Genomic DNA, 72,089 nt, shown 5'->3' with positions numbered 1-72,089 from the left:
GCCAACCATAGGGCAATTACCCTGCAGTGCGATATTTTTGGCATTTTTGCTGTTTTGTAAAGCTCTAGTTTCGTCAACGAATGTTTTAATAAACCGTGGGGTATTATGCCCTGCGGCGGCATTTTTAATGACCTTAGCAGGAAACCAATGAAACTATAAAGATGTGCCAAATCTGGCAAAATCGTACTCACAGGAACTGAGAATATAACAGTTAACCTCTACATATGTACAGTACAGGTTTTTGTTCGACCTAAACATGAATTTGCAGGATGATAAGGGAAGCTGATCTTTGTGTACAATTCTTTCTAGCTAGACAAACATGGTGCTATAGACGACCAAGTTTTACGGCTATTGGAAGATGTTTATGCTTGGGCGAGTGCTGCAAATACATGCGTGTTAATCAGAATGTACAAATTTGGGTCAACTCTTATTTATCTATCCGAATACATGTAAAACTGAGAAGTTCTCTCATTACACAACTGCTGGACCACTTCTACTGAACTCTATTGCATTTGAGAAAAGCAATTTCTGCTGAGCGTCGGAAGCAGAATCCTATTGTATGAATGTATCCTAATGTATAAAAGATAATGCACAAAAAAATTGAAAAAATGGTTGCCAACACTTGCGCACAACTTAGTTTCTTGCGGAACACTTGCGCACAACTTCATACTGATACTGCACCTCTTCACTATGCAGGATACGTTGATGACCTCATGCAAGATGTGGTCGAGCGCTGCGAACATTCTTCATATAAGGAGAGCTTTCTGAGCTGTGAAAAGTCTCCACCGTGCTACATGTCACTTGGTTTTGAAAGACCATCAAAGCAGGAGCTCATCGCACAAAGGCGCACTCGCTTCCCAGTGGCATCAACATTAAGCAATAGCAGCTAGACAGCCACCACAGTTTGTGTGAACTGGGCTAATGCACTCAGACAGCCATAAAGAACTTGGCGTGTCAAGAGAGCTTTGGAGACCACATGACAGTACAATTCAAGTGTACACACACATCCGCAATGCAGTCACAATGATTTATTTGAACCACACCAACGCCTCCGTGGTCAAGTATGCGCTGGTCTGTTGAGAGTACACACATGAAGAGAACCACTTGGCTAAACGAAGTCAGGTAGCCACCTTTCCTTGGGACAGCATGAAAGACTTGGCATTTCAAGGGAGCTTTGCAGACCACTGCATTGGCTGTGCGCCATATTTAGGCCAGCAACGCTGCCTGGCGGGCACCACATGGCCTGATGCTATATTGCTGCGACCCCCACTGCATTGAGCCATGATAGTGATGACAAAGACGATCAGATGCCAGCAACGTCGCACATACTTTCCGCAAAGAAATCCTGCAGGCTTGCCCCGACAAAGCCCCCTCACGACACCTCGGCTACACAAGGACATTGGCACGAGTCAAAAACAAATATTACTGGCCAAAGCATGCAGCCGATGTGAAGCATTACATCAGAACTTGCCTTGACTGTCAGTGACGCAAAGTACAACCCACTAAACCCGCTGGGCTCTTACACCACGTTGCAGTGCCGGTGTTGCCGTTTGCGCAAATTGGAATGCACCTTCTAGGCCCATTTCTGACATCTGCCAGCAGAAATAAATGGGTCATAGTTGCGACAGACTACCTCACGAGGTACACAGAAGCCAAGGCACTTCCGAGTGACATGGCAGCTGAAGTGGCATAACGTTTCATTGAGAACATCGTCATAAGACATGGTGCTACAGCTGTCATAACAGACAGAGGAACCGCTTTCACAGCTGAGCTTTTGAGAAGTGTGCTCAGGCTCAGCGGCAAGGCCCATAGGAGGACAACAGCCTACCATCCTCAAACAAATGGGCTTACAGAACGACTCAACAAGACCCTCGCTGACATGCTCTGTATGTACGTCAATGTGGAACACAAGAATTGGGACAATATACTGCCATATGTCACATTTTCGTATGATACGACACGGCAGGAAACAACAAGAACGACGCCATTCGGTCCTCTCCACGGTCGAGAAGTAACGACGATGCTTGATGCCATGCTGCCCCATAATTGTGGCGATACAGAAGATGACGCTACCGATTTTACAGAGCGCGCCGAAGAAGCCATACAGCTCGCACGTGTCTGAATAACCAGCCAGCAAGATTGTCCTTAGAATGGTGTCAGAATTGGGATGCCTGCGGGGTTCCCAGAATATGAGCTAGTATGGACGCATTGCCTCCTTTGGAATGCCTCGTGTTGCCTGAGAACGCAGCAGACAGCTGGAAGAAGTTTCAGCGATTCCTACTTGAAGGAAACTGGGAAGGAGCGAACAATGCAGAGAAAGCTGCCATTATACTTCACTTAGCAGGCCAAGAAGTCATTGATGTCTTCAATACTTTTCAGTTCACACCAGCTGAACAGGATGACTATGATGCACTAGTTCACCGGTTCAATGCATACTGCGAACCGCAACGTAACGAAACATTTGAAAAGCATGCTCTCTGCACGCGGATGCAACATGAGGGTGAACTGTTTGAGCAATCTTCACGCAATGTGCAGCTGGAAGCACAATCATGTAATTTTGGTGAACCGAAGGACTTCATGGTGCGCGACCAGCTTGACTGTGGCACCACAGACAAAAAGCTAAGAGCACGCTTGTTGCACGAAAAGGAGCTGACATCAGACAAGGCCATTGATTTCTGCAAGGCGGCTGAGATGCATTAAGCCAGGCTTGTGTTTAGGACCATGACGATACCTCCACTGCCATTGACGGAATCGCCAAGGGATGAGACATTGTAAAGAAAAGTAGACCTCTGCATTGCTGTTGGTTCTGCGACAGAAGCCACCCACTAAAGTGGTGCCCGGTGTGGGGAAACACTTGTGGAATCTGCCAAAGGCCAAGCCACTTAGCTGCTTGCTGTAGATCGTGCCGAAATGTGCAAGAGGTGGAGCGACCAAACAAGGATACCAAAAAAATGACTTCCTATTCCTGGCAGTTGAAATAGCCGGCATCTACAGCTCAGATGACAGGTTGGTGACTGCAGAGGATGGCAACAAGGGAATCAATGTCAAAGTGGACACAAGAGGTCAGCTGAATCTCTTGCCATTCTCGCTATACCAAAGATTGAAAGCGACCTCTATGTCCGATTAACACTTGCTGATGAGTTTTGGTGTCATACAGCACTTGGGGACAGTTACGTTGACGCTTAAGTGGACTCTTTGTGGAAGCCCACAGTTTACTTATCATGTAGAAAGGGAAACAGGCACTGCTCAGGTTGGCTGCATGCGAAACGTTTTGACTGGTGCAGCGTGTTCACAATGTGTCAGCCTGCAAGAACCCGAAGCAATGGATCAGTGACAAATTCTTGAAGCTGTTCATTGGCACTGGACACTCCAAGTATACGTACTCGATCAATTTGGGAGACGGCGCTGGACCAGTTGCTATGCCCGTGAGGAGAGTGCCTCAACCATTCAAGAAAGCCATGTGTACTGATGGACGAGCTTGGCCTGACTGTACTCGACGAACCGGCTTCATACACCAGGATCGGACAGGGAGTGTGCCGCGACACATCCCCTGACCTCTCTGTCTGGTCGGGCACGGACGTGGTCACTTGGTCGAACTCTTTCGAGGACCTGGGGAGTGAACACAGAATCCTGTGTGCGACCGTGGGAGAGAGTGAAAGCGAGGAGGACATCTGCCGAAAGGCAAGAATCGTGGACTGGGATAGATTCCGGAAAAATAGAGAACGAGACAAGAAGGAGGGCCCGATTGAAGACATCAGCGAATGGTGCAGAGAACTACTTGCGGACGTAGCGAAAGCCACCGATGAGATCGAATGGACGGATTGGCGACAAGAATCCCCCAAAGAAGGAGGAGACAGATCCCGGGGAGCTGGGAACGACGACGCTCCCCAACCGTCCAGAGTGGACAGCCGGCTGGCACATCTCCTTGCGGCCAATAAATCCATGCAACGGAGAGCGAGTAAGCAAAAACTCAAGAGGAAGATACGCAAGATCGCCGAAATCAACCGGGAGATCGAGATGCATTGCGGCCGCCTGTGCGAGCAAGAATGGCAGGAGCTGTGTGACACGATGAACGGGAACATGAGCGCGGGACGCACCTGGAAGGTTCTCGGGCACCTGCTCGACCCGGAAAGCACCAGAACGGCGACCCGTACAGAGGCTGTCGGGCACCAAAATGGGAAGACAAATCCTCGACCTGCTCGGGATTCGATATCATGAGGCGGGGGGACTGAAGGAAACACTGCTACCGGAAGTCAGGGACGCCATACAGATGGAATACATGCCGAAGAACATGCACCCGGCGCATGACGTGGAAAGACGTAAACGAAGGGCGGCAGCTATCCTCGAGGAGCACGAAAGACGAGAAGGCGTCCTCTTCGTCGATGCAGCCAGGTACCCGCGGCCCGCCGGTAACGTTGATGGCGAAGAGGGACGACGACCACCATCGCCACTACAACGAAATGTGCGAGACGAACCGGGGATGCCAACACCACCATCACTACTACTAATACGACAAAAACGGCAGCAGCAACAGCAGCAACATCAACGACACGGCTGGCCGACGGCGGCGGAGCCCGCCTTCTCCATGGCGGTCGTAGATACGAAGGGAAGGATTCGAGTCACGGCATCAGCGAGGCTGCCGTCGGCCGAAGCAGCGGAGGAGATGGCCATAGCCCTCGCGGTACTCCACGGAGGTACGGAGGATAGCTTGATCATAAGCGACTCCAAATCAGCGATCCGGAACTACACCAAAGGTTGGGTGTCCGCGGATGTGGCGCGCATGCTCACCGCCAAAGCCGGGGACTTCATGTCCGGCACGATTACGAACAAGTCCCTCAATGGTTCCCCGCACACGTCGGGGAGCTTGGTACTAAAGAAGACAACAGCCGCGACGACAACAATACTAACGTAAACACACCGGCATCCCGCCCAACCACAACGAGCGTGCCCATCTCGTCGCGAGGCAACTTACCCGCCGCGACGCGATCACCCAGAGGGCAGCCGCCATTGTTGTGCGGAACCCCAGCAGAGGAATTACCAACACAACCCAAATCGCGTCGGACGGAGCTGGGGGCCATGGGGACGCCGACTGCGATATCGAGGAGTTTCTGGCCTCGTACCGAGAGGTTCTTGAACACTACAGGAAAGAACGTATGACATATCCACAACCCCACGGGCAGCTGGACAGGTCCCAGGCAGTCGACCTGAGGCGGTTGCAGACGGGCACTTTCACCAACCCCTACCACCTGCACCGCCTGTGGCCCGGGCTGCACCCGTCGCCCGGCTGCCCGTGGTGCGAGCACGAACGGGCTGGTATGGCCCGTATACTTTGGGAATGTCAACGCCCTGAAGAAGGACCAAGAGGAAGGGGGAAGATAACAGCAGGACCCTCTGAAGCGGGGCGCCTCGATAAGAGATGGCAAGCCGCCCTCCTCAGCGAGGCACCCGAGGACCAGGAGTGGGCCGTCCAGCGGGCCAGGGCCATTGCCGAGGATCTCGAAAGATTTTTCTCCGGCGATGGACCCCTGGTAGCCTAGCCCCGGGCACCAACAGCCATAACCGCTGGACAAATAAAGTTTATTCCTATCCTATCCTACTGAGTTGTAGCGAATGGAGGCGGAAGGCATCATAGCCAAAACCGAAACCCAATTGGACTGAGTGAATGCACTGGTCACAGTAAGGAGAAAAGATGGGAGATTGAGAGTGCGGATGGATCCGCGTCATGTCAATGAGTGCATTAAAAGGGGGCAGTTCTACCGTTCCAAGCAAAGAGGACACTGAAGCAGAATTAGCAGGTGCCAGCTTTTTCACCAAGTTAGACGCCAACCAAGGTTTCTCTCAGATTCCCCTGGACAACTGTGCCTCGAAAGTGGGCACCTTCAGCACACTGTTCGCCAGGTACTGCTTTCTTTGACTTCCATTTGGTATAAGCGCCACCCCAGAACCATTTCACATGACCATAAGCCAAGTGCTAGGTAACCTGCAGGACATCCATGTGTATGTATATATATATATTGACGTCCTAGTGTGTGGCGCAACTAAGCAAGAGTGTGATGCTCGGCTCCGTGCTTGGTGCAATCCAAGATGCAGTCCTCACTTTACACTGAGAAGTGCGTATATATAGTGGGGTTGGTGAAGTTGAATTCCTCGCTGACCCGATTTCCAGGAATGCGAATAGGCCGTACAAGTTTGATTCATTCCGTCTCCAACTTGCCTATGGCCACATGCAAGGAGGATGTTCAGAGGCTCTTGCTATCAGCTAGTTCAGAAAATGTCACCTCAACCTCTCAGACTGCGCTAACTGGTCAAACAAGAAAGGGAGTTAGAATGGAACGAGGCTGGCAAGAAATAGTGGCGGGAATCAGTGTGTAATGCTTAAGTCGTTTTATGCATTGAAGCATAAAAGTAACTGGAATGCCAGTGGATTTCTCCGCAAAGTTCGGGAAATAATATCTCGAAACTGGTGTCATCCTGACAACTTGTTTCAAGTGGATCCGGATTGAGAACTCCATGGCTAGGATTTGTAAATAGCAATATGGGCCATAAGGTAATTAGTTAAAAACTTAATTAGGGAATTTGTTTAGTTAGTGAAATATGCAATTTAATTTTTTTTGTGCAAGTAATGTCCGCCTCTTCGAGTAGACCCGCTCATGAAGTATGATTGTGCTAACTGCCACAGGCGACCTTTAAAAATTTTTGAAAGTGTTCGCTGAACCATCCAGTAAATGAGAAATTTTACCCGGAAGACTGCAACCTGTGGCAAGGTTATCTGAACTCAACCTCTTGCTTTGTGCTTGTTTTGTTCTTTCTTAGAACGGAAGATCCATCAGCTGTGTTCCACATCTAGGCCAGCAGACTGCCCCACGAGCAACACATGACCCAAGACTATATATTGTCCTTGCAAATAAATTGCGCCTTTTTTGGTCCATGCTATGAAGTGTGTCGCGTCAGTCCTTTGCAACCACATGACGGCCTCATGAGGATACGTGTGGGCACCTCATTGACTCTGGCTGCTCGGGCCACGTAGACAGGTGGTGCTCAGGCATCCCCTGCATCCTGCGCTTTCTGTCGCACAGCTGCTACGGAGGGAACACTAGACTGCATCTCTCAGAAGCTGTCCGGGCCTTCAGACAGTCCATGCGTGCCATCTACGTAGCCTGGGCCAACAACTCGGCCGTCCGCCTGACTTTTGCCAATGGACACACGGTCCTTTGTTTATGTTTATGCCACTCCTGCATGTAACCCTGGAAAGAGGCCTTATTATGTTCATGAATTTATGCCGCAGGGCGTACTTGCACAATAAAAAAAGTGTTGAGACACTCCCGCAACACACTAACACCCGTCTGGTGAAATGTGCCCCACTCTGTTCCGAGCAGGCAAGCGAAGAGAACTACTTGGCTAATGCAGTCAGGCAGCCACCTTTCCTTGGGGCAGCATCAAAGACTTGACCAAGCCAAGGGCCAGTATTTGTTGGACCTTCCAGATAACCTGTACGGGCAAATCGAGAAGAAAAATATTAATCATTGAACTAGTTCAGGCCTCGTGACTACAATCAAAGCACTCGCCAACTGTGCACAAACCATATTTGTTGCCAAGCGGCTAGTGGGTGTTTGCATGTGGTGCCAATTTCTGAGTTAGGTTTGAAAGAAAATTGTGTAGCTACATGTAACTATGAGGGAGAGCTTTGGCACATCTACAGAATCCTGTAGCAAAGTGAAGGAAAGGTTTGATGGAAACTCAAGTACTTTAGAACATGATCGTTCATCTAGCTGGTTCTGATGGCAAAGTAGTATATCTCTATGCTGCCAAAAAGGACTCCTTATTCCATAAAGTGATGTGAAAGGAACATCACATTTATGAATGCACCATTGATGGCACAAACAATCTGCTATTAAATTTCTGCCAATTATCTGATAAACTCGGTCATACCTGAACGTGCTTACAGAGGTGGATATCTGAAGCCGACGTATTCGGCCGACGGGAACTGTCTCCTGATGGCGGATACGACGCATGCAGGTAACACGACCCTGTTGCGTCTCCCCAGCCTCTTCCAAATCCACCGTGTAAAGAGGCGGTACGCTAAAAACCGATACTTCCTGGCAAAGAGCATAAAGTGGTGCGGTCAAGGTTGCAATCGGAGTCCGCTAACTGTAGTCCGCAAGTTCCAGATATACTGTAACCCTAACATTACCTGTGAACTTCTCCTTCAACCGCCACACCGTTCTCCTGCAGCTCCCAATACAATGCGCCTAGTACCGCGGGGCTAAGGCAGACGCTCCTGAACTCTTCATGTTGCGTAATGCAACCGTCCGGACTTTCCTCAACCACTTGTGCCACGTCACGGCAACACACTTGCTCAAGGGGCGTTGGCATGCGCTCGCAAAGCCCACAATCGCACCTGCATCATCCAGATTCATCGGAGGCGGTCGTTATCATATATACCACACATTCATCGCGAAATAACCTAGAGAGCATGTCAATCAAATCGGTTAGAACGCGATCGAACGTAAATGCAGAAATAGTAAAGTGCACGCGGTACAACTTGAATTATTTTCCCCGTAACAAGCTGGACAGCTCCAATTTCTGTGTTTACGCTTACCGGTGATCGTTGTTGTCGTCGGGGTCATCAGGAGAATCCGGCGAGTCTGGCGGTGGCGAATCGTTGCTGCCGTCGTCAGCGTGGAGCGGATTGCGAAAAGGTGTGTCGCTATAAGGGTCAAAACCCATCTCTTCGCTCATCCGGCGCAACCGCTCCTCAAGCTCCGGGTCCATGACGCGACTAATCGTCGAACAGAACGCACGCTGCTTGGCTTTCGATGGGGATCGACGGCCGAGAGGTCGGAGTCGGAGAGGCTTCGCGTGTTCTTCTACCGGAAGTGATCGCGCGACGTCACATCGTGACGCATGAGCCAGTGAAGGCGGAGCTTAGCCCCGGTCGAGCCCCGATCGCTCGGCGAACGAGTTGAGGAGGAAAAGCATGATTAGGGAGGAGGGTAACTTGTAATCGCTTGTAGTTCTCTTAATACGTGACGCTTCACTTAAATTGTGGTGTGAATGTTCTACTATAGCTGTACCCTACACGCCTACAAAATTTGTCCGAACCGTTTCAGGGACCCTTTAATACACGATAACCAATTCGGCTTCACGCATGGAAGGAGTGCCGTCATGGCCCTGTACGCATTGCGCAATAGGCTGGCGAAACTCAAGCGATAGAAGACCCCGGCGGTTATGATCGCAATTGACTTCAAAGGAGCCTTCGACTCAGTGTGGCACCTGCTGGTGCTGTCTTTCATGAAGCGACATGCGTGCCCGCGCACCATCTTGGATTTGCTCCGTTCGCTTTTAACTGACCGATCGGTCGTCTATCGCTCACACTCGGGTGAAGTTTCTGCGGAACCCACTTTAGGCAGCCGGCAGGGGTCACCCATCAGTCCACTTCTGTGGAACGTGGTGGTCAGAGGGCTTCTACACTTGTAATTACCGGGGGACGCGTTAATTCAAGCTTACGCGGACGACACGGTGATCGTTGTGCCTGGCGAAAGTCGGACTGTCATAGAAAAAAAAAAGCAGCGACGATTTTAGACCGGGTTCGCGAATGGTCGCAAGAAGCACGTGTCGAAATAAGCATCGCAAAGTCTTTCTTCCTGGCGTTTCCTTATTGCAATGCTGCGGTGAGGGGGCAGGGATTGAAAGTGTGCATGGGTGATGGCAGACTCCCGAAAAAAGGCAGCATGAAAATTTTAGGAGTTTTCTTCGACTCACCGTTAGGATCTTTCAAGACCAAGTGAATTATATTCGGCAAAAAGATGGAACAATTACCTCCCAAAATTTTAGCCTATTTCCGGTTACATTATTCACTCAATCAGCTCACCATTCAAAAGCTCGACCGTCAGGTAATTCTGCCTGTCATCACCTATGCTATACCGGTGTGGTTGTCAGAATGCCCTGACAGCTCAAGGAGAAGGTTGAATCCGTGCACAGAGTGCCGCTTTTAGTGCTAACAGGAGCGTATTGGACTGCAAGAACAGCGGCCCCGCAGATACGCGCCCGGGCCACGCCGCTTTCCCTTGAGCTGGATCGAACCGGGGCCGAATTCCGATTGTTTATTCTACGCCAGGCCACGTGTTTTAGGCCGGAATACTACCGGCGTGATACAGTAGAATACAAGTATGATGTGTGGACTGACCACCCATCGGAGAAGCGCAGATTTCCCTTTCGTCGATTAACTGTCAGCGAGGCGTTCTATAAATCGATGGAGTCGGCCTTGCACCTCTACACTGACAGTTCTTACACCGAGCATTCTGCGAGGGCTGCGTACGTTGTATTGAAAGCCCAAGATCATAATGAAAGTGGGGAAATTTCGTGTACAGGATGCGAGTGGTGCGTATATTGCGGAAGTGGTCGCGCTTACGGAATCGCTTCAATATTTGTCGACTGTACAGGTACCTTTCACCGTCAATGTGCATTCTGATTGCCTGTCGCTTCTGTCGGCGGTTGCGGCTCTGACGTCAACCGACGCGCGCGTGGTGCAGATCAAGAAAGCGCTTCTGCGGATGTCCGTAAACTTCAACATTGACCTGTACCACGTGCGTGGTCATCGCAATGTCTTAGGCAAGAAACTTGCGGATAAGGCGCGGCGCTAGTATGGTCTTCCGAGAGTGGCAAGGGCCTAGGTCAATCAAAGGCAAATTTTACGCGCGAATGGAGAGGGACTGGTGTCGTAAATGGATATCAGAAAATGAAAACACGGAACTGTTCAACTGGGTCCCAAACGTTGCTGACACCCCTCCAGTCTTCCCGCTGTCGAAGCCCCTATTACACGTTATCACGGATCACGGCCGATTCCCCTATTACATAGGTCGATTTGCACTCACGCTCAATGAACTCTGTCCTTGCTGTTTGCGCTGCTCGTCTTTCCTGCATTATCTCACCGAGTGCGCACTGACGGCAGAACTCGCGGGCCGGCTGGTTCGTGTCTCGGGTGGCGTCCTCCGGACAAACGGACACCCGAACCTTTTACGCAACAAAATGAACAGCGCGCTCTTTATCACAATGGAAAGGCTTGTGAGCGAGGTGGTGCCGGACTGCCCACGGGACGTGCATGGCTGCCGAGACTGGGGACTGGTCAGTGGTTAGACCTCTTAACCGAGTTACCCGTGTATGTAGTTTGTTGTTTTTTTTTTCTTTTCATTTTTTTTTCTTCCTGTTGGTTTCTTCCTTAGAGGCACATGTTCCGCGAGGTTCTGCTTCCTAAGCCATGAAGTGGAAACAGCTAGCAAGTGCGTGCTGTTTGTTAATGTGCCGCACCCGTCTACAATGGGCCCCACGCAGTATCCGGTGCTCTGGCTGGTTCTGCGTTCCAGCGTCTAAGACAGTCTAGCGAGAATGAACGACCGGTGTGGGAGCCATGGCTGGTCTCTATAAGGTCCAGCGACTCGGACCCCGGCGCTCACGGTCTGCTTGCTTAGGCTCAGGCAGCAACTACACCGCTTTGGCTGACCCAACGACCCAGCGCTGACTTGTTCGTGGCTGACCCCACGTTCCTGCGGTCGGAGGGAAATGACGCCTGCTGAATCTGTAACAGGGCTTCAAGCGCGGCCACTGCGGGGTGACGAATGCCGCTACTTGAGAGCCGGCACCCTATGCTCCCATCATTAGATCCACGTATACTGATGATGATGCCAGGAGCTATGTTGCTGCATGGCACGCCACTCCCTGCTCCCGGTGCTTTCCGAGACATCGGTTCTGACTTTTTTGTCGTTGCGGACCACTGCATGCACACTAATCCCCGCCTCTGGTGACCGTCAGGAGACGGCTCGCAGGGGTACGCTTGGCAGCAAGGGCTTCGACAGCAGGGTAGACCTGTACACTGGCGCAGACGCATCAGGAGGCGTCAGGAAGCTCCTGCTTGCTTCATGAGCGGCGGGGTTACGTCCGCGGTTGCGTCTCGACGCCGCCGTTGGAACAAGTAGTTGGGGTTAGACTAGCCGTTTGCGCGCCTGCTTGTAGCAGGTGTACTCGGAGCGTGTACCCATTGGGCGGTTGGTTGGAGGCCGACCCGAGGCCTTGGGGGCGGCACCCGGGGTGCGGGAGTCGCTCAGGCGGTCCTGCCAGAAGCTGTCCGTGCCCGGTGAACGCAACCTCGAAGTAATTTATGACGTCACAGCACCGGCATCTAGAGCGCATACAGTGATAGACGCATACCGTGCGCTGTGACCAGTACACACCTCCCCGTCAGAAGTCCCGCCACCAATTATGCTTTTTAAACCTATTTTTAATCTAGTTTTTTTTCTTGGCTCACCCCTATAGGTATCGGCCTGTCTTTTATATTTTCTTGTTTAGCTGATTATTAGCCCATTTCATTTTGAGTTTTTTTCTTATTCCTGATTTCTGGCCGCTCTCTATTTGGTAAAGGTTGATTCAGGTGGGAGATGCAGATATCTTAGTGATAAACTTGTCCCCCTTCATCTGTATATTGTCTCTTGCTTTCTATTTTTATTTTTTCATTTCTTTTCTCGTTCTATTTCGATGCCTTTCGCTTTATGGAGGCATTCATGTCACACATACGAGTACTTGTTGATAATGCCAGCCATTACAGTCATGGACGCCATAGCATCTGCGGACCTGGTGGTCGTCAACGCATTATCTCATACCTTGTCTGAAGTTTCAGCCGAATACCTCCGAAACCACCAACGGACAACGTGCAGTTCTAAAAGATCATGGATGTCTTTCACATCATCATCATCATCATCATCATCATCATCCTAATCTTCGTCTGGGCGCATATGCATTCTGATTTTCATTGTCTACATCCCACTTGTCATTCAACAGAATAACCGCTCTACACGACGACCTTCTGCCCTCGCTGACCGGACCTTAGGAAACTAGGAGTCACCGTGCCCACACTTTCTTTTTCCAATTGGTTGTTTGTATTTGAAAATATGCGCTTTGGGTATTACTTCTCAACCTGTGTTAATTTTCTTTAGATTGGCTTATGCCCGTTATTGCAATCGTAGGAGCGGGCTTTTCCCTCTATTTAATTTATATTTAGATTCACTGAGGGAACCAGAGTTAGAAAAGGGGCGGTCACTCTACCACATGGGCTAACCAGGAGGCTAGCATATTGCAGCGCGTGGGTGCATTGATCGACAACTCTAAGTACAGGAACTCTAAATATGGCAAATCACTTCTGTGAAATCCCGTAAGGTGGAGGAAGTATCCTGAAAGGGAATTAATTATTCCTTCCCTGATTACTTTTCAAGGGAAAACAAAGATTTTTCGCCGGCTGGCCGAGGAGTGCCTACTTAGACGGGAATTGGTTTCCGCGACACGAACTGTAAGTCTTTGAGCACGTGGTACTACTCCCTGTGCACTATTTCACGTCCTCCCATGCTTCACTACGTGTCATTCATTGTAACATGAACATCGCGGCATTCTATCCGTTGTTCGAGGCTTGCTGCAGGCTGCTAAGTGAAGACGACGTTTACGTACTTGACGTGAAATTACCCCACCTTCTCTCCTGGATATGATGGGACCGGCGTTGTCGCAGTATGGCTCGAAGGTACTCACGGCTCTGGGACCGGTTGATTCAGGATTCTTGGGGTCAGCAGCGAAGACGTTGGAGGGACGGGAGCTCCCGCCCGCGTCTCTCGCCTGGACACCTGTCGCATCGTCGTTGTTCGCGCTGCAGGAGGCGACACCGGCAGGGGCTCGGTCGTCGAGGGCGTTGCCCACAGGTGGAGGCTGTGCGTCTGCCTGGGTTGGCGAGCTGGAGCCCTTCGAGCCTTCAGTCGTTTTAATCCGCGTTGCACTGCTTGATAACGCCACGCTGGCAGCGCAGAGGTCAGTGGACGCGCTAGGAACACCCGCACTAGACGCGCAGTCGGCCTGCTCAGCACGTTTCTCGTTCGGCTGCGCCACAGACGCGGTAGGAGTGGTTCCAGCTTCTACCACACGAGGGCGGCGGACTCGCGTGCTCGAGATGTTCGCGGTAGAATGGTCGGCTTTCTTCCGCTTCTTGGATTTCTTGGTTGACCTTCTGGACTTGGTCACGTTGCGTCCGGAAGCAGCGCCAGGGGTCATCGCAGGCCGTGACTCGGGCGGCTTGGGCACATTGCCGAGTGTCTCGGGCTTGTTCTCGAACGGAATCTCGTCGGACGACCTGTCTTTCATGACTGATGTAACCTAAGACGAGGCGTGTGCGCTCTGAACGATTGCCTAGCTTCTTCTTCTTCTTCTTGACCTTTCTAGACGTGGCACGTACTCATATTGTGGGAATGGCCCAGGTAGAAGACTAATAAAATCGGACGTTAATTTAGTTAGAGATCCATTTTTGATCGAGTCCTCACTGCGAAAACGATGCAAAAAAAAACGTTAGTTGAGAAATAGTAAACTGAACAATTTATTGATATCCTTTATTATACACAATGACAGCACTGTGGCCTCAGATTAGGCCAAATAATAAAGTAGATTACAGCCGAATATACGTCTTATAAGGGCTAGCGGGATAATGACGCTCAGAATTAAACTAACGCGTAAACTGCGAAAGACAAGCCATGTTGATGCACCCGCGTTCTCCAGGAAATGACGGTGCACCTCGCGACAGAGCTTACACACAAGACAGGAATGGCAAAATCCAGGGTGTCTCGGCGAACACTTTCAAAACGTTTTTTTTTTCAAATTGTCTGCGACAGATAGCACAATTATAGTCCATGAGCTGGTTTACTCCAAGAGGCGGAGACGCGCAAAAAATTGAAATTCATAATCGACTCATTAACAAAAATTCACTAATTATATTTGGCACTAATTACCTTATGGCACTTATTTCAATTTACAAATTCTAGCGGGTAAGTCTGCAAGGCATATGCACTTGAAGATAATTGTTTGGATGACACCATTTACGACATATGCACCGTCAAACTCACGGTAATATGCACTGTAATTCCACCTAATTTCATACCGCAACGCCGTTTTATGTATTCAAGCGCAAAAGTAACGGAAACGCCAATGCATTTCTGCGCAAAGTTCGGGAATTAATCACTTGAAACTGGCTTTATCCTGAGAATTCGTTCCAAGCGGATCCGCCTTGCAAACTCACCGGCCACGGCCGGACTCTGGACTTGGTGAAGTTTCGCCCGTTTCGCGCTGGCCATCAACAGTGGTGTACGGTTCTCCAACTTTCGCCATACCACTATACCGCTGGCTACTGCTCACCGCCAAGTGCAAGCGTCGTCTTCGTAGGTGCGATTTAAAGGCTCCTAATAAGAAAATTAGACAATTAGCATGCCTTCGACATTGCCAAGATTACTTCGATAGTATATGCTATGCATTTATAGGCAATTTAGCCCAAGTGAAACGTCGTTGCAGTTGCCGTTTAAAATGTGTACGGCCCTCTTCGTGGAGAAACTGCAGAAGGCTCTTGTGAAATATATTACCCACGATTAACCTCCCGACGTTCTGCAGGTTGCAAATTTTTCTAATCAATATATTCGACTTGGCATTTGTGCGATGGACACTGCTACAGCAGATGGCAAGCATCCGCTGAGGACGCGGGGGCAGGCCACTTTTAGCACAGTTATCTTCAGATGCTGGGCTGCAGGCCCAGGTCACGGAAGGTCTAAGCCCCGCCAAAAATCCAAACTATCTAGAGAGAGATCGCTGATAGTAAGGACCAGGTGATTGGTGATGCGTAGGCAAATTGCGAAATGTGCGGGTTAAGCGGGACCTTTGAAATAAATTACGAATGCAATATATCCGGAGCATTATGACTGTCTTTTACGAGCAGCGCAACATTTTGCCCCGTTTCTTGGCAGAACAACAAATGCCAGCGAGGATAAATTGAGCCGATTGCAGACGCCAACAACAATTTAGGGAACTGTAGACGACAACAAAATCACATTTACCTAAAGTGGGAGGACTATGGGGCCAATTATATATCAAAGTAAAATGTGTCTGGATCAATAGCTACATTCGTAAAATTCCTTCATCGGGTGACCGAAGGCGTTACATGCTGGCAAGGTTTCGAACGGACCAGTCAAATAGCGGCAACGTTTTTATTGCAACTGCTCGAAAGAAACTGCTTCTCTGTGAATTCGGTGGTGATTCTCCAATGGTCGCACAAGTCTTCAATGTATTTTTTTTTCTTTTTTTTTTTTTTGTTCTAGGGTTTCCAGATAGCGGGGTCCAATGTAGTGCTCACCAGGAAGAGGCAGCGGTTGACGAAAACAAACACTATTTTATAAAAAAAGAACTTAACCTTCTACAATACACTGCGTGCACAATAAACGAATTCAATACTACAAACAAACTTGTCCTGCCTTCCTGCATTCGACTGCTGGCCGATCAGCCTTGTCGCGGCGGCGCGGACGCCTCACGCACGCGCGCTTGCTGCAATGCCTCGGAACAGTCTCCTCCTGGATCCTTCTTTGCGTTGACTTATAAAGCCGTCGCCCCGCTCGCTCCGAGATGCCCAGAACATCACGTGACGAGTCGGGCACTACCATCCGCGCGACCTCGTCACGGGGAGGCGGCTGCGGCTGACCGGTCAGATATCGATGACACCTCGGCGATTCGCATATGGCCCAGACCATCTCATCAGCAGCAGCAGCCTATTTTTATGTCCACTGCAGGACGAAGGCCTCTCCCTGCGATCTCCAATGACCACCGTGTTGCGCTAGCTAATTCCAATTTCTACCTGCAAATTTCCTAATTTCATCACCCCACCTAGTTTCCTACCGTCCTCGACTGCGCTTCCCTTCTCTTGGTACCCATTCAGTGCGACGTCGCGGACTCTCAGAAAAGCTACTTCGACGGTACTTTAGCCCGTATAAGGTTATCCGCCGACTGAGCGACCTGATTTGCGAATCATTCCTCGTGGAAACGAGCGGGCCAAACGCCCCAACATTGCTGACGTCGTCCACATCGTTCGCATGAAGCCCTATTATGAGAGAGAGAGAGAGAAGTCATAAGGGAAAGGCAGGGAGGTTAACCAGGCTGAGCCCGGTAGGCTACCCTGCACTGGGGAAGGGGGAGAAGGGATTGAAAGAGGAGAAGGAAGAGAGAAGTTCACAGTTCACACCTCACACATTTACAGTCAAGCGTTCATAGATAATGAAATGCCTCCCGGTACTCCCGGTTAACTACCCTACGCATTACATGGCCTACCCAGCTCGATTTCTTCTTAATGTCAACTAGAATATCCGCTTAGCTTGTTTGCTCTCTGATCCACACCGCTCCCTAACATTTTTCGTTCTATCGCTCTTTGTGCCCAGATCACCTCATTTAAACACAAAAATGAAAAGTCGGAAATGTCGTGTGAGTAATCTTTTAGCCTCACTTTAAGTCAATGGAAGTTGGAAAGTACCGCAACCCTTTTCTATTCGCCGCCATGCCACCGAGGGGCAATCGCTGTCACGTTATCAATTCTCACCATACATGGTCCCACCCCCCCCCCCCCCCCCCCCACCCCCACAGAGCAGCGGAGGTGTGGTTGAAGCAGTTGGTCGCAGTCGCCGCGCATGCTAGCGATTGCGTGGATGGATTTTGTATTTTGCGCCATTTAGGACGTTGAAACTTCTGTGAAATGCAAAAAAGAAAATTCCCAGGGGCAAGCTTTCGCATGCGCCAACCGGCGGGAGTCCGGGAAAGGATCTGTTGGAATACTTGCCTAGCCCAACTTACGTTTTTCTGAAGTACCTTTTGCAATACGGAATGGAAAGAACGACAGCAAGCGCAGTGTCGTAAGGTTCATATTTTCCGCTAATTAAGACACACACACAAAAGGAAGGAACATAGACAACGCACGGACGGCACTACCAACTGGTTTATCTTGTTTGTTTTTACAAACAGCACTTGCAAAAAACGCAGAATTCACATTGGTTCATGTATCGCGCCGCTGCTGTGCAATATAGACCAGCCGACAAGGCTGCGGCAAGAAACATGGCACGACTTACGGGCAGTGCGCCACGGCAGTGGTCTATGAAATTCCCCTTACGTCCGGCAAGTCCTACATGGGACAGGCCGGGCGCTCTATAAGTGAACGAGCCAGAGAACGTGATCTAAATGTAATGAAATATGGCGTGGCACATTCGCCCGCGTACTGCAAAGCCTGCATGTGTCAACCACATTTCCAAGAGATAAAGATTCTCGGTAGAAGTTAGAATCGGCTAGACAGCACGTGAGCCACTGGAAGCTCACTATATATAAAAGGAAACTGAAGCTTTAGTAGTCATACGTCGGTTATTCTTTATCAGTCGGAGAGGAGATTGTTCTACCGCTGTATATCCCAAGTTTGTGATTAACCTGCGCATGCGAGTATCTCTATATTTATTCCTGGGTCTGCACCCGAGATAAACCAGTTGGAAGTGCCGCGCATGCGTAGTCCATGTTTCCTCCTTTAGTGTGTGTCTTATTATGTGGCAAAGTATGTCCTTCACCAAATACCAACTAGGCCAACAAACAGTTCTGTTCAGACGTAAGGTTCCATCAGATAAAGCGTGAGAAATTTACTTACACCAGTGACGCCCGACTTCTAGAGGCAAGCCTTTCTACATATACAATCAAATGTTACCCGCCAGTAGCTCTGCGGCTGTGGTGCTGCAAACTTGCGACGCGGAGTTCGCAGTCGTGGATTCGAAACCTGCCACAGCGGTCCCATTCTTATATCAGGACCTAACGCAAAAATGCTTGTCTAATTTTATTTACGTGCACGGTAAAGAACACCAGGTGGTCCAAGTTAATCTGGAGTTTCTCGCTATGGCGTGCCTCGTTGTCGTTTTGGTGCGTAATATCCCAGATGTTTTTTTCAGACAAACGTTTGAATGAAGCATGGCGTTAAGTGTTGTGTACCAGTTAAGTGAAAGGTTCATCTTGGGTAAACAGCGCCGCACAGACACGCACAAGAGCTAAGGACGTGACGGGCTATCTTCAGTTCTTGTCCGCATCTGTGTTGCGCTGTTCACCCAAGATGAAGTTAAACCAACTCACCCAAGTGAGACGCTTGTTTGATTCACCGGAAGCCGCGCAGCTTTGACGTGATTTTTTGTTTCTTAGAGCGCAAGCTACACTGTACAATGGTGGTGGCTTTACCATGAACCCCGACGGTGAACCGGCCTATCACCCTTTGGTTAACCTGCGGCCTCTACACTCTGCCCCCCCCCCCCCCCCCACTGTCAAAAGTGTGTGTGTGTGGGGGGGGGGGCGAAGCATGCCATTTGCCCCCCCCCCCCCCCTTTCGAAAGCGGGTACTTTCGTCTACACACTGGAAAGTCCAACAAAACTACAGCTGAAGCTAAATTTAATTTCTTAATAGAGTCACCACGGTAATATGATGCTTTTCTTTACTGCGTATCCCCGGTTTGGGCAGTGAGTATGGTGCCTCCTCGTGACGCGCTGTAGCGGGCGACGCGCGAGATTCGCCATACATGCTTGCATTGCGCAGAAGTCCTGGCGCTGGACAGTTCCAGCAGTTACAAATTACCGCCTAACCGTACTTGAACAAACAAAATAATCGGCTTGATATATTTTACCTTCGGGCGGGGGGTGAGGTCCGGATAAAGTATTTTAATCAGCCGCGCCCAACGATGGGTGTGCCTTACTGCATGAAATGGTTGGATTATCAAATGCTGGAACTACTGAATCTCCGTCCAGATATAGTCTACGTAGCGTTGTAGTATAAATATATATCTTATCACAATCGTAAAAACCAATCAAACCACTTACAGGTGTAAATGCCGAATTTCTTTGTATAATCAAGACTTATCGTCGTGATAAGTCGTGATTTATTATTATTATTTATTTATTTATTTATTTATTTATTTATTTATTTATTTATTTATTTATTCATGATACCTCAAAGGTCCCAGAACGGGACATTACATGAGGGGTGGGCATGTAGGAAAATGACGGGACAGGTTAGGTGGCGTGACTTGAAAGATGGTCTTCAATAGCAGCTTTGAAACGGGAAATGTCGGGGATGATGGTGATGTCAGAAGGAAGGGTATGCCATTCTCGGGCTGTGTGCAGAAAAAAATAGTCGTGGAATGGGCGCGTGGTAGACACACAGCATTGGGATGCGTATGGCGGGAGAAACGATGCGCTGGAATGATGATTTGGTTACCTGAGGGCAGCGAATGAAAGAACCTGAAGAATAAAAAAAAAGACGAGTACTTTTGCGGCAGGAGGTGAGCGAGGGAAGACAAAACCGGGATTTTAAGGCTGAGACACTTGTATTATAGGTGTAGTAAGAGAGAATGAACCTGGCAGCACGGTTCTGAACCGATTCAAGGGAATTAATCATATTAACCTGGTGGTAGTCATAGATAGCACTGGCATATTATAGTTTAAAACGGAATAGGGTTTTTATGCAAGTTAATTTATTCATGATACCTCAAAGGTCCCAGAACGGGACATTACATGAGGGTCTGCGAGATGTTATGTTCGTGAAAGTGACCTCGGTCGAACGTGCAGAGCCATTTCAGTGCCAATAGAACACTTAACTGAATTTCTTCTAAAGGCCCTGTGTCACTTCTGCTTTTATCGATTTCATTTTAAGGCCGTTTCTGAATAAGGGCTACCCTACTACTTGTTTCCCGGCAGGAGCAAGAACAGCCGATATTTTATACTTTGAAGAAATGAAGAGCACTTTATTGTGACGTGTTCCAAAAATTTGAACTACGGTGGTTGCTTACGTACTCAAAAAACCGCTACTGAATACTCGCTTTCCCCCAGTTTTGATGCTTTATACACGGCATCATGTTGTTAATCCCGGTATCCTCAGTAAACTATGCGATACACGGTGTTAATATTTATTCGAAGTACGAAACAATATCCTGAGTGACGAGCGATAAATGTTTTTTCTGTGTAGGTTCATTGCAAGCCTTTGTAGAAAGTTACATATTGAAGTGTTCCAGGGTGCCATACCGCCGCTTTCCCCGACTCCTAAAATAATTGCATGAGATATGGACTTGAAATTCCATGAAAATAGGGAGAATTTTAAGCACAGTGCGTTGCGAAAATGTCACTTTCCTGGTTTAAATGCTAGTCTTGCAGATAATTACTAAACCCTTGTTTTCCCATTTGTTCCCGTGCACCATATGGGATGCGTATAGGTTGCTTCTCCGGTGTCCTCGGTGAGCTAAACAAGGCATCTTGTTTATATCTGTTGATAATGACATTTTCTGACGAAGTAAGATGTGTATTGATGAATTACTGTTCTTTTTTTTTTAGTTTCCAGCAAGAAGTGCTTCAAAGCATTACACGGGGACAAGGTTTAAAACGGAACACTAATATATGGGTAACTTTTCAAAGTATGCGATGTACTTACAGGAAACTGAAACATTTACGGCAACTGTTCGAAAAAAAAAAACAGCTTCACTAAAAATCGGGTTGTAATTCACCAAGTTCGCACACCTCTGCCGTCTTTTTCTTTTTAGTATTAAGAGTAATTAATGTTGATTGTACTTCGTTCTGTATAACCTCGACAGTACTATTACCTTAACTAGCGATACATTTATGCTGTAGACTTAAACACCAAGCAAAATTCTTTAATTAGTAAAATTGACTGCAACAAATGTGCATTTTTTTTTTTTTTGTGAGCTGCACTGCTGCTGCTGGGTTGGATCAGGGACCTCTGGGCACTCAATGCCATTTGTCCCTGCATCACATATAGATTTTATAGCGACAAGGAATAAAAGCAAATTCAAATAATTATTCGGGCCTTGATGTTTCACCATGTGTTATTGAGAAATAGGTCTATGTTACAAATAAAAATACCTGAGAGAGCGAGAGAGAATAAACTTTAATAAAAAGAGCACGCGAGCGTAGGTAGCTCCTCCGCTCTGCAGTGGGTGGTCCCCTCAGTCCATGAGTCCAGCGGCCTTAGCTGCCCTTCTCGCTCGATTGACCAGGTTGAGCTGGTCCGTCGAGTCCGAGCTGGACAGCGCTGCCTCCCATTGCCGTGTGGTGGGGTGTGTTATGGGTGTTAACTGCGGTGTGTTTGCGCAAGCCCATACCATGTGGTAAAGTGTTGCACATTGATCACAGTGTGGACATTTATGGGAATACAGCGCAGGGTGTATGGCGTGGTAAAGACTCAAATGTGTATATGTGTTTGTTTGGAGTTTTCGCCATATTACGGCTTCCTCTCGCGTCAGAGCATTATGAGGTGGGGGTAGCGTTCTTCGTGAAAGGCGATAGTGTTGTAGGATGTGAGTGTAGGTTAATGGTATGGGCTCTGGTTGGAACTGCTCGGCGCGGTCACCTCGCGGCTCCCGGTGTGCATGCGCTCGGGCGTAGGCGTGTGCCTGCTGATTGCCGCGTAAGGACTCATGCCCCGGAGTTCACACGATTTGTATGTATGGTGGCAGCTGGTGCGCTCCATTCAGAATGCGATGTTTAGGAAAATTAAAACTGTGCTAAAACGAGACACGAGGACGAAGTGGGCAGGACGATCGCAGTTTTAATTTTCCAGTTTTAATTTTCCTAAATGTCTTACCAACTATCCCCCCATCAAACGCTTCTAGAATGCGATGTGCAGCCCTTGAAATTTTGGCCCTGGAGTAATTTCTGCATGCCGCCTGAGAGTCCGTCCGAACTATGACGCAATCCCACTGCGGTCTCGTCGTGATGGCTATCGCTATCTCTAGTTCCTCTGCCTCCGCAGCGCTCACTCTGGAAACCGACGATGCATTTATTTCGGTCCCGTGATTGTCCACTACGCTGATGACGAATGCGGTGCTTCTTGCGGTGCTGGCCGCGTCTACGTACAAGACATTGGGGTGGTTTCCATACTTTCTCGCGAGCGCCTGCTCTCGGGCTTGTCTCCGTCCGATGTGGAAGTTTGGGTGCATGTTCCTGGGAATCGGTGAGACGTGCATAGTTTCTTGTATTCGTGTTGGGATTTTGGTCAGTGCGCTGGTCTTCCGTACGGAATATCCAAGACGTTCCAAGACGCAGCGTCCCGCTATTGTGCGTAGTAGTCTTTCCGTCTGGCTTACCAGGTGGGCCTCTATGATTTTCCGTGCGTGGTTGTACACCCCTGTTTCCTCGAGGCGAAAAGTAGCCGTTCCGGGTGGGAGTCCGAGCGCTTGCTTATCCGCCTTGCGTATCAGCCGGTCGAGTACCTCCACTTCCGCGTTCCTTAAATTTAAATATGGTACCGAGTACGCAATGCGGCTCACAATCAGAGCCTGCACTAATCGGATAAGGTCCTGTTCCTTGAGTCCCCTCTTCCTGCTGGTAATTCGTTGCATCATGCGCAAGATCTGCGTGGTCGTGTGTTGTAGCTTCTGTATGGCGTATCCTCCCCCCCCCCCCCCCGTCCTTTTGTAAGTGTAAGCCGAGGATCCGAAGTCTGTCTACCTTGGTAATCTCTCTAGGACCTATTCGCAGGTGGATGGTTGGTGCCGGGGCTGTTGATCGTCCTCGTGAGCGCTTCTCGATTATGAGGAGCTCCGACTTCTCCGGCGCGCATTGCAGTCTGCATGCCTCCGCATAGCTTGCTACGACGTCTACTGCCTCCTGTAATGCCTCTTGTTGTTCTCCTATGGACCCTCCGACCGTCCATATTGAGATGTCGTCTGCATATAAGGCATGTCTGATCCCCGGTATTTTCTCGAGTTGGGCTGGGAGTTTCATCATGGACACATTGAAAAGTGTCGGTGACAGCACTGCTCCTTGTGGCGTTCCTCTGTTAGGTGTGTCTATTCACTGTGACCTCACATTTCCCAGCCCTATTGTGGCTGTGCGATCAGTGAGAAAAGCCCTCACGTAGCTGTACGTTCGTCGGCCGCAATTCGTGTCACTGAGATTGGATAGTATGGCTTCGTGCCCCACGTTGTCAAAGGCTCCCTTTAGGTCTAGTGCGAGAATTGCTTTTGGGCAGCACGGCGTTGCTGCAGTCAGTACTTCCTCTTAGAGCTGCAGAAGCACGTATTGCGTTGACTAGTTGGGCAGAAAACCAAACATCGTGTTCGGCATCAGTTGAAGTTCTTCGAGATGCGTCTGTAGCCTGTCTAAGATAACACGTTCCATCAATTTACCGAGGCAAGACGTAAGCGAAATGGGTCTTAGGTTCTCCAGGCAGGGCGTTTTTCCTGGCTTTGGTATCAGTGTAATCTCCGCATGCTTGAATTCCGGGGGTATTGCCTGCACGATTCAACCGTGCAGGCAATACTTAAACTCTTAAATGCACACTGGAGCAGGTCCCTCTGCTCCAGTGTGCATTTAAGAGTTTAAGTATTGCCTGCACGGTTGAATCGTCCAGGTTACGTAGCAACTTGTTGGTGATTCCGTCCTTGCCAGGAATGGTGTTTCGAGTGAGTCTTGCGATCGCTCGTGTCAGCTCGGAACGCGTTATGTCCCGGTCGAGCTGGCTGTTTTCCAGTCCGGCGTAGTCAGCCGCTGGCTTTGCACCAAGTATCGGCTGGCCAATATATCTACTTTGTAAGGTACACAATAGCTGATCGTCTGTGCCTCCGAAGTTGTGCAGTACTCGGCTCATCGTGTGCTTGCTTTCTCTCTTGCTCTGGGTCGGATGTAGGAGATGTCCGAGTATGGTCCACGTCTTCGCAGTGCCCAGCGTTCCTTGGAGGGAGTTACAGAACTGGTTCCAGTTCTGTCGTGCAAGTTGCTCTGCTTAGCGCTCTGCCTCGTCCGTTAGTTTCGCGATGCGTATTTTTAGCTTACGGTTGTGCCGCTGCCTTCGCCATCTTCTAAGCAGACTGTGGCGCACTTCCCACATGTGTAAGAGGCGCGGATCCACTGCCGGATTATCCGTGGTGAGTGCAACCTCCTTGAAGTGTTTGGCTACCGATTTCTTCAGTTCTCTAATACAGGCCTCTAGATCGGTTATCGCTTGGGCTTCTTGAGTTTCTCTTTCGCTGCGGAAGTTTGCCCAATCCGTGATTTTGGTGGAGCGTATCTTTCTCCTTGGGAAGTTTCCCAGGTGTACCGAGATGTCGAGTATGAAGTGGTCGCTCCTTAGCGTCTCGTTAGTGTTTTCCCACTCGACGTTCTGAAGTCTGGACGCGAGCGCAAGATCGGGACAGGTGTCGCGGGCCGTGCTGTTGCCTACTCTCGTTGGATATGTCGGATCCGTCACTATCGTAAGTCGGTGGTGTTGTATGACGTTGTACAAGGTTGTTCCCTTTTTGGTATGTCTGACGTACCCCCACGCCTCGTGCGCCGCGTTGAAGTCGCCTAATATGAGGAGGCCGTTTTGTCCAGCTAGCTGCCTCGCTTGCTGGACCAAGTTGTCTAGGGGTCCCAGCGTTTCCTTCGGCGAACTGTATATATTAAGTATAAAAACACCTGTGTTTCCCCTGCGCTGCGGCACTATTTCCGTGAAAACGTGATCGATTCCCGTGTCCGCATAAGTGTGGTCTATTGCAGTGAGGTGTTTTTTCGTGGGTGTGGCCGTACGTGCTTCTGCTGTCGCATGAGTGTGATATCCGGTGATTCTTGGTGTTTTTCCTGTTTCCTGTAAGGCTATTACATCCGGTGATGTGTCTTGTTTGGCAAAGTACTGCAGCGGCATCGCCCTCTTGCGAGTGAAGCCACGACAATTCCACTGCCAAACGGTTATGCCTCCATTTTAATCATTCGGTTTTCTGGCCATTTTGGTCCTCTTGTAGCATTTGCTGGAGGGCTGCCTCTCTGTGTGGATAAACTCGCGGCTTCTTGTGGCGCTGATCGTTTACCAGAGGGGTTAAAACCTCTTGCAGATGCGTTATCATCTGTCGGATCTCGTCGAAGCCCCTCTCCATTCGCATATGTAGCTCTTGGATGGCTTTCCGGTTTTCGTGAATACCTTTTTCGCAGACTGCTACTCGCACATCGATCGGTTGGGCTGTCGGATTCGGCTCGGGCGGCGCCTCGGTGTTCATTTCCTCGACGGTCTCCTGCACTACCGAGGCAGTGGACGCGTGCTGCGGCGGCTGTGGCGGTGTTCGAGGTTCGGGCGAACTTTCTTGCGCTGGTGGCTTGTTTCGGCTTCGTTCCTCCTTTAGCTGTGCGCGCAATTCGGCTATCTCTACGCGCAGTTTCTGCACTATAGGGCCGCAAGCGCCTGTACAGAGTTGTTCGTGTTTGTGTCTGCGTCTCGTGATGGCTGTATGTGGGGCTTGGTTTTGTCATTTTGTCTCTGTGACTTCGGGAGGCAGCGTTCTGCCCAGCTCACCTGTTGTTCCTTGGAGGTCACGGGACTCAGGGTTTTCGACCTACTGCCGGACCTGGTTCTGCTCTTGGACCTGGACCGGCTCTCGGATCTGGATCTGCTGCCGCCTCGTTGTTGCGATGCCGCCCTGGGTCTGGACCTGGAGCGGGTCCGAGATCGGGATCGCTGTCTGCGACACTTCCTTGGTTGTTCTGTCGTGGTGTTGTCTTTGTGTGCCTGTTCCTTGAGTGGCCTGTGCGATGAGCGTGGCGCTGGCAGCAGTCTCTTAGGGCATTCTTTCGACGCCGTCGCGTGATCGCCGTCGCACAACGAACATCTCAGTTTGCAGTTGTGTCCATCACTAGGCTCTGCTGCACCGCACCTTTCGCAGGTGGGTTTATCCGGGTGCGGGCAAACGTCGGTTCGATGCCCCATTTGATGGCACGCGTTGCATACCTTGACCGTGTGTCGATAGGGTAGGCAGCGTAGCTCGCCTCCATCGAAGGTTATGTACCTCGGCACCGTTCTTCCCTCGAAAGTTATCAATGCGGTCGCACATGGCCCTAGCATCAGCGCTTGTAGGATGTTTCTTTTGTGTGCATATAGCCCGCGCATGAGCTCCGCGTCCGTCGTTCCCTGGGGGCTGCCATGGGCCACTCCACGAGCTGAATTCGCCGGTGGTGCGATATATGTGGCCACTGCATACTCCTTGGCGTCGAGATGCACAGTGTTGATGTCTCGTATCCTCGCTGCCATGTCTTCACTAGAGGTGCTCACTACTGCGATATTCTGCTTGCTTTCTATCCGCACGATAAGGTTCTGGGTCGGGGTGGTGCGTGGGTATCCTCCCGCCGTGAGGCTCCCCGGTCATCGCCGCTCGGGCGATGACCGGGGTCGGCCACTTCGAAAAGACGAGACCTTCCCTCGGCCTCAGTATTACTTTCAGGTGCTGCTTCGGGAGCGGTGGTGGTCTGCGCGGCGAGCGCTGCTGTGCCTCGGGAGCCGGGTCGGAGTTCTTGGATGCTTCCTTGCTGCGTTGTTTGCGCCTTTTCACTGTCAGCCAGTCACCTGCGCAGTCAGTGGATTCTTGTTGTGGTTGCGAGGGAGAAGCATCAACATCCATGGTAAGCTTCGAGTACCGGGGTGGGGCTCAGCCCCTTACTCCTGGCTAGGCCTAGCGGAGCGGTCTCCGCTTGCGAACTCTCAAGGTTCCACAACACCAATAAATGTGACTCACAGCCTGGATCTTGGTCTCTACGGACGTAATCCAACTCGCTGCGTCGAATGGCACTATTTTCAAAGGTCTGGGACGACTTGGCCTGGAGATAGCGTTTCTTGAACCGGGAGCCCATGCAAGCACGGCCGCTCCTCGCTGACTTCGTCTTCCTCCTCCTAAAGATACCTGACAGATGCATTTCCAGGCTTTTTCACTTATTATAAAAGTAATTCTACATATATATATATATATATATATATATATATATATATAAGACGAGAGAGAGAGATTCAGATCTGCGGTCTGCCCCCCCCCCCCCCTCGAGAAATAGTTGGTACGCCTCTGGTTGATCCGTACCAACTAGCTCGCGCACAAACCCTTTCGAGTCAATTACATCATCCACAAATCTTCGCAAGAGAAAGAATGCGTCCACATGTTATCCGCATCGATAGTCCCCGAAAATTGCGTGATTTTATTATTTTTACGTGTCCTCTGCAAAAATTTTTGCGAAAGCATAACAGAGCAAAAAAGAATAAGCACAATCGCGTCATTCGCGCTTTTCCGCAGCCTGAGCCTGCGCGGGTGCAGCGGCGGGCGGCGCTGCCCCTCGTGCCCGGTGGTGGCGCCCCCTGGATCGGCGCCTGCGCAGCTCGGAAAGCATGATGATGGCCAGCAGCAGGCAAATCTCGATGCCGATGCCTGACAGGGGAATTACAAACGAGTACCTGCGACACGGGGCGGAACTCGCGTCATCACCTCTGAATCCACGACATTTCTAGTTCACACTGCACTTAATGCGCGCGCGTGCATGCACGTTACGAATTGCAATATCATTCGACGTTAGGCCAGTTCGTCCACCTAACAGCGTGTGAGTGCATAAAGAGAGGGAACACGAGTGTCGTACACACACACACACACACACACACACACACACACACACACACACACACACACACACAAGCGCAGGCGCACAAAAATTAAACCGAGCCTTTCGTTTATCGGAGTAGTTGCAGAACACAGGCGCTTGCAATGCGCCTGTGCGCTGCTGCTTCGCACCTGTACGCCTGCACCAAGTCGGCACCGATAGTAGAGAGGGTGAAGCAAAATCGTTAACTAGCCCGGCCCCGTCGCGCCTGCACCTTCTGAAACGAACGGCGTGGTTCGGTGGGCGGCGTTGCTGCGCCGTTGAAACGAATGGTCGGATGCAGCACCTCGTGAACTGGTTCAGGTAGTGCAGCCGAATAGAACCTAGTGTGAGAGCGGCTGCATGTTGCCATGGCAGCTAACATGGCGCAGTAGCAGCGTAAGCGCCCACTCGGTGCGCTGGATATAAGCCGCACTACGCATGTTCGTGTCACGCTTTTCTATATATATATATATATATATATATATATATATATATATATATATATATATAATGTTTTCGTACACTCGTACTGTAGGAAAAGGGGGAGGCATCGCTGTTTTTGTTAAACATAAGTGGTCATTACCGAACCTAACCGTTTCTTTCTGCCACGTTGCAGCAGTAACGCTTCGCTTGAGCACTCCAGGGCTATCACTTACGAGTACCGTTTTTGCAGTTTATCACCCTCCGCACTTCGATACCCGGCTGTTTTTGTCTGAGCTAGACACTGCTTTATCATTGCTTTCTCTAGATGAACGTGTGTGCCTGATAGGCGACATAAATATAGACGCTCTTTGTCCTTCAAAGGCAACTGCCAGTGATTACCTTGACACCATTTCAAAATGGGGCCTGGAAACAACAATCCGTTGTACGACACGTGAAGAATTTTTGGACGATAAACTTGCGGTTTCATGCATCGACCACATAAATGTGCGGTTATGTAATCTAGTCATTAACTCCACAGTTGCGCAAACAAAACTAGATGATCACTACTTCGTTCGCTCTTCTCTAACACAGTCATCTGTCGCGAGGGTTTCCAGCGCTTCCAGGAAAGAAATTTCAGCAACTGATGCAAGGTTGTTTGATAGGCTAGTCCAACAGTATGATTGGCACTATTTTTTATCAACCGTGCCCCATTTAAAGTGTACTAAAAATTAGTTGCTCTTTTAGATGGCTTTAGGAGAGAATCGACTCGAATTATAACAGCTAAACAATGCAGAGCTAACGGTGGATGATGTCAGCTGAAATCCTTGCTGCTGTAAAAGAAAAAGATCTGCTTTGGAGACTGTGACACACTTCGTTTAAAACTTAAGCTTTGCAGAAACAAAGTTAATGCAGCTATTCGCATCGCTAAATGTAGTCACTTTCACAACAAATTTGTGGACGCCCGGTCGGAGAACCGTAAAGCTTGGTCCCTAAAAACTGACTTGAGGAGCACTGGTAAAAAACTGCGTAATGATCACTACTTTTTTCCAACTTTTCATCTGATAGTCAGAGTATAACAAGTGTTTTTAATCGTTACTTTTCTAGACTATCAGGTTTCACAAGACCACAACCGGATTCATGTACTATAAAAATGAGCAACCTGCAATAGGCTTATCGGCCGCTTTCGAGTGATTGTGACCTGAAAAGAAAAACAATTATTTTTAGTTTTTAACTCAAATCCGCAGGTACCGATGGCATCTCCGTCAGCGAGCTTCGACAGCGTTTTGCTTGTAATAATTAATTACATGTTGTCATACAGCGATATTCCAGTCAGAATGAAAACGGCAATCGTTATACCACTAATAAGAAAGTATCTCGAGGCAAAGATGAAAACTATCGCCCTATATAAATTTTACCTTGCTTCACACAAATCTTAGAGAAATATCTACTCCTAACTATTAACAGCTTTCTTTATACTCACAACATATTGTGACCGTAGCCATACGGCTTTATAAAAGGCAAAGGCACTCAGACACTTTTAGATTATTTTTTCCGACTTCCTGAATTTCTCTTTAGGAGGTAACCAGGTAGCATGCGCATTGTTTCTCGACGTAAGCAGAGAAACAATGCGCATGCTTAACTTTGTGCTTCAATGCATAAAGCGAAGTTTTGTTAAGCAACTAAGTGGAACGCCAATGCATTTCTCCACAAAGTTGGGGAATATCTCAAAACTGGTGTCATCCCGAGAATTCGTTCCAAGTGGATCCGTCTTGCGAACTCCATGGCTACAATTTGTGAATTGCAATATGGGCCATCAGGTAATTAGTTAAAAAACTTAATTAGTGAATTTTTGTTAATAGACAGTTTTAGTTTAGCGTTAGCGTAATAGCGGGGTTAAGGGAAATAGCGTTACTGTTCCGCAAACGAACTTTGCAGAAAGAGAGTTTTAGTATAGCGTGATAGCGTAGTTTACGTGCGGGACGCTATTCCATTACGCTTTGAATTTCGCATACATAGGGCACCTAAGTCTATGTGTGTGTGCGTCCGGAAAGTGCGAGAGGCAGCGCAATGAAAGCCAGGAGCGCGTTGTATTTTTTACTTCCTATGTCCACCGATCTGCAGCGAAACAGACAAGCAATAGAAGCCGTCTACCATAGCCTCCGAAATGTTCCAATCTCAGAGGCCATATGCCGTTGTCGCGCCTATCGCCCAACGTTACCGACAGGTGGCGCGCGCATCTCGGAGAAAATTTCTCTCGTTAGGCTTAGGCGCGTTAGAAACGAGAAGCGATCTCGAAAATTCCTCAAGATTAGCCATAACACTCCCTTGTCGAAGCGGCATGAGACTAAGCAAAAGCCGTTTACGCAGTCATTTGCTACGAACGAAGTGAATTCTACAAAAACAACGCCAAATTCAGTTCGAAGCGGGCGACCGGGACCGCCGCCATGTTTTACGTACACTACGTAAACACGCTAACACGGTAACGTTAACTCTGAGAAATAGCGTGCGCACGGTAAACGGTATGGGTCGTTTAGCGTTCTGCGCATGCGCATTTCGATCCCGCTATTCCGGTACGCCCGCTATTCCGGTAACCACGCCAAACTAAAACTGTCTAATTATTCGATTGTGCACTTCAATTTCTTGTGCAAGTAATGTCCGCCTCTTCGAGTAGACCAGCTTATTAACTAGAATTGTGCTATCTGCCACAGGCAACCTTTACAAATTTTAAGTGTTCGCTGAAACACCCTATATATATATATATATATATATATATATATATATATATATGTAGAGAGAGAGAGAGAGTGCCGGCTTGGCGGGATAGGCCAGCTGCAGCAAGTGGCGGGATCAGGTTTGAATGAAGGGAGGGGGAAAGGTCACGCCCGCGGCGGCAAGATCGCCGGGTCGAGGGATGCAGGCCTGCCTCGCGCACGCACGCACACATGCGCTCACTCTCGCCTCGCAGTCGCCGTGAATTCAAGCGCGCCTAGCGCGTCGCGGCCGCTTCGCATTCCGTCGCGGCGGAGAAGGTGCCTGCGGTTTCTGGCGCAAAAATGACAAAATTTGGGGCGAAATTTCTAGGTTGTCGGCAGGGGAAATTCGTTATTTCGAGGGGGTCTCCCGCTGCCCCTTTGTTACGTAGAGGTCTGTGCTTCTACATGTGCTTCTATGGAGTAACGGCGGGGAATAGAAAAACTTCGTTATATCCAGGAACTCGTTATATGGAGGTTCGTTATAAGGAGGTTTAGACCACGCAGGTAAAAAAAAAGCTTATCGGAGATCGCTTAGGGAGGATTTCTTCCTGCAGCACACAAAGATGATGCTGACGACCACAGTACGGGTCTGTTGATGCTCTTATTCTACGTTCCCTACTCTTGCTGCGTTTTTTGTTCATTTTATAATTATTTACTTCACATCACTAGCTCGAAGCAGCAAGACAAATGGCACGGCAACACGACAGCAATGAAAGCGGAGCGAAGTGACATGAATCCATGATAGAACAGCGCAAGAACTTGTGACGCGGAAACAGAAGGAGCTGAATGACAGCGTTTTTTTGTCGCTCACTTCCTTTGCGCGTCGATGTCTTAATTTCTTGTGCTGTCTGTCGTCAACAACACTGCGTTCCATGCTTCCAGATATGTCGTGTTGTTCTGTTGGGATGAGGAAACTTATAATCAGACCTGCTGCGTACGCGGACCATGACATCAAAGCGGTCGGCGTCGAAACCGTTGCTGGCCAGGCAGCTGTAGTTGCCCCTGTCATCAGCCACCGCGTCCTCGACCACAAGGGCGCCTTTAGAGACGTTGTTGTGGGCCTCCAGGCGGAAGCGATCCGAGGTTGACAGTACCACTCCGTCGCGCAACCAAACAATGCGCGCCGGTGGCCATCCGGTCAGCTTCACGGCAAGGCGCGCGGGCTTGCCAAGAATCCAGTAAGAGGGCTCGGGTGTGCTGGCTTCCCAGTCGAGGTAACAGAAAACTTTGTAGCGGACCTGCGAGCATTAATGGCCCACCGTTTACACGAGAGTTAGCGCCAATCGAGGCGCTAAGCTTTCGTTCTATTTGCGAGAAACTCAACCGGTTGGTACTGTTAAAGCTCGCTGCGTCCGCGCTAGTAGTGTGACCCGGCGTGTGCTGCAAAAGGACAAGCTGGCAGATAAGTGTTCGAAGCTCTGGTGGTTATGTGACGCGCTGCATCAGTGCACAATGAATTCCCCACCAGATGTCACTTAAGAATGTACAAAGATTTAGGTGCACGTTAAAGAACCACAGGTGGTCCAAATTTCCGGAGTCCCCCACTACGGCGTGCCTCATAATCAGAACTGGTTTTGGCACGTAAAACCCCATAATTTAATTTAAGAATGTACAAAAGCGATTAGGAACGAATATTCGGAAAAGGATCAGGCATGTGCCTTCTGCGGAGAGGGCTTCAGCTCATTGTAATGGAATGCTAGTATATTCACAGAAAAGAAGGCGCTTCAAGACAAGATAGATCTCGAAGCATGGTACGAGGCAAAGACGTACACCACAATGCTCACACCAGAACCATGTTCCTTTGCCTACTTTTTGTCGGTGCTGCTCCGACCTTTGCAACAGAGAAGCCATCGCCCTTTCAGAGGTTCTTTGTCTGCTGTAGACGGAATAAAGCACACAAAGTGCCACGCCGTCAGACGAGTAAGGCCTCTTTTAGAAGTCTGCATGCTCGCGTGAGGGGCAGCAACATGCGACTGGCAGCCGCCATTTCAAAAATCTCTGCCGGATGAAAGGAGTTCGTAGGCCTTTTAGCGGCCAAATATGTAACTCGCGACATCGTCAAAACGAATCGGGCTAGCAGGGTCTGTTGCCGTCGCTTAGAACGAGCACTCGAACACGCGGACGAGACACATTCGTACTTGGCACATTCTCCAAGAAAAAAAAAACAATTCCACCGAGTGATACTCGTCCACGGCATTTAAAGGATTCATTTTCCTGCTCACTCGTTCCCGCTCACTATTCCCTAATACTTATTCAAGAACCTTAACACACGCTACCTGTATGGAAACTGTGATGTTGGAGTCACTGAGTGTGCACTCGTAAACTCCAGCGTCACTTTCTGCCGGATGTTTCACCGTCAGGGTGCCACCAGTGATGGACAAGCGGTCTCCCTGTGTCAGCGGGACGCCATCTTTGGTCCAGTTGAACCCGCTCTCCGTGGCGTCTGGCCGAGAGCAGGACAGGGTCAGCTGTGGGTCAAACGGCCTGCGCGCCGAAAGGATGAAATGGTCGTAAGAAGGTTCGAAGATTATTCTGCATATCTCGGAACTCGAGTCAGTCTGTGCTATCACCGAGAAGTACATGTGTAAGTCCTGCTATAGGCCGAGAAGGAACGAGCACGACTGTCAAGGCCCACGTGAACTTCATTTTGTGCTTCAAGGCATCTGATAAAGTGTGCATTTCAGGTTCTCTGAGAACTTCTTCATCCTGGGGCCGTATTCTGCAACGCTTCGGTTTTCGAAGGATTCGGTTTGGCGGTGGCGTCACATTGGGGCGGTCCGTTGACGTAATGAAAACAAGTAAAAGGTCAGAGACCAATCGGCGCGAAGGTTTCTTTTTTTGGCAGTGAACGTCACAAACCGAGTAAAAATATACCAATTTACGAGCGCTTCTCGGTAAATAAAAATAATTTGTTCATGGTATTGATGAGGTTTACGTTTTTCATCATGAAACGCGTGTGAGTTGTACTGGCGGTGAGTGACTTAACGAATTTTGTTTACTTCGGTTGACCATTTATGCCGCTAGGTGGCACGTCGTACGCCAACTTCGCGTTGCGGCCAAAATACACACTCAAGTTCCTTGCACAGACGGAGCGCTGTCTCTTTGGATAATCTGAATTGTCGCCTGAATCCCTCATCTGTCATCTCAAAGGCGTCTTGTCGACGTCGAGGTTGTCGTTGTCTATCACGGAGGCTCGCTAAAAGCACGATAACAGGCGCCACAGGCATCGCACACGCCGTCATTTTGCTCCGACTGTCGCGATCTCGCCCGTGCACACGGCACGCACAGGCTCTGCACACGGCACACCGCGCTTCGGATCAGACCGAAGCAGCGCGCGCGGCTTCGCTTCGTAGTAGACGACAAATTCGGTTTCCGCGTGATTGATAAACCACAGAGGTCTGGCAGTGGAACTGCAGAGGGTTCCGGCGTAAAAAGGGATTGCTGGAGCAGCTGGTTAAGTCCCAACAGACGCCGCCGGCCGCAATAGCACTCCAAGAAGTGGGCACTGTACCAAGTTTGCAGGGCTATGAAGCATTTACTGCTTCGGAAGAGCACAGGGTAGCAACGCTAATACACAAATCCGTAACGGTAATCAAACACGATGCTGGTGTCGATACGGACATCTCCCACATGTTAGTAGCAATTCTGTGTAAGGGCCCAGGACGGCATGGTGTTTTTCTCCTAAACATCTATAGATCTATAGCCCCCCCCCCCCCCCCCCCGCCAAAGGAGAGCGGATTTTACCGGCATAATAGAAGGAGCGCTTCGAAAAGCGGACACCAAACCGCTACTAATCGCCGGGGATTTCAATGCAAGGGACCGGGCATGGGGTTACCCCACCCAAGACGTCAAGGGAAGACAGATAGTACAACTTATGGACAAGTGGGACCTACAACTACTCACGGACCCCACAATCCCTACAAGGATAGGGAATAGCGTACAGGCAGACACTAGTCCCGATCTAACAATGGGAAGAAATCTCGTTGGCGCAGTGTGGCTGAACACTCTCAACAACCTGGGGAGTGATCACTACATACTCAGCATCTCTTTTAAAACCCGCAAAATTAGAAGGCAAATTGGTACCGCTGAAGTCACGGATTGGCACGCATACAGGGAACGCACAACAGATGCAGATCTCGACATGGAAACTTTGGACAAATGGTGTGACGACCTCCGCAGCCACAAAAATATGGTCACCAAAAAGGTGGCCACCACAGAGGAAGCTCCAGGCGTCGATCCGCATCTGCTCCACCTATTGGAAGCCTGCAGAGGGCTCACCAAACGGTGGAAGAGGCAAAAACTAAATAGGAAACTCAAAATCCGCATTGCTGAAATCACCAAGGAGGCAGAGGACTATGCCCTAGAATTGGCTGAAAGTAATTGGAAGAAATTTTGCGACAGTCTGGACGGAACGCTGAGTACGAGCAAAACATGGCGAATACTCAGTGCCATCACAGACCCGACCAAAACTAAGGGCGAAAACAATAAGGCGTTAGAACGCCTGCTCCATACGTACGCAGGCACGGAGGAGAAATTCCTGGCCGAGGTCGAGAAGATGTGTTTTGGAGGAGACATGGCCCCGCGCCCCTACGACGCAGAATATCAAGGAAAGCCCAACCATGCGTTGGACGCCCCCATTAGCGAATTCGAGGTCCGCGCAGCCATCGGGTGCATGACAAAGAATACGGCAGCGGGAGCGGACAAAATCACCAACGCAATGATCAGAAATATGAGCGACTGCTCGATCACGGCCTTTACAAAATCCATTAACGAGCACTGGGCACTTGGCACCATGCCGCAACAGTGGAAACATGCCCAGGTAATTCTAATCCCAAAGCCCGGTAAGAAATTGGAAGTAGCAAACCTGCGCCCCATGTCCCTCACGTCATGCCTAGGCAAATTGTATGAGAGGGTGATAAACAAACGGCTGCAGGACCATCTCGAAAACAATGACCTAATGCCGCACAACGTCTTTGGCTTCAGGCCCCACCTCTCAGCTGAGGACGTCCTGCTCCAGCTGAAAGAGGAGGTGCTCATACAACCCGCAGCAGGAAGCGAGCACGTAGTTATGGCTGTCGACATAAAAGGCGCCTTTGATAACGTGAGCCATCAGGGGATCCTGGACGGCCTCACCGACACAAAATGCGGGGAAAGAATCTACAAATACGTTACGGCATTTCTAAGTAATCGCAAGGCTGAAATCAAGATCGGCACCCTACAATCGCGACTAATACAAGTGCCACATCGCGGAACACCACAAGGAGCAGTAATCTCTCCAACCCTCTTCAATGTAGCCATGCTAGGCCTAGCTAGGACACTCCAGGACCAGCCGCATATACGGTCCGCTATGTATGCGGACGACATCACGGTCTGGATTACCACAGGCTCGCTGGGGCAAAAGGAAGAGAGACTGCAGGAAGCCGCAAGCATCATCGAGGCATACGTAGTGGAACGCGGCATGCAATGCGCCCCACAAAAATCAGAGTTAATTAGAATATGGAAAGGCAAGGGCAACCAATCGGTCCCAGCGGATATGCAACACAAATTAGAGGTACACTTGGCTGGGAAAAAGATAGAGGAGAAAACCACCGTCCGCATCCTGGGCATGTGGGTTCAGTCAAACCAAAGATGCACCGTCAACCTCCACCGCATTCAGACATCCGTAAAACAGGTGTCTAGAAGGATCAGAAGGGTCACTAGTACAAAGGTTGGCATGAGAGAAAACTACACAATTCGTCTCGTCAAAAAGTCTTATCGAAAGTAGAATGATATACAGTCTTCCTTACTACAACTTGCTAAAGACTGAGATAGACTCCATAGAAACCTGTCTGCGGGGAGCTTACAAAACGGCCCTGCAGCTTTCCCAAACGACCTCAACGGAACTCCTTATGGCCCTTGGGGTCTCGAATACCTTCGACGAACTCATGGAGGCACAGCTCAATGTACAAAAGTTAAGGCTCACCCAGACAGCAACCGGACGAGACACCCTGCGCAGACTGGGCTTCCGAGACTGCACGAAACTCCATAACAGGCAGGCGGACCTCACAACCGCCCAGAGAGAGAAAAAAAACACCGCATATCCACGGGGTGAATGATGATGAGTGGGCGAAGCTCCGGAGGGAATCATCGGTAAACCGTGAGTCTTCCGTGTAATTCGCCCAGTCTCGCCGCACTAAATCGAACGATTGACTTCCACCAATGACACGCGCCTTATGTGACGTCATTCCTATTTTATAACAGCGCCCTTCATTATAATTGCACCATCTCCCGCTTAAGGGGACGCTAGCACAAACACGTTAGAAACATGCAGTACTCTAAGGGGAAGAGGCCAGAGCGTCTTACGCAGCCGTTTACACATGCCGGAACGTGCACCGCGTTTGCCGACGCCATCAGCGTTTATGAATACGGGGGTAAGGCGGAGAGGCCACAGCGTCTTACACCAGCTTCTTGCACGGGCCGTAACGCGCTAGCACAAACGCGTTAGAAACGCGCAGTCTTTCGTTAATGTTGGGTATTTATTGCCATCGTGGTGCGTCTGTCCATGTGCGCTTCGTGGCGTAGTGGTTAGCGCCACGCGTTCAGAAGCGAGGGGTCCCTGGTTCGATTCCGCTACGGCCACAACTCTCGGAATTTTTTTTCTCATAAAAAGTAGACGTGGCTACCTACTACGACAACTACTACTACTACTACAGAGGAGGGACAGACCCACACCCTAAGGAGTTTCGCCCCTAAAAATCACGGTTTCTCCAGTCCCACAAGGGATGGACCCTGTCCTAAACCCGGGACGCAGAGAAGCTAGGGCTAAGCATTCCAAGAAAACATATGAGGGCCGGAATAACACATACTACACTGACGCCACAGTACACAGAACACGTACACCATGGTTTGCAGCCACAGTGATAAATAGCAGTTACAAAGAAGTCACGAGTACCACAGCGCCGGCCCACAATATCTGCGAGGCCGAGGAGATAGCCATCGCTATGGCTATTGCAGCGCACGCAAACACAAACGAGGTAGGCCACATCTTGACGGACTCCATGCAGGCGTGTAGAAACTACCGAAACGGTAGGGTCTGCGTGGCAGCCGCCAAGATAATAAATGAACACAAGGACCTTGGCGCAATCAAACTCATCTGGATACCAGGTCATACTGGCATAGGGGGAAATGAACTCGCCCACATGGTGGCCACTGCGCACGCAACATACCAGTGCCACCGCGACAGTGAGGCAAGCATCAAACCCGAACCGGTAGACTGGAGCCCATCGGCAATCCTCGAATATTACAGGAGAGCTCGAATGAAATTCGCCCCACCCCATCGGAAACTAAGCAAAACGGAACAAGTCACTTGGAGAAGGTTGCAAACTAAAACTTACCCGCCCCTGCATCTCCTACACAAAATAGATAAACAGAGGTATCCAGATGAGTGCCCGTGGTGCGGGGCCGAGCCCACGCTGGACCACATCACGTGGGAATGCGCCAAGGCTCCTCAAGACAACATTCACGAAACCACAACGCGAGAGGGATGGGAGGCCCTGCTCTCCAGCTCGGAGGAGGCGGCCCAGAGAGCTGCCACACTCCAGGCCAGCCGCAGAGCACACGCCAGCGGAGCCCTAGAATAGGGGCCCCGACCAACCTGAAGACCGCTCGTCCTATATTTTTTTACAATAAATGTTTTCTACTACTACTACCGCGTGATTGACATGTGCGTGACGTCAGCAAAAAATGCGTTCGCGCCCTGAGGCGATGGCGTCACCCAGGCGGCGACCAATCGCTGCACGCAAACCGAATCCTTCGAAAACCGAAGCGTTACAGAATACGGCCCCTGATCTCGAAACACGACAAGTGGCCGAATTAATCGATGGTAACCAAGCTGTTACGGTTCGTAAAAAACGAACTGTCATAAAGTGAAGGCACGACCAATATCAATAAGGTGAAGGCCACAGGTATAGCTGCATACAATTTCGCATGGTCACAGAGGTTGTCATGGAGGGAGCAAATACTAGACGGGAGAGTGACGACATGCAGCAAGCCTCGGCAAGCCAGTAACCTTTGACGCCGCCCTTCTTCCCGGCGCGGCTCATCCACGCGCTGGATCTTTGTAAATAGGCCCTACATGGTTGCCCGACATTTCAAGGCATTGTTTGGTTCTGGTTCGTAGTAGCCGCTACAGTGACGCCCTCGACATGATCGGCTTTGCCACCATGTGTCCTCCGCTCTACTCTCCCTCATGCTCTATGCGCGCTCGGCGGCTAAAAAACACCGCTCGCCTATCGTAGCGAGGGTCTAGTTCGCATGGGCCTTTACATATTTTATGACCAGCCTCCAGAGATTGCCACGGGAAACGCTCTCCTATAGTCCTATTCCTTCCTCCATAGAGCCGACGATCAAGGATATGTAAGAATGCCTATAGTCGACAATATTACCAATATTATTAATGACCTAACTCCACGTGATCGCCGCGCACTCGCGCACATGCGTTTACTGCGCGCTTATATTAAAAACCTTTCACCAGAGTCCATTAAGATAGCACGACCGTGGTAGTCGCTGAGAAATACAGCCGTTGAATGTTACGGGTCGTTCGCAAATGTATTTCAACGCCGCATCGATGCTCAACTGCTCCGTATCTGTTGAAATGCATTGTATACTGTTGCTGCTTTAAGCGGCAACAAATTTGCATCTATGTCGGCCGTATAAGCAGTGTAGAGTGGCTCGTTTAAATTACGTGTAGCTTTCAAAGCGCTCCATCCAATTGCATCTCACGGAAGAGCGATAACGTTTCAGTAGATACCCTTGCACAATGGTGCATTAGGAAAAAAATAGCTGATACACTTGCAACATCAGTACATGGCTTTACTTACATTACCTCACGCCAATTCGACGACTCCCAGCTGGTTAAACGTCGACACCCACAACAGTCCGGATGAACCGGTCGCCAAGGAGAAACGCCCCAAACCAATATCCGGTCGTGTTTTAACCCGCTGCGCAAGGGATGTTTTGCTTAAGATGCGCATCTTAAAGGTTGATGTTTTATATCGCTATATCAAACGCGAGGACGTGCGCCGAGTTCCTCAAGTTTCCGTTTTGTCCGGTGGATATTGGAGCTAGAGCTCTGCACGGGCCCGGGCCGGCCCGCGGGCCGGGCTGGGCCGTCCGAAGCGTTTTTTTGGTGGGCTCGGCTTGAGGCCGCGGGCCCGGGCCAGACTCGGGCCCGCTCATTAAAGAACCTAAGTAGGCCTTCGAGTACACGCAACCGTTATGCATTGCATGGTTCAATGCATTCTGTGCCAAGCTGAAGTGACACGTGCAAAATGACTGTCATCATCATCATCAGCCTATATTTATGTCCACTGCAGGACGAAGGCCTCTCCCTGCGATCTCCCATTAACCCTGTCTTGCAATAGGTGATTCCAATTTGCGTCTGCAAATTTTCTAACTTCATCCCCCCACCTAGTTTTCTGCCGTCCTCGACTGCGCTTCCCTTCTCTTCATATACATTCTGTAGCTCTAATGGCCCATCGGTTATCCTTCCTACGCATTACTTGGCCTGCCCAGCTTCATTTTTTCCGCTTATTGTCAACTAAAATATCGGTTATCCCCGTTCTCTGATTCACACCGCTCTCTTGCCTGTATATCTTATCGGATGACTGTATATCTTATCGACGAAAATATTAAAACAGATGATGTTCTAATTTTAACAGCCGAGCTGTTTCAGCCGGGCGCAATGTGTCTGCTGAATCCAAAAAAGGGTGCCGATCCTGGTAGCAGTGTAGAAAGGATCCAAGCGCAATGGCACATACACCTGTGAACTAGCGAAGCTGAGCCTGGATAAGTCTAGCTAAAAATGGTGGGGACTACTTAAACTCAGTCAGTCATCGATAGGCAATTGATAGCCAATCAATAGCTAGTCGATAATCGGTCAATAACCAATAAATTCCGGAACATTCTGTGGGTGACTTGGTAGTGCTTAGCCTAGCCCAAATACGTGGCCAATATCTTGCGATAGACAATTGAAAGTCAATCAATAGCTAATCGATAATCAATCAATTATAAATAAATTACGGGAAATGCTGGGGATGACTTGGTAGTGCTTAGCCTAGTCCAAAAACCAGGACTAGCTAGGTGCCCATCAGCTCCGCTGTCTCTTTAGCATTGCGCCGGCAGTGCAAGCTTCGCTATTTTTTTTCCACAGAAACAAACATTGTTTCCGCGTAAGGAAAAATAAATTATACAAAGAACCACTCCTCAAACCATTTCCATGTTACCGCTTTTGCGATTGCACTATTACCAGTGTCGATACTATTGCATTATTTTGGCGCTAAGGCCAGTTACTTTTGTTGTTCAATGCATAAAACAGCGTTTTCCACAAAAAGTTAACTGGAACACCCACGCATTTCGTCGGATATATTGAAAATTATTATCTCGAAACTGATTCAGTCCTGAGAATTCGTTCCAAGTGGATACGCCTTGCAAACTCAGAGGCTATAATTCGAAGATTGAAAGATGTGCCGTAAAATAATTAATTAAAAAGTTAATTAGCGTAATTATGTTAAATATTCAATTAGGCGTTTTGACCATCCATTAATTAGGCCATCTATGTCAGAATCAGCTTGGAACTACATAAAACAATTAGCCTCCATAAAGCGTCATCGCATTAATGCGAACACAAGAAATCCTGAGATATGGACAAATCCATACTTCAGAACACTCTATAAGCATCAGTCGCTAATACATAACCTACCATTCAATTTGAACAAACACAAAAATGTCAATAATTTCAGTAAGAATGAACTCAGCCCATACGTTGGTAGCTTGTAATGTATCTGATGTGATTATTATTCTGCCTTCGTGTATGGCTCTGAGTAAATAATGTACATCCTGTTTCGTTATCTTAGCAAATGTTAATCTTGTAAAATTCAATCTCATGTTATGTTGTATAGCTGGTGTTGTGTTGTTTTGTATAGCTAGTATTGCTATTGTATATTTTATATAGGCTAATGATGATGATGATGACGATGATTGCTATTGTAGTGTTGTTTAAAATGCATTCTGTTAAAACTTTTCCCAATTCTCTTAACTCGCCGTGACGGAAATATTCTCTGTTTTTCCGTTCAAAGCTATTTCGTCCGTGAGGAATTCCAGTGACAGCTGGAAATATATGTGAATTATTGTACATGTGCGCACACTGTTCACTGACGTACTATTGCCTTGCCTGGTGTTTTGGGTCACGTCAAGCTACGTATGTAGCTTTTAGTCCAAAATGACCGTCCAGCATGTAAATTGGAGAATAAATTGATTTGATTGATTTCGTCGGACACTTTGAAAATGATTATCTCGAAACTGGTTCAGTCCTGAGAATTCGTTCCAAGAGGATACGCCTGCGAACTCAGCGGCTATAATTCGTAGATTGAAAGATGTGCCATAAAATAGTTAATGAAAAAGTTAATTAGCGTAATTATGGTAATTCTTCAATTAGTCGTTTTGTTTTCTCGTGGAAGTAATGACCGCCTCATCGAGTAGTTTAGATCAAGGATTATTATATAATTGTGCAATCTGCAACAGGCAATTTTAAAAAATTTGGTTGAGCTAAAATGAAACACCCTGTATATTTGCATACTAAATGACATCATAGAACCATATCGTACAAATCAAGGTAAGTGCATGCGCACCAGCGGAAAAATAGCAGCACAGGCAATGGGCCGGATTACTGATATTCCCGTGGGAGAAACAAAGATTTCGGCCTTTTATTGCTTATATACTGCAGCTGATTAAACCTCGGAACGCGAGGGTGAAAGATACGGCATAATCTGTAAGTAAAAAATACAGATTTTTTTTTCTCTTACAGGCCGGGCCTGGTCATGCACACGCGGGCCCTAGCAAAGCTTAGTAATGAACGCCCGGGCCCGGGCCGGGCCTGGGTCGGGCCCGGGCTTGGAACCACGGGCCCGGGCCGGGCCCGGGCTGGTCTCGATCATGTACGCCCGGGCCCGGGCCGGGCTCGGGCTCTGTATTACGGGCCCGGGCTGGGCTCGGGCCTTGTAACGCGGGCCCGGGCCGGGCTTGGGCCGATAAATCCGGCCCGTGCAGTGCTCTAATTGGAGCTAATTCGATTCAGTGCTTGTGCACCTCATTTTCCATGTCCGGCCGAGCAAGTTCCAACTTGTGCATCTTTCCCCATCTTCGCTAACTGATTACTCATTCCCGAAAGGTCAAGCATGCATTCTTTAAACGAGGCCCACAAAAAGCTGTTCAAAGAATAGCTTTCAACTACGCGACTCGACTCTCGTCTGTAGGCATGCTCCTGTGTTTGTGCGCGAAGTGCTGTGTCATGCCTTTCTCTTCTCTCTTTCCTCACATTCTTCGTTCGTCTTCAAGCAGGTGGGCGTCATGTCCCACTCACCGAAGACGTTTTCTTGCCGCTAACCAATTTCTCGGGCAATTTCGTGCGATTTGTATATGTCAACAAACGCGGCGCATTTACACTCCCAACCCCATCACCTGCGTTTCCCCTCCACCGCTACTGCAATAGGTTCCCGAACCGAATGCGGCAAATAATACTTCTCGTCAGCCGTTCTTGGTGAAATTAAGCGATGAGTAATCCGAATCTTGCTATTCAATAAAATAGCGCTCTAATGTTGTTTAACGTCAAATTATGTGAGGCTGAGAGCGTGCGCAGGGTAAGAGATGGGGGGAAAGTGACGATCGAAGAAAATGCGTGGCCATTTAATGGAGCCATTCACATTTTCCAGGCGCTACAGATTCTAATAACCTAACTGTTAAGCCAAGCTTCGGACGTGACAGTTACTTCGCATCATTTTGGCAAGACGTGTGCCCAGGTACAGGCAGCTCGAGACAAGCCCCGCTTAGCCCACCTGATCAGCATCCCGGAGCCGGGCACTTCCTCGTTGGTGTGCACTCCTTGCGGCCACACGTGCAGGCTGGTCGATGCCGTGGCGGCCCGCGGGCAGCGTTCGTCTAGAGCCCGGCACGTGTACACGCCGCTGTCGGCCGGCGCCACGTCGGCCAGCGTGAGCAGCGAGTCGCGGACGCCAGCGAATCCCGAAAGCCGCGCCCGGGATCCCGACGAGGCGAGTGGGACGCCGCTCACGAGCCAGCTGAGATGCGGAATGTTGCTGCCGCCGACCACCTGCGTCGCGCACCGTTTCGAAGAACATCGGCAAGCTCTAGTAACCAATCTTTCCAGATATGCTTCTGAAAAGCCGTCATTTGGCTGCTTTCCAAAAACGAGATGCTCCATTTGTTCGCAAAATTCATAGCCACTGTTGCCTTAGCAGAAAAACTGTCGTCCCCATTCTTTAAACGTCATGCTTAAAGCGTTTTAACGGTGAAGGAAGAAGGCTCTTTCGCTAATCGAACCGGCCTCACAGCACATGTGTATAGAGCAAATGTTATATCGCGGAAAAAGAGTTTGAAGCTCTGGCCAGAAATAAAAACTTTTTTCTTTTCTTTTCTTCAGAAACACTTGCGGCTATGTTATCCCAAAAGCTTCTAAAAGACTATCCACCACAATACCTCCCAGCCATTTTCCCTGTTTGATGAACAAGACCGTCGTATTCCCGATCACGAATTGACTGAGCAACTTCAATGTGTTTTATTTTTTCGTTTTTGCAGTCGAACCACACAACATTTTCTCTCTCTGTATTTTGGTCATGCAGGCATGCCTGACATTGCTTTTTCTTCTAAGGGCATTGAGAAGCGAATTTAATAATTAAAAGTTGCATCATCATCTGGCGTCGACCATATCAACACCAAAATGCTGAAAAACGTCAAAATAAATGTGATCGCAATTTTATGCGCTATTTTTCAGCAATAGATATCTGGAGTGGTGCTGCTGAGCACGAGGTCACGCGATCAAATTGTGACCACGGCGGCTGCATTTCGGTGGGAGTGAAATGCAAGAACGTCCGTGTACTGTGCATTGGGTGCACGTTAAAGAACCCCAGGTGGTCAAACTTAATCCGGAGCCCCCAACTACGGCGTGCCTCATAATCGGATCGTAGTTTTGACACGTAAAACTCCAAAATATAATTAATTTTCAGGGGTGGTGCTGCAAGACCGGAGAGTGAGCAAGATCGTTTCAGTCCCCAAAAAAAGGTATTCCATCTTAATGCTGCAGTTATCGTCCCATTCCAAAATAACTACTTCTTGGGCAAGTTGGTGCTTAGGTTTCCTAGGTATGCTTGATTGTTGCGCGAAATACATTTCGGGAAAACGGGCAAAAAAGAGAAGGCAGCGAAGCGACTGTCTTGGCGCTTCGCTGTCTTCTCTTTTCTGTCCTCTTTTCACGAAATGTATTTCGCGCCACGATCAAGTATACCTAGGATATCGTCCCATTCCTCTCGCCAGTGTTTGTTCTAAACTAAGGCAGCATGTTGTTTACTTTCAGATCGTAGACGTTTTCGTATCCCATAACATCACTTTCGTAAGGTCCTTCGTGCGATTCTCAACTAGCAAAATCTTTAGGGATCTATGTTCTAGCCTCGACCTAAACATACCTGTCGATGCCCTTTTCTTAGACTTTAAAAAACGCATTTCACAACGTTTCAGACCAATGGTTACTCCTAAAGCTTTATCTTCTTAATATTAATCCCTTTATACTAGACTGGATACTTAACTTCCTCACTAACCGGCAGCAATTTGTATATGCCCCCTGACACAAGCACATCAGCACAGTCTTTTGTACATTGCGGGGTATCCCAAGGCAGAATTCTCCGATCTCTGCTGTTTCTAATTTACAGTAATGGTGTTCCTACTGACCTCTGCCCTGACGTTCTTTGTTTCTAGACGAGTGCATCATTTACGATCCTATAAGAAACATTTCTCACAATGATGTGCTTCAAAATTATCTCAAACGTATCACGCACAACTGAATCAAATTCAGTTCAAAATCGTGTAGCCCGGTTGAGTTATTCTCATGTGCATATCATGTTAGCGTTTCTGAAATCAGTTTGTGTAGGTCTTACTAATTTATATTCACAACGTCATATCTCTGAACTGTGTCTTTTTCGTTTCGTTGGCGTTTAGAACCAAGTAAGTAAAATTGAGGTAAAATAAGATTGGAATGTTTCTTCTTCCTTCGAGGGAGGGGGGAGAGGGGGAAGAGAAATGAAGAGACGTCGTGTTTTTAAAGGATGGAAATGGCAAGAACAAAAGCGCCGACATGCATGGGTCTCCCTTAATCGGCTTCCAATTGTGAAAATCTCCCACTAATTCCGGCCCAAATTGGAGTCCTGGCCACCACATTCATATATTTCAGCAAGTTTGTAGTGCGAAAATGCTCGTCCAATTATCTTGCGCCCTCGTCTAATAAAATCAGCCGGCCTCTTTGATTTTACTGCCGTGTCTATAATAACAGAGGCTTTTGCTTAGAACGCTGTGCCCCTCTTATCATCAGCATCAACATTTTTACTCCCATTATATTTCTACAGAGTAGTGAAACAAATATGAACCGCATAGAGAGTTCTAACACGTGAAGACTTTGATTGCGTAGAAATGTGCATCGAAGCCAACGGCTTAGCGGTAAGCATGTATGTGGGAGGGTTCTTCGTGACGCTATGTATGTATAAATATAAAATTCGGTGTTCTCAAGAGTATAACTGCCCCTGCAATCACCGGCATGTGGCTCTGGCAGTATAGCTAACAAGTCTACTATATAATTTTAAAATAGTGTTGGACGATACGCAGAATACACGCACTAAAATTTGTCAGTCAGAATACAGTTTTTAAAAAATGATTTGGGGCGGAAAAATTGCTCGGTATGGCTCTGACAAACAATATCTGGTTGTTTTCAGTTAGGTTAGAAAGAGGCTGATGTTTAGAAGCTTTGACATTGCAGACTTCCAAACATTCACTAATTTTATCACGCACCTATTCAAATTTCAGCTATATTTCCATTTCATCGCCTGTCCAGTCACATAATCCACAGCAAGGCCACGTATTCTTCCTCGATGAAGACTATCCCACCTGCACGATTTTTTTCTGACGACTGTATGCCTGCCGACGCACTGCGCCACTTCGACATGCATCACTTCAAGCTTGACCTCCAGTCACTGACTGACTACATTCAGTCCATATCCCTCATGTAATACCCCATCTCTGGGGGTTCTTGAAGTACTATAAATAAATAAATAAATATATACATAAATAGAGACCAAGCGCATCATAATGTGCCCAACGGCTGAATTATTCTTAAAATCCATAGCAAAGACTGCTACCTTATCCTGGTTGGTACAGGATGAAAAATAGAGTAACAGCGCAAAAGACAGGTCAGACAAAAAGGAAATGTACGATCGCCCGTTTCCTTTCTGCCTGCCCTGTCTCTTGCGCTGCTAGGCGATTTAACTTCGAAACACATTGCTTTTTTTTTTGGCTCTTCTTTGCTGTTGCCCCCGTTTACGTGGTCGGCGGACTTTCTCCGTCGTGGTCACGTCCTCTCGCGCAAGCGTCGAAATCCAACTATTCTCTATCTCAGTAGTTTCTTGCCGCTCCCTTAATTTAACATTATAGATTACCCTACGCAGTACCTTCTTTTAGAGAAATAATTCATCGTAAGGTACGAATCATTAGGCAAATTTCTAAATGCTAGATTTTCAGCAAGCGGCTACGTTAGAAGTTCTAGGGCACCCTCAAAAAAATGTCACAGTTTCGCCCTAAGGGCGAAGCAATGAATGCGATAGCAACACAGCAATGTCATACGATGTAAGGTGAGCGGCTTTGGTAGCAATATAAATTGTAGTAAACATGAGCTGATTAAGTAAGCAGGTGTGCTGCGGCGTAAGTAGACCGACATGAAGAGAGACTCGATGACCACGAGAAGGCGCGTGTGAAACGGTGGTGTTGATGAGAAGCGCTTCCCGTGGGCAGCGCGTGCGAAGGGACACACCTGTAGCGCTGCGCTGCCGATCCGGGCAGCATTACATGTGTAGCGTGCGTTGGAAAATGTGGCCCGACTATTACTAACTGAATGAACAAGCGTGGTGTGAGCGCGCACAAACAAACATGAATAGATCACACTGAATGACTGCAGACAACGACTGTCAAAACGCTGGCAGCAAGCCCATACGCTGCAGCGGGCGAAGGTACGTGCGGTCTATCGCTTCAACAGAAACTGAGCGGCGAATGCACAGTGCGTAAAGGTCAGAGCCGTGTGGAGATAAGAGACGGTGCGGTCGAGCGACGAGCGCGGTTGTTGGCAGAGTAGAAGTGCCCCCCCCCCCTCCCCCGCTCCCTCCGGCGCTGGCTTCCCGCTTCCTTGCTTGCGCGTGGGAGAGATAAGAGACTGTGCGGACGAGCGACGAGCGCGGTCGTTGGCAGAGAAGTGCCCCCCCCCCACCCTGCTCCCTCCGGCGCTGGCTTTCCGCTTCCTTGCTTGCGCGTGAGAGATTGAGTGCGTTCGCTCTCCGTGATAGCGCGCGTCCCCGCACGCTTCCGCTGGGGCATACGGCGCGCGGCGAGGATTTTATCTATACAGAACCTCACGGCGACGGCGACGACGACGGCGACGCCGACGGCAGAAATCCGGTTGAAGTGTCCATATAATTGCTATCGCAATAAAATATCCGGTTCAGCTGTTTGCACCTTTATGTCTGTTTCATAGGAGTTTTCTGACGTAACATGTATGTTACCTAGACTGGAAACGTCAACTCGGGTTGCAGCATTGTATCGCACATATTTTGCAGCAATCATACGTCCGCCCCTAAAAAAAGTTTTTGACGTAGATGACTTTCTGTTCACTGCTTTCAAAATTAGTCACGGTGTAATTGCGATGGCCTGTACTGTCATTTACAGAAATGTACACTTATCAGCGCAAGAAAGAAGAACAAGCGGTAAGGAAGAAGTTTGGCATGCTCGGAAGCCTCATCGCCAGCGCGTGCGTTGGAGTCAGTTTGGTGCTACTACCAAGGTGCTCCTTGCTGACAGTCTACCGACTCGAATAAACCCCTTTAACAGTTGGTGGAGGTGCCGGGGTAGCAAGGTGCAAAGGCTTTTCGTCCGGCATGGCCAAGACTGTCTGGACAACCCGGTTGCGAAGTTCCAGTCTCGGAGGGAACCCAGCAATTGTCAAAGGGCTTTATTCGAGACGGTCAGCAAGGATCGCCGCGGCAGCGCCAAGGCTCAGCAAGATGATGAACTGACTCCGAGCATGCCGACCTTCTTCCTTACAATGAGGAAGTAAACTGATTTATAAGCGATGCCTTAAGCGAGCGTGCGTACCTTGCAATCAATATTAACCGTGGCTCCGGCGTCCACGACGCGTGTCTCCGGCCTAGTCTCGATGTGCAAGGGCGGCGTGACGATGACCAGGGGAGACTCACGCATTCCCGAGCGGCAGCGGTAAGCACCGGTGTCGGTGTGGATGGCGGCGTCAATGAACAGCGCTCCGTCGGACCTCAACTTCAGGCGGGAGTCAACGACCGGACTGACCGCTCGCCCGTCACGGTACCAGCGTACTTCTGCCGCGCCATCCTTGCGCAGGTCGCACGGGATCTCCAAGGTCTCGTTGAGCCTCTGCACAGACATCGGGACTCAGGGGAACGATCTCAATGTTCGCAGTTTGTGCGTAGCATAAGTGTAGTGTAACCAGATGCGAAGTGCTCGGAAGAAACTTGGGAGTACGCTTAAACTTCGCCTTTAAGAGTGGAACGCGACAGCATTCAAAGATCCCTGACTGCTTTCCACGCTTCCCGGCAACCGCACCTTATTTAACCGTAATGTGTACCTGAAAACGCTGGCGGCGAACGCTATGCACGAACGCGAGCTTTCTGGTTCTTTTTTTTTCTTTCCTCCGCATGGCGGCCGCCGCGGATGCGCGGATGCGAGCGCCATCTGGATGGTGTTGCAAGGAACCGAGCGGGGCGCGCCACTATCCACTATCCATAGACAAACCTCAAACGACAGCTGGAAAAGGGGTTTGTGTTTGAGTTTCTGCGTAACAGGATTATGTTTTGTCGTAGATTCAAATCACAGTCCGAAGCTATCATGTCTGTAGGTTGTGTGTAAGTTGTACTTTACGAATTTTCTGACGATATTCACTTTCAGAAATTCAATTAGTTCAGTAACGCCTATGCGCCTCGCGGAGGGCCTGCATGGTTCGGAATGCGTGGTTCGGGATGATTTTTTTCTAACGGACAACGCCGCCGACGCCGACATCAGATTTTCTGCTACAGGGGGCCCTTAACGATAGCGCGTTAAAACTTCGAAATATATACCTTCTCCTTCGTCCTCCTGCCCCACATTGGGCGTAAGAGTCCAAGGAACCAAATGCTCCGCATTTGTACTAAAATAAGGCACATTATAACATAAACCGCGTTAAACTTACGTTCTATTGCCTTCTAAGCGTAAACATTCACGGAACGAATTGTTATTCAGTGCGTGCCATCTTTATCTCAAAAGCGTGTTGCAATCCCCCTTTTTATTTCATTTGTTTATTGGATGCTTGCAATGGAATAGGTGACCCGTAAAAGAGCGAGGGATTCTAGGGATGCTCCGTCTGCTCGCTGTTTCCGGTTCGAGAAAGCGCAGCCGCCGCCACCGCTTCGCCGTTGAAGCCTATTGGTGCGCTTGCAGTCCGGCTTTGTCACACTCGAAGATTCCCCTTTTGCAGGCGCCTAGCAAAACCATGGTCGGCTGTTCAGCCGTTGGCTGTTCAAATTCAAGCGTTAAAGCAAAACTCGTCTAACTACTGCCTTGCAGCATCCCTTGCCGAGTCGGCTGTGCACAAGCATCAGAGGCATGGCTGCCACTTCCAAAACTGAACCAACACTGAACAAAAAGAAAATGAACGCACGTACTTATCAGGTGGCGATGTGCTGTGTAAGGGCCGACACGGAATGGTTCCTCAAGATTTATATTCTTTCTCTAACATTAACTCAAGCAACAATAACTATTTCAGTACTCGTATGCACATATAGAGGTATTATGAAACATGGTTTGACGGCGCGAATTTAAACGGGACACAGCGAGATACATACATAATACTCGTAACCAACTAGCCCACTTTAGTTCCTTGAACGCAGTTAGAGGTAATGCGCAGCCGTATTATGTCGGCGATACGGCGATTTCCCCATCTTGTTGACAAAAAAGCGAAAACTTCTAACTACGGACCACTTCAAATGAACGTCGAGTTCCGACCAAGAAATGCCGTAGACAGCGTGCAGTTTTCAAACATTTTCAGCACTTCAATATCTAATTAAGCTAGCTGCGCCGTTACTGATGATTGCAGCGATGATCACAGGGCAGTATTGGCCCGGCTGCTGTACCCATCACCTCAACACACGATTTTCTAAGCAATGCTTCTATATGCTTGATGAATTATCGGATAAAGATAGCTTTTTCATCTGTCTGACTGACCCGCACGCAGAGCAGTCAGTGAGGGTGCGTCCAAGCAGCGGTAAATGTCGTATAGCTAAACCTGGCAGAAACAAAAAAGGCCGCCGAAACGAAAACCAGAGTTCGTTTATGAATGAAACCGTATCCTTGCCTTTCTTGGCTCGTGATCGTCGCGCCCAGTGTGAACTGAAACCTAGAAATCAGCTGTATGATTGGTACGACATTGCCGGTCGACAAAGCGGACGGAAAGCTTCGCACGACCGACAGTTGAAACCGCGTAGAAAAACACGTGCGCCGAGCATGCCCCCGATGCCGCCGCGTCGTCCGTCGAACCGGAAGCTGCTAGCAGACGGCGCGCCCCACAATTCCCTGCGATTGCTCCTTTTACGGGTCACCTATTATTGCCTGAAATGTAGTAGAGCAGGGGGAATACACCTAGTTATCAAGTCACACCATTGCGTTTAGTCATTTAATGCGTGAAAAAAAATGATCATTCGATTAAATACAAACATTTTGTGCAAGAAAGTTCCAATCTTGAATGGTATGAATGGAAAAATAATAACCAAATGCGTCATTCCTAAAGGGAACTTCACAAACTCCCGAAGAATAGTATTTTCTTCTACACACGTAATGTGGCGTCTTCTTCCAGCTGGGGAAGAAGACGACGACGAACGCGCGAGGAGTGGCACGAGCGCGTTCGCGCGGCACCTGAGCTTTTGCTTACGCACACGAAAAATCCACGGAACCCTATAGCCGTAAACAGCTTCGCTTTGAGAAAGAAGCAAAAAGAACTTGCTCCATACAATATTCATGCAAATACGGTAGTTGTTCTACCGTTCTACTGAAACAATACACCATAGAAACGAGCGCAAGCGTCACTTCATCACTCACCAGTGTGATGCAGCGGATGAATGTCCGCGGCTTTCCACGGTCCCTGCTGCTGTCCTTAGGCATGATGATCACGTGGTGGTAACGAGAGGGCAGGCCGTTTACGCAGCTGTACTCGCCGGTGTGGGACACCTGAGCGTCTCGCACGGTCAGCGTTACTACCTGCGCAAGCGAGGCCGCTGCCTTGTTGGCGCCTATGCGCTGTTGCAATTCTTCCCCGACCTAAGCGATACACTTGGCTACGTAGCTACTATAGCTATAGCCACTGTGCGGCCGTCGTACGGCGCCGCCAGCGCTTTAGCCAGTACCGCCAACACCGACGCGAAATCCAGTCACCGTACGTTGCGCAGGTAACGGTCCGCGGCACGAAGTCACAGTGTCATAAGCATGGTTGGCCATGGTTTTACGACTCTTGCGATTTTTATACTGAAAGCATAAAAGTTCATTGTCATTGCCCGCACGAGCGGTTCCATCATTATGATACCAAGGTGCGCGTAGAATGTGTATGCATGTAGAGTCAGTGCAGCATACAGAGAGCTGACAACCATCTACGCTATAGGAGATGCGCTCGCCGAATTTAATATGATCTCTTCGTCTACCTCGTCTAACACTGTTTTAAGTGATTTTCGCAGCGATGCCGCTGCCAGAGGCCGGGTCGTGAAAAAAATCCAAGCATTTGTGGGAATTCTCGTCATGCGTGAAAACGCCAGAAGAAAAAGGCAAACTCTAGAAGAAACCTCTCAGCGTAGTCATAAAGTTCCGCCGTTACGCTGTGCATCCTCTATTTCACCTTATTATCGAAATTCGTGACACCATGCCTATGCGCTTACTTAGCCTATACTGTGAGTCAGCGAGGTTCAGAGTTCATACAAGCCATGTAGAGCACTTAATTTCACATTGCTACAAGCATAAATCCATGTTACCAGTCGTACTTACCAAAAGGGTAAGTACGACAACTGCAAGCTGCCATGCCGCACGCTTTCTGTGTACGTGTTCCTGAAGTGCTGCATTCATAGCGACGGGTGGAGAAACCGTGCAAATGACTTTTGGGCTGTAAACAGTGTACGTAGGGTGTCCCAGCTAACGTTATTCAAGTGTGTGTGTGTGTGTGTGTGTGTGTGTGTGTGTGTGTGTGTGTGTGTGTGTGTGTGTGTGTGTGTGTGTGTGTGTGTGTGTGTGTGTGTGTGTGTGTGCGTGCGTGCGTGCGTGCGTGCGTGCGTGCGTGCGTGCGTGCGTGCGTGCGTGCGTGCGTGCGTGCGTGCGTGTGTGTGTGTGTGTTTACATGTAACATGCTTAAAACCTGTCACAGAGGGTCGTTCGCTAAAACAGCATGTAACGAAAGCATGTTATAATATTATCGATCATATCTTTTCAACCGTGCCACCCACGTGTCTTAGTTTGGTATCGTTGTTTAGAGGAAGGAGGCCATTACTCGGTGAAACATCTGTCGCGTGCACAGATGGCACTGTGGTTGCGCTACGCATGATGCAATCAGAGCTAAATTTAGCCTGTCCTGACCTTCACGGGGACATAACTTGGCAGTATGTTATTCGGTCCGAGCGGCAGTGATCGTGCTCGAGAGAGCTCACCTATCAGCCATAGTGTATATATATATATATATATATATATAATCCATCAATCTCAAACGTGTGCTCATCAGGAGTTATAAAACCTACAAGCGTGCATAAATGTCACACTTTCTTGGCAATGGCGCTCTCGCTTCGACGCGCAGGGTCCCGAAAATGGAGTGAAAAAAATTCGGGCACCAAGACAGAGGGTGCCGATTCACACTTTGACGACGACGGGCCGATTACAAATATGAAGCGACCACGATTACTTAATTAGACCTTAGGATCCCCACTAGCTGTAACACAAGTTGGGCACGTAAGCCTTGTAATGCATGAGTAAATGTAACTTGCGTATTTGGTAACGTCATTTCTACGTATACTGCCGACTCCCCCTCCGCAGCACGCATAAGACGTTTCATGTTCCCCTGCAGCTGCGTGCCTGCGTGGATTTTTTTTTTCCCCGAGACGAGAGCGCACACGTTTCGCACAGAACAATATCAGCCTGCACAGAGCGCCAGTGAAACGCAGAGCGCGATAGGCACATTCAACATGGTCGTTGGCTGCTGCAAAAACAGGCTTTCACGAGCACCATTCAGTGTGCCACCAACCGCTTTCAGACAGCTCGCTATTAGCCTCCCTTTTTAATACCACGCATCATCATCAGCTAGCGCAAGACAGCGGTCCTTGGAGATCACAGGGAGAGGACATCGTCCTGCAGTGCACATAAATATAGGCTGATGAGTATGCCACGCGTACTTTACCTCGTTCTAGATACATTGCGGTAGGCAAGTCAGTGCCTGTTTCGGCTCGTTTTAAAATTACTAGGAGTCCCTTATGCCACAACTAAGAAGACTTGAAGGTGAAAGCCCGAGCGCCGCTAACTCAATGACACGACGACTACTTTTTACGCTTTGTGAAATTTGAAATTTTCTTTATCCACATTTTTTTACACATTTTGCAAGCTCATTTTTGCAAGTCATCCTTATTTCACCAAATACGGACCATGACTTCGAACTTTTTTTTTTTGAGTCATCATCACTCTGGAACCACAATTTAGTCATATTTGCAAGTCATCGTGTTTTTTGCAAGTCACCCTTCCTGTGATTCGAAACTCGAAACTCCGCACTTTTTGGGGGGAGTCGCTCTCACTTGGGCCCTCAAATCTCACATGCATTTTTTTGCAAGTCATTCTCCCACTCCATAACCACTTTGTTCACTCTTAATTCACGCTTGGTTCACTCTTGATTCACCCTATCACTGCTTGGTTCACCTTCATTCACTGCGTAATCTCGGTTTTACTTCTATCACACTTGGTTAGCTGTATTACTCCAAATTTCCAATTTTTATGACTCTTGATTCACCCTATCAAAACTCGATTCACCTTCATTTACTCTCAATTCAATTTACTCTGCATTATTTGGCACCCTCTATCTCATCACTACATTTCTTTTGACACCAATCATCCAACTATACCCCTTATAGTCACCATCAATTCACTCTTAATTCACCTCATTCACCTCTCTCTCTATACCCACTTGCTTAATCATTCTTCCGCCCTCAATCACAATTTTGTGCGCATTATTGCCTCTTATCCTAAGAGGATCATTTCGTGTCTACGACGCGGTTTTGAAACGGCCTTGCAACGGAGACCTCACCATGAGACATATAAGGCTTTCACTTTAATGAAAAGGTAATTAATGCTTGACCGATGGTTGAATCGGACCTCTGCAGTCGCGCGCAGCATCCGGTTGCTCTAATCATTAGTGCGCGATCGCACGATCATTCTCTCGTTCTAAAAAGCCAGTCAGCTATTTGGAACATTTGGAGCGTAGGTCGCGTGCCACTTTCTCGTCTTCTTTCCTCGTGACACCACGAGCTTTGGGGTAGACTGCATTTTCTTCGGGATCAGCCCACATTGCCCGTTACTTTGCTCATAGCAGCTAGCGCTGCTTATAGAAAATTATCCAAGGAATGCTACGCATTATAACATTGAACACATGTTCAAACAAACATACAAAGTTACTGAGGCTACATTAAAATCTATTTTTATTATTTTATTTAACAGCAAAGGCAGCGAAAGGCAAATGAAAATTGAGCCTTACATTGTCTAACTCGTCCGGAAGCGTTTCATGTGCTACTTCTCGGGGTTTCTAGTATTAGAGTAATGTAACATCATTTCTTAATCCAGCGAAGTCCATTAAAGTATTGTTCTTTTTATGGATAGCAAGTTTGTAAGAACGACAAAGCCCTAAACTTCGGTATTAATAATGTAAAATTTCCTACAGACAGCTCAAAAGTGTGAGCAAGAAGTTTGTTTTAGAAATTATAGAAATTATGCGTTTTTTGTAGTATCAGCAAATTTCTGATGTTCCATGACGTCGTGCCATTTTTCGTGGCCTCCGTACCGGGCGATCACAGCATATAAATGCGAATAGCTTTATTTGGCATTCTCAGACCAGTTTCTTTCCGGCTACCTAAATTTACCAAGTCTAACCTAAGCAAAGTCTAAAATTGTGGGCCGATCCCGAAAGTAGTGCATTCTAAAAATGTGGACGTTTCCCGTGGGTATGCACCGTTGGGTAAGTACCACTGGGTATGCGCTGAATTCGCGGGGGCGCCCCAAAATGGGGCAGTGTGTCCAGAAGCCAGAGCGAGAGAGGATTCCCATGCAGCTGCAGTACACGCCTGATACAAGGCGCGTTTCGGGTATTGGCATACCTTGATTGTCATCGTAGCTGAGTCCTGCCCGAAATTTTTTCACTTGCACACTCAAGACTGCTGCAGCTCCTCCTGTCCAGTGCTTGTTTTCCGTATAACATGTTAGCAAACCACGCGGCTGTAGTTAAGTTGTGCACGCGACCGAGCGCTTCGAGGACTGCGCATGGCTTACCCTCTCCTCCGAGGTTCCGCTGGCATACTGCTCCTCCCGCAACTCGTAGCCGGCGCCCGCGTCGAGACTGCGGCCGTCCTTGAGCCACGACCCGACGTCTACCCCTGGACGCAGCCGGCAGCTGAGCGAGAAGGGCTCCCCTTCGGTCACGAGTCGCTCGCTGTAGTGAGGCGCCTTATCCCCGCCCAGCGACCACGGCTCTTCGTCTTCGGGCGCGTCGAATGGTGAGCCAGCGACAGAAAGGAGTCGCGGCAGGGACGTGGCCGCAAGCCATGTGAGCAGGGCGTAGAACATGGTTACTTGTTGTTCTTGTTCCTTAGCGAAATGGCGCAGCTGCTGCTGCTTGTTCTTCTTCTTCTTCTTCCTTATACCTTCGGCCTCAATGCCTGCAAAAACGAAATGCTGCCGATGTGCTCACCGTAATAAGACCAAGCGCTTACGCCTTGAGCGCTGTGGTCCCGTTATGAACTTATTACATGCTTAGAACTGTTACCTACAATTCAGCACAAGGCACAGTACGAGTATAGCTGATCCTTCTTGCAGCGTGATCTAGAGAGCATAAGGCGGAGGCTCGCGGGTTGTCGTTTACTTGAGTGGTTGTTGCGCATGCCCACAGTGAGGGATCGGTCGTGAATCGGGTGCTTAAATTGGGTGAATAAAAAACAAGGGAATTAACATATGTGGAGCGCTACAACCTAGAAAGTAAAATTTTCGTTAGAAGAAAAAGCAAACAGAAGAAATCCATGAATAAGGAAAGTTGAAAGGTAAATAAATAAATAAAAGAAAATATGATGGGGAGGTGGGATGATCACTTTAGCAAGGTAATCGATTAAATTCAATCAGGTAATTTTGGATTGCCAAGCAAACATTTTTGTTGTTGTTGTTGTTGTCGCCTCAAAACATTTTTGTGGGTCAACCAGGTGTTGAGCTTCTTTTTCTTCGTCTCCTTCGCCATGAACTACCCATGCCTTGGGCAGGAGATGCGATATGAGTACGTGTACATAAAAAGTGCTCAGAGGCTGTTTAATCATTATGTACAATTTTGCCACATGCATTTTTATGTACAATAAAGGGATAGATTTTATTGCGATAGCAATTATATGGACACTCCGAAGCGGATTTCTGCCGTCGCCATCGCCGTCGCCGTAAGGTTCCGCATGACGTCCAACGGCGATGAAATTGTCGCCACGCGCCGTATGCTGTATGTGCGAGTGAAAACGCGCGAGGGACGCGCGCTTTCACGGGGAGCGAACGCACGGCGGAGAGCAAACGCGTGTTCTGCGCCGTGCTTCCTAAAGGGCTGCAGAATTAAGCGTCTCTTTCCTCCTTTACAATCACCATATATATAAAGCAAACGCGACTTCTTCCGTCACGCAAAAGGCCGTGGGGGGACGGGAGGGAGGGAGGGGAGGTGACGTTTAGCTGCGGCACCAAATGCGTATTTATATGAAAACGTTGCGAGGCGAGAAGGTGGTAAAGACTTCCGACGCTTCTCGACGAGTGTCCCGTTCTGATCTCGTGGAAACCTCTGAGCCGCCCCCAGAGGCACCGGCAACAGTCACCAACGCCGCACGCGTTCGGTGCGAACGCGGAATGCGCGAACGCGAGCAAAACGCCGACGGCGTCGACAACATTTCTGCGCGTTGCTGGTGATGCTGTATGTCCAAGTTTATACAGCTGATAAAACTACTATCCTTACTCCGTATAGCTCACTACTAATTTGCTATCGCAATTGATGCTTCACCTTTCGGGTGAAGCTGCGACATATTTTCAAACATGGGAAAATAATAGAATACTAAAGACTCCCTTTAATGCTATGAAGAGACACGTACGGTTGGGAGAAAAAGACCAACAACACGTAGAAGGCGGCGAGTGTTGCATTACTTTCGACAAATATTGTTGTGGCCTGGCAGCAATTTCACGTTAACTCTCAGTCACTCTCTTTCATTTATGCCAAAAACTAGTGTGTAGAACAATTCCACTAAGCAGTACTTGCCAGCATTACATGATGCACGCCTCTTCTCTCATGCATGTCTGATATACATTCGTTCTACGTTTTTACTTTTTAGCATTTTTTACTGTACATATCTCGCAACATTCATATCTCTATTACTGTATTTGTATTTCATTTTCTTACTGTTATTGCTGCTTTGTGTTTTTTTCTTAAGTTTTCGCAATATTGCTAAATACGGCACTTCGTACGTCGTGCTACTGTATTTTGTACTTTTAACATGATACTGTGCACCCCTTCTCCTCTATTGTGTTTCGTGAAGAAGCCTTAAGGGTACTACCAAGCAATAAAAAATGAAAACGATGCAGATACTGTCAGTCAAGTTTTTACCAGGAAAGCAATCTACGATTTTTTTGTTTTTAATTTACCAGTACTGCCAATCTCCTGTGAGGTAATGGCTGGGAGCACACACATACCATTTCTGGGGTTTTACGCGCCAGAACCACGATCTTATTATGAGGCACGCCTAAGCAACTATGGCGAGCCACACATTCAAGTACAGGATATATGATTGGGCCAGGTTGCAGCAGCGCTAGTGCGATGCTTAATCGTTGCTTGCTCTTCATGCAGTGTCTCACCTGTTTTGCGGACCACAACTTCTGGGACGTCACATGGCCTGGATTACCTTCGGGCCAGGTTGCAGCAGCGCTAGTGCGATGGTTAATCGTTGCTTGCTCTTCATGCAGTGGCTCACCTGTTTTGCGGACCACAACTTCTGGGACGTCACATGGCCTGGATTACCTTCGGGCCAGGTTGCAGCAGCGCTAGTGCGATGCTTAATCGTTGCTTGCTCTTCATGCAGTGGCTCACCTGTTTTGCGGACCACAACTTCTGGGACGTCACATGGCCTGGATTACCTTCGGGCCAGGTTGCAGCAGCGCTAGTGCGATGCTTAATCGTTGCTTGCTCTTCATGCAGTGGCTCACCTGTTTTGCGGACCACAACTTCTGGGACGTCACATGGCCTGGATTACCTTCGGGCCAGGTTGCAGCAGCGCTAGTGCGATGCTTAATCGTTGCTTGCTCTTCATGCAGTGGCTCACCTGTTTTGCGGACCACAACTTCTGGGACGTCACATGGCCTGGATTACCTTCGGGCCAGGTTGCAGCAGCGCTAGTGCGATGCTTAATCGTTGCTTGCTCTTCATGCAGTGTCTCACCTGTTTTGCGGACCACAACTTCTGGGACGTCACATGGCCTGGATTACCTTCGGGCCAGGTTGCAGCAGCGCTAGTGCGATGCTTAATCGTTGCTTGCTCTTCATGCAGTGGCTCACCTGTTTTGCGGACCACAACTTCTGGGACGTCACATGGCCTGGATTACCTTCGGGCCAGGTTGCAGCAGCGCTAGTGCGATGGTTAATCGTTGCTTGCTCTTCATGCAGTGGCTCACCTGTTTTGCGGACCACAACTTCTGGGACGTCACATGGCCTGGATTACCTTCGGGCCAGGTTGCAGCAGCGCTAGTGCGATGCTTAATCGTTGCTTGCTCTTCATGCAGTGTCTCACCTGTTTTGCGGACCACAACTTCTGGGACGTCACATGGCCTGGATTACCTTCGTTTGACCTTGCTCCATCATTTCTGGCCGGGCACGTGGATGTCACCGAGTACTTGCTCTGGGACTACCCTATCACTCCGATATGTGATAGCTCCGGCGTGTGCCTGTTCAAACTTCGGCACGTCAGTCATCCCAGCGACCTGCCTCTTGATCAGCCAATCACTGACAACTAGGGGTCCGTGACGTCAGCCACCAAGAGTATTAATGTCCTGCGCATGGCTCCATTCTTCAGTGGGCCAAGTTGCAGCAGCACCAGCACGATGTTTAATCGTTACTGCCTCTTAATGCAGATACGCTATTATTCCAGCGCTGTATGGGGGGGGGGTGTATCCAATCTGATGATCGCTTCCTACTGCTGCTTCCTTGCCCACATAGTCTTGTGCCCTAGTGCTTGCACGTTTTATATTGCACAAGTCGTCTTATCCTGAACGGTGATGTGGAACTCAATCCGGGTCCACAGAAAAAGTCGGCGAATACCAGTACAAGCAATCAGTCTGGTAATAAACTTGGAACCAGGAGTGCGATCGGTTCCAACTCCGATCTCGGTGAGGCTACTGATGTGCATTCTGCTCTGCCGTACTGTTGTTCAACGTTACGTCAATATTTACCGAGACCTTGAAGATTGGCTGTCCTCACATTGAACGCGTCCACAGTCTTGCACGCACTGATCACAATGGGCTCATTATTCGAAAGCGTTCTTGCTTTGACGGCAAAACCGTGGTTCTAATAAAACATAAAATCGAGAGCTCAATTTTTTTCAACACAGAAGATTTATCCGCAAGGATTAGATATATTCGGGAAAAAAATCTGGGAAGCATCAACTTCTTTTCCTAACAACGGCTCTGTCATCAAGTTAACATACGATCATGCGTTCATTGACAAGGTTCGCTATAAATGGGATGACAGCTCAAACAAGTAAGTAAAAGTATGTAATCAACCATTACCTTACGTGCCTGTGTCTTCGACTCCCGGCTCATCCTCTGCGTGACCTCGTTCTGGCCATCTAGATAACCTCATCGTTTTGAACATGAACTTTCGCAGTATTTTTTTAAATTCCAGACATACTGTATCTTATTTCTGTTTGTTCCCCTCATGTTATTGGCATCACTGAGTCACAGCTACATAGTAATATTTATGACTCCGAGTTTACTCCACCCGGTTTTATTGCCTTGCGCCTAGACAGGATTCACGGCACTGGCGGCGGCGTCGCACTGCTTATTCGATCGGATCTCTGTTTCTCAGATTTGCCGTCACCCTCAAATACAGAATCCGTGTGGTGTAAAATTTTCCTGAATAATCAGTTTATTGTAACTAGCGTTACATATCGTCCGTCCGGTTCTTCCTTTGATGTCATTCATGCTATTGCAAACCTCATGTGCCAGAATACCATTGCTTCATCATGATTTACCTACATGGGTGATTTCAACGCTCCTGACATCCACTGGTCATCACTAAATGCAACAGGTCGTTACGTGGCAATTTGTAATGAATTATTAGATGTTTTTTGTCCTTTGGGCTCACTCAAGTTGTTTCTAGTGCAAGACGGTAATTTCCATGCTGGACCTATTTTTGTTGAACGCTGATGCAGCGAAAAACGACTTCTCTTGCGAAGTAATTGAGGGACTCTCAGATCATATTTATAAAGGCGTTTTGTTATCACTCTCTTGTCAAACCTCCAAATCACCCTGTACGTTTACTAGCTTTCCTGACTTCACTCGTCCGGACGACAATTCCATTACTGATCTCTTAGCTGATCATTTCGATACATTTTGTTCTTTGTCAGACAGACAGGATGTAAATTGTCTAATGAATTACTTTGAAGATCTTGTAAAGTCATGTATCCAATGATTTGTGCCCGTTAAAACTAACAAACGTAATGGTAACCTTCCCTTCGCGACATATTGCATTTATCTCGTCGTTTTCATAGACTTAGGCGTTCTAAACGATCCAACGATCCCACAGCCCTGGAGAGGTTTCACAAGGCCAAGAGTGAACTTAATTGTAAGCTGCAAGCGGCTAAAGATTTCATTTTTTTTTTCGCCTTCAACTGCCTGATCTGTTAAGAACTAACCCTCGTAAATTTTGGTCTTCTATTTTACTTCACGATGCTTCACCCACTTCTTTCATAATTGATAATCTCGTCATCAGCAATCCGTCTGTAATATCAGATGCTCTCAACAAGTATTTTCAGTCCATGTTTCTTCCCGATAACAACTTAATTCCTTTTTTCACCAATATAGTTTGTTCTGAAGTAATCAGTGACGTTGACATAAACAATAAAGGCATTCTTAACCTTATATGCAAGAAATGCACCGGAACGGACGGGATACACAATGTCTTCTTGGTTCGCTATTCCTTGTGGTCATCAAAATATCTTACCATCATATCCAACAAGTCTTTAACATCTGCCACTGTTCCTTCCTCATGGAAGTTAGCTAAAGCCCTTGCTCTATATAAATCTGGTGATAAGCAGTCTTTGCCAAACTACAGACCGATTTCATTGACATCACAGTCATGCAAAATCTTGGAACACAGCATTCATAAACACATCGTGCTTTTCTGGAATCGAATAATCTACTATCTAACATACAGCATGGGTTTAGGCGCGGTTTTATTACGACAACGCAGTAAGTTGACTTTACGCGTGACATTTTCCTTAACCTTGATGTTGGCAACCAGGTTGACGCTATTTTTATAGACTTCTCGAAAGCACAAAAAGCCGCCAGGGGGCCACGGAGTGTGGTAGCGCTCCACATGGGCTCCTGCTTTCACGCTATTTTTCATGGTCCAAGGCTAGCAAAGTGCTTGGTTTTTGGGCTCGCCGATTCAGCAAGTCACAAGGAACGGACTGACACCTGCCACTAAGCAGTGAGTGGACATCTCCTACCGCAATCGAACTGTTGACATCTCGAGGCCGCAACCCTCCGTGCTAACCCTAACGCCGCGGTAGCCTGCCGAGTGCGTGGACACGCTCGGCTCGTGCCCGCGTGGCATGCGCACGGCGCCCGATTGAGAGCGTCGCGTGCCGCCTACATCGACGAAGAAAGCGTCGAAGAAAACACCACCTGGTCTCCGCCGCCTACACTTTCGAGGAAAACAGATGGCTACCCAGCTACAAGAGGAACCGACAAGAATGCAAACCGATGGGACGGACGCGAATTCCGCAACGACATCGGCACGGCCCTACGATGCTAACAGCGATGCTAACAGCATTCAACACATTGAATGGCTGCAAGTCGGACGCAAGAGAAAACAAGCATCGGAACCCATAAAAGCGCAAAACGAAATGCCGAAACAAGACCCTAAGCCCACACCGCAACCGTCAAAACAACGCAACCAGAAGATGCCACCTTTCCCAACCGACGACTTCAAGATTGTCTACAGGCCACAAGTGGGACTCGACTTGTCGAAATGGAACCTATAGGCAGTTACCCACGCCATCGGAAGATGCAGCGGCCTCACGCAACAGGATTTCCACGATAACGTTCGAGTTCAGACGCAGAGGGTAGAAAACGTCATCATTGCGAGTACCGCCGATACTGAACGTGCAACCAAGCTCAAAAGCATAACGACCATCCAGTTAGGCGGCACCTTCTTCAAAGTGAACCCCCACGTGAGACATCCCGACGACGTAAGCAGAGGCGTCATCTACGGTCTCCTGCCAGGTACCAGTAGTGCCGAAATCGTAGCTGGCCTCAGAGTCGATTCGAGATACACAGTTCACGGTGCACGCATGCTCGGTCGATCTTCCACGGCCGTCATCACTTTCGACGGGCCACACGTCCCGTACTACATCACCTACCAAAGTGGGGACTATCGCTGTAAGCCCTATCGAACGTCCGTGCAGTACTGCCGGACGTGTGGTGCCATTGGACATAGGCAAGGCATCTGCCCCAGTTCCAGAAAACACTTCTGCTACAAGTGCGGACAAGACGCAGTACTCGAGGATCACGAATGCCTGCCCAAGTGCAAAATATGCGAAGAAGCACACGAGATCGCTGGAAAGGAGTGCAAGAAGAAGCTAAGACCCAACCCACCACCTTACCAAGTGAGACAACAACAACTTAACAAGGCAAAAGTCCGAGACAGCCATTGGAATTTAAGCAGCGATGACGAATTTCCCAAGCTAGAGAACCCGTCCACAAGCTCGGGCAGTGCACCGCGACGCCATGCCGGCCGAAGCAAGTCTAGGTCTAGGTTTAGGTCTGTCGTACCATCGAGGTCCAAGTCTGGCACGAGATCCCGAACGCGCTCCGTTCAACGAGTCAACTATGCTGCTGCAGCACGGGGTTACTCTCACAACACGAGCACTTCGGATTTCTCGACTGCAGACACCGCGGCGCTCAGGGCTCTGGAGAACATTGTTCGAAATCAGCAGAAGGCGCTGCAAAGCCTTCGCGACCAGATCCAAAGCCAAGGCGCCGTCATCGACAAGCTCACGCAACTATGCCAAGAACGAGAAGAAATTATACAGAAGCAGAATGACAACATCAAGAAGCTCACTCAATTATGCCAAGAACAGCAAGTAACTAAACAACAAGCCAAGAACCTCACGAAACAAGAAGTTGAAGCTGTCGTGGAGGAGAAGATTGTACACGTCATCGAAACGAAACTTGAGGCTCTAATTGAATCGAAGCTCACAGTGATAGTTGAGTCCAAGCTCGAAGCAACCTTACAAGCGAAATTGCAGCCAATCCATGCCCAAATCGGCAACAAGTTCACGACACTCATCCACACCATGGACACACATACAGCCCAAATAAATGAGATGAAATCCCAGCTCACTAACTTCATAGCCCATGTCAAGAACAACTACATGAGCCACGCGGAACTTGAGGAAGGGCACGGAAGGAAGAAACGACGGCCACACAGCAAAACGCCTTCCCGTTCGAACTCTCTTGAACGGGAGCACGTTAACGCACCTGGGGCTCCTGTGGATGGCAAACTCTAACTGCAAAACTCCCATTTCGCAATCGACTTTCCGCATCTGGCACTGGAACTGTAGATCCTACAGACCCCGCTTAGCAAATCTACAAGAATATCTAAAGACAAATCAACCAGACATCATCGCCCTCCAAGAGACCAACACCAAAAAAGTTAGGCTTCCAGGATAGAACACCCTCACCATAACCACAAGAACCGCCATACTTCTCAAGAAGACAATTACGGCCCAAGAACACAGGATAGAAGACACCACGATTGAGAACACTATAGTGGAAATCATACCCGACCGCAAGTCGCACCAAAGCCTCTACGTGGCTAACGTATACAGCCCACCGCGAGACCAGCTCGCGGACTACGATGACTTCATCCGCGAACTCCGAAAACGCACAAAAGGACACCGGCTCGTAGTCGTAGGGGACTTTAACGCCCCGCACACGGCCTGGGGCTATGCCACCACTACGAAGAAAGGCGCGAGAGTCCACGACGCCGCTCAGCAACACGGCCTCAGGTCGTGGAACGATTCGCTCCAGCCTACGAGAGTCGGAAACAGCGTCTGAAGAGGCACCAACCCCGACCTTACCTTTACGCGGGATGTGAAGAACGAGATCTGGACCTGTTTCCCAGACTCTTGGTAGTGACCACCACATCGTTCAACTCGACATCGAGCACGCACGTCGACCGGCCAGGACTGGCACGGCAAGAATAACGGAATGGAATGCCTCCAGAACCGAGCTCGACGATCAAACTACCATATCAGACATCGACGCCTGGCTCAAACAGATCCTGGATACCGCCGAACGGTTCACAAAAATCATCCAACTTGATGACGATCACCCCGCCATAGACACTCACCTACTCCACCTCTGGGAGGCCAGTAGGGCCCTACTCAAGAGATGGAAGAGGCAGAAACTCAACACGCAACTCAGGAAAAGAATCGCCCTATTGACAGAACAGTCGCAGGAATATGCTGAACAGCTAGCGAGGCACAACTGGCGCGCCTTCTGCGATAAGCTTCAGGGCACGCTCAGTACCAAGAAAACGTGGCACCTGCTGCGCGCTCTCCTCGACGAAGGTCCCACCAAGACGCAGCAACGGCAACACATCCGTCGATTAGCACACAACTACAACGGCTCGGAGGAAGACCTACTCCGCGAACTATGCAACAAGCTCCGCGGTCCCTCCCAACCAGCGACAACCCCGCCACTCAAAAAATATGAAGGCAGACCCAACGCTGACTTGGACCGGCCCTTCACACCAGCAGAGCTCCAAGCAGCCATCTCCAAGCTCACGAGAAACACGAGCCCAGGCAAGGATAGAATAGTGAACAAGAACCTACAACAGCTGCCCCAACAGGCCTTGACGGCTCTCCTCCGGTATTACAACGAGTGCTGGGACAAAGGAGAGCTGCCGGCCGCGTGGAAGCACTCGGAAGTGATCATGATACCAAAGCCCAACAAGCCCACAGCTCTCGAGAACCTGAGACCAATCTCTCTCACTTCGTGCGTTGGTAAGCTGTTTGAGCATATGGTCCACGACCGGCTCACATCGCACCTCGAAGACAATGGGCACTATCCAGACACCATGTTCGGCTTCCGCCAGCTTCTTTCTACGCACGACGTCTTTCTTCTCCTAAAGGATGACCTCATTGACCACCTCAGCAAGAATAACAAGTCGTGCGTCCTTGCCATCGACGTGAAGGGCGCATTTAACAATGTCAGCCGCAAAGCGATACTACAAAACCTCGAGGAGACCGCCTGCGGTTCAAAGACCTACGGCTATGTCCGTAACTTCCTCACCGGCCGGACGGCCACGGTGGGGATATCCAACTTACACAGTAAGGAATTCAAGCTGCCGAACAGGGGGACGCCGCAAGGCTCCGCCGTGTCGCCCCTCCTATTCAACGTGGCACTCCTGAAGCTCCCCCGGCTTCTCGAAAACATTCCAGGCCTGCGTCACGCCTTCTACGCGGACGACATCACGCTCTGGACGCGAGGAACGAGCACCGGAGAGCAAGAACGTTGCCTTCAAGAAGCGGTTGATGTTATCGAGCACTACCTTGATAGCTGCGGCCTCCACTGCGCACCTGAGAAATCGGAGCTACTCGTACTCAAGGCACGCACGAGGGGCAGACCTCCCACCTGCGAAGCTCCAGACCCATGCGTCACGCTCAACGGGGTCCAAATACCGAAGGTAGCCTCGCTTCGAGTACTCGGCTTGCACCTGCACCGAGATGGATCAGGAGTCGCCACGCTCCCACGGCTCCAACGCACAATCTCCCAACTCACACACCTCTTAAGGAGAGTAGCCAATCGACGCAGTGGTCTCAAGGAGCAAGACACCCTGAGAGTCGTTCAAGCTCTACTGACCAGCAGAATAACGTACGCAACCCCGTACCTGGCTCTCAAGAATTGCGAAGTCGACAAGCTCAATGTCATCATCCGCAAAGCTACGAAGCTCGCCATGGGTCTACCACCTGTGGCATCTACCACCCGACTTCTCAAAATGGGTGCTCATAACACCTGGCAAGAGCTGGTGGAAGCCCAGAAAACCAACCAACTCGAGAGGCTGAAGCTCACGCCGACGGGCAGATCGGTCCTTGCGCGCCTCGGCTACGGAGAACGCTACATCTCCGACGCGGACCGCAAGGTTAAGATACCGCCATGCTTAAGAGAATCCCTGAGCATCGACAAACTACCGTGCAACATGCATCCCGAGCATCATCGGGGACGCCGGCTCGCTCGAGTCGACGCCATCCGAAGACGCCACAAGCACGATCCAGATGCTCGCTACGTAGATGCGTCCAAATACCCTGGAAAAACCGCTTACGCCCTGAGTGTGGTTGACTCGAGAGGCAAAGAACTGGCATCCGCCACAGTCAGGGTGCGGAACTCGGAGACAGCGGAAGAAGCGGCGATCGCCCTCGCCACCACCACGAGCACGAATGCGGTCGCAGTCTTCACGGACTCCCAATCCGCAGTACGCAATTACACGAGAGGCCGAATATCGGTGGAAGCAGTCAAAATTCTGCAGAAAAGAAGCACTCCGCTCCCTTACACCTGCGTCACGTGGGTACCGGGGCACGAGGGGCTCGAGGGAAACGAAGCGGCACACGCCGCGGCCCGCGACCACGTCAACCGGGCCTCTCTCGCCGCCTCGCGAGACCCCCGACCGCCTGGTGACGCAGCGGAAACGGAGACAATACCCCCCACGTATAACGCCATCCTCCAACACTACCGACTGGGACGCAGGGTGTACCCGCCACCTCATCCAAAACTGACGAAAGAGGAAAGCACCGCATTCCGAAGACTGCAGAGCAATACGTACACCCATGGGATCCTCATGCATCGCATCCACCCAACACTACACACATACAACTGCCCGATCTGCGCCGTGACAGACACTCTGGCTCATTTGCTACTAGGGTGCCCGTGGCGCCCCGAAGACGCCGTTACCAAACATACAACGTCCGAAGACGTGAACATCCTCGCCGAGACGTGGGAGGCCAAGATCTCCACCCCGGCCCTGGACGAACAACGACGTCTTGTCGCCAGAGCCAGGGATGCTATCGCGGCCACAGGATTCCTGGAATGAGGGACCCTCCCACCTAGAGTGATCCACAGCTCAAACGCTCGGGAACACCGTCTCGAAAATTAAAGTTTATATCACCATCATCATTCTCGAAAGCATTTGACACAGTATTACATTCTAGACTCTTTGCCAAACTTAACGCTGTGCTAAATAATCGTCAACTGGTTCATTGGATTTCAAGCTTTCTTACACTTCGCTACCAGTTAGTTTCTTACAGCCCGACCGACTATATACTGCTATTGATGTGATATCTAGCTGGAGTGTTCCAAGGCTCCGTTCTTTCGCCACTGCTTTTCTTAATCTACCTAAATGATTTCCCTGTTACCATCTCTTCTAACATTTGCCTTTAAATCTATGACTGCATTTTATATGAAGTGATTAACTGTTCTAATGATCATTACCACCTCCAGGAGTCACTTCCTAGGTTTTTCAGTCGGTGCAATACCTGGCAAATGAACATTACTTTTGATAAAACCGTCCTTATGTCCTTTTGTAACAAACGTTCTCTTTTTCATTACTCCTTCAATAACCGCGCCGTGGGTAGGGTATCTTGAGTATAAGTATCTCGGTGTTACTTTTACGCATAAGATGTCATGGTCAAAGCACGTTGATTACATATGTAACAAAGTATCAAGAAAATTAGGTTACCTGCGTCTTACACTATCCAACTCTCCAAAAGATACTAAGCTACCGTTATATAAATCGCTAATCCGTCCTATTGTTGACTACGCATCTTTCGTTTGAACCCTTATAAGCACTGTGAGATTACCAAACTGTAAGAAATTCAGAAAAAAAGGCTGTATGATTTATATTTCACTGTTATGATCGCGACTTTTTACCCTCTTCTGCACTTCTTTCCTTGAATTTAAACTCGCAGTATTCACGTCGCCCCATCGCATCATTAGATTTCTTGCACAGCATCGTCAGCTCTCCGGTTAGACTTTCAAATAAACAACTATACTAACGTTGCGCCAGAGTCATCGACGAGAAAACATCACAACTTAAACTTGCTGCCCTACTTTGCACGCACTAACATGTTTAAATTCGGCTTTTTTCCCTCGTTCTATAGAAGACTGGAATTCCTTACCTGGGTCTATTCGCTCATGCCCGTCCCAAAGTTTCGTATCCGCCATCCAAGATGCATGGTCTTAGTACAGCATCCTTATCGCTATATGGTACTTCTCTGTGTATATTTCCCTCTGTTAACCCACTCCTGCTATAGCGCTCATTGCGCTGCAGTACCTACGAATACATAAATAAAAAGGAAAAGAGGATATTTACAATTTGCAACGATCCCGTGTAACATAATGGAATACAGAATAACTTTGATACCTAAACACTGCAGTAATAATAGTTACCGCAATAGTCTTCCAAAGCACAGCAATGCCTACAAATATTGCGGTCAATTGTGTAAAAAGAATTATAGCATTGAACTACTTAATTAACAACTTAACAAAGGGCAGCAGATACAAGTAATGTATACAAAATAGGAATGCAAGGGAAAAAACAAAACGCCTTACGTACAGCTTGTACGCTACACGCATTCTGACATGTAATGGTCAGGTAATGAAATTTACATTTTAAACTATAATTTATCAGGAAACAACACAGGTAGCCCCGTAGTTATTTCAACTGCTAAGCTGGCAATACCTCTTCTTGTAAGGATACAAAAGTATTGAAGGACGTAGTGAAAGTCCTTTGGTTGCTTATTCAAGAGGCAACAAGTTGTTTAACAGGTAACAAGTTGCGCAGCTAAGAGGTGGCACACAGTGTTAATGACACTTTGGTTCTACAGTGGCTGTGGTCTCTGCCAGGTGCTGTAAGTTCACTCTTGGCTGCTGGCTTTGGTAGCATATTCTTGGCAAAGCAATGGCTTTTGCTTTGAGCACGTCTTGTTTCGAGGCATGTGAAGTGGAACCACTTGCACTTGCAAGCAGCACCATCGCATGCCAGCATCTTCCTTACTTCGGGGCCTCGGTAGTAGCAAAAAAAAATGTGGTTGATCCCTCTTATATAGGAATCGGTATAGAACACGAAAGTGAAACGTGTCTTCACAGAAGTAGTGTAATGTTTATTGCACATTGATATATAATGTCTATTGGTGTTTTGTGGCTAAAGCGCCCTTAGGCGTTGATGCACCCACGCTGACGCCTGGTGGCACGTCTCCTCCATCACGACTACCAACGTCGATGACCATGAGCAACCGTCGTGCATATGGAAGCTGCACTACGCTGCACACGCTAGCACAACGCGAAAGACGAAGCACGTAACTGACACACTAATACAACGCGCAAGACAAAGCACGTAACTGAATCGTCACCGAGTCAAATCAGCGCGTACAGCGCGTCGTAATTGCAGCCTCCGCGATCAACTTCAGAAACATTTTCAGAGCTAATTGCGGAGGCCACGCTCCGCTGTGCTGAGTATGGTGAACGCCACCTAGGTGGCGTTGGTAGTGCTTCTTGATGCCAGCGTCCCTTCGAATGCTGGCATCGAGGCGTCGTAGTGCTGAGACCACCGAAGCGTTCACTGTCGCTGCGCGTTAGTGTCATAATGCAGTACTTCTCTTTTCTGCTCGTAGGCGGCGGCACCGCCCCGAGCAAGAGCGCGGGTACACGGAGGAGTGTTAGATATATAAGGCGCGTCTGTGTAGCTCTCTGCAAATGCGTTTGTGGCGCAATGGGTTAAACGCTCGGCGATCTATCGTCGCGGACCGAGAGGTCGTGGGTTCGATTTCCAAATTTTGCATGTTTGTGGAACTTTTTCTTCTGGTTTCTTTCTTTGTATTATGTTCGTGTACATTGTAAGCTGACGTATTTCCGTGACGGAAATACGTCAGTGAAGTCT

At 48.9% G+C, this 72,089-nt stretch overlaps 2 protein-coding genes across 4 annotated transcripts in view; one reads left to right on the top strand and one right to left on the bottom strand.

The window, feature by feature from the left end:
- Nucleotides 1-7,455, top strand: part of LOC119441618 (uncharacterized) — a 14,338-nt gene extending 6,883 nt beyond the window's left edge. The window contains exons 12-13 of one of the 3 annotated variants that reach the window (XR_007465543.1): nt 697-5,898; nt 6,814-7,455. Coding sequence is in view for 2 of the 3 variants with exons in the window: in XM_037706225.2 (XP_037562153.2) it covers nt 697-890 (194 nt within the window). In the remaining variant the exon portion in view is untranslated. Of the gene's footprint in view, nt 1-696 lie in introns of all 3 variants that reach the window. The other 2 variants (XM_037706227.2, XM_037706225.2) reach the window with 2 other exon arrangements.
- A 20,460-nt stretch (nt 7,456-27,915) lies between these two features.
- LOC119441617 (hemicentin-2) lies at nt 27,916-58,909 on the bottom strand. The gene is made up of 8 exons (XM_049662818.1): nt 58,888-58,909; nt 57,144-57,529; nt 52,689-52,847; nt 49,683-49,976; nt 44,321-44,595; nt 33,728-33,935; nt 32,379-32,689; nt 27,916-28,093 (listed from the first exon to the last, which is right to left on the bottom strand). Exons 1-8 carry the CDS (start codon nt 58,907-58,909, stop codon nt 27,916-27,918), a joined length of 1,833 nt encoding a protein of 610 aa, XP_049518775.1.
- Between the last annotated feature and the right edge of the window lie 13,180 nt (nt 58,910-72,089).

Source organism: Dermacentor silvarum, chromosome 2 (genome assembly GCF_013339745.2).
Source record: "Dermacentor silvarum isolate Dsil-2018 chromosome 2, BIME_Dsil_1.4, whole genome shotgun sequence".
In the NCBI taxonomy this organism is placed as follows: Eukaryota; Metazoa; Arthropoda; class Arachnida; order Ixodida; family Ixodidae; genus Dermacentor; species Dermacentor silvarum.
The sequence above is the reverse complement of the archived record's forward strand: the minus strand, read 5'-3'. Positions and strand labels throughout refer to the sequence as shown.

Bases quoted from the DNA above. Each gene is read 5' to 3' on its own strand.
- LOC119441617 (XM_049662818.1), bottom strand. From the start codon at position 58,909: ATGTCGCAGCTTCACCCGAAAG. The intron at 49,977-52,688 runs GTGAGTGATGAA...ATGTCTGTGCAG, and splicing joins TCATCCGCTGCATCACACTG to AGGCTCAACGAGACCTTGGA. The intron at 28,094-32,378 runs GTCTGATTATAA...CCCGTGTCGCAG, and splicing joins ATGGTCCGCGTACGCAGCAG to GTACTCGTTTGTAATTCCCC.